The sequence below is a fragment of the Tamandua tetradactyla genome, chromosome 4 (genome assembly GCF_023851605.1).
Source record: "Tamandua tetradactyla isolate mTamTet1 chromosome 4, mTamTet1.pri, whole genome shotgun sequence".
In the NCBI taxonomy this organism is placed as follows: domain Eukaryota; kingdom Metazoa; phylum Chordata; class Mammalia; order Pilosa; family Myrmecophagidae; genus Tamandua; species Tamandua tetradactyla.
The window spans coordinates 148,909,060-148,981,148 of record NC_135330.1 but is presented as its reverse complement, the minus strand read 5'-3'; the positions used below and the strand labels follow the sequence as shown (position 1 = coordinate 148,981,148).

At 34.2% G+C, this 72,089-nt stretch overlaps 1 long non-coding RNA gene across 1 annotated transcript; it reads right to left on the bottom strand.

The window, feature by feature from the left end:
- Positions 1-13,715: 13,715 nt before the first annotated feature.
- Positions 13,716-44,515, bottom strand: LOC143679436 (uncharacterized). Its single transcript, XR_013173762.1, has 3 exons — positions 44,191-44,515; positions 14,651-14,802; positions 13,716-13,855 (listed from the first exon to the last, which is right to left on the bottom strand). It is a non-coding gene; the product is annotated as an uncharacterized LOC143679436 (long non-coding RNA).
- Positions 44,516-72,089: the final 27,574 nt, after the last annotated feature.

The window sequence follows — 72,089 nt, the reverse complement described above, 5'->3', positions numbered from 1 at the left end:
GCGGCATGCTTCCTGCATGAATCTTCCAGGTAACTACAGAGCTTTTGTGAAAAGTTATTTTAGAAAATTTGTCTGAAGTCCTATAGAGTTCCAACTGAAAACTATACCAGAGTAATATCTTTCAGGGCTACATCCATAACGATGATGTCTTACCTTTTTTGTCCCATCTATGGTTAGAAAATGAGATCTCTAATTTTTCTTTGGACTAAAAGTAAAATCTGGGTTGAAATAATGATCACATCTTTTTCTGTCAACTTCTGTCCTGTTTCAGGTGTCCTGAAGCGTTTTAAAATAGCACTAAATACACCTTAGCTGTGAATCCTCTTCTTTATCCATCTCAAATATGTGAATATATACAATTCTCTCCTAGAGAACTGCCCTGAAAATCCTGAAATTCCCCCAGACCATTTGAGAATTAAGCTGAAACTCTAAAATGAGTAACAGCCTCAAAAACAGTATTTTTCATTAACAAATATAATTACGCTATTACCAGGAAACCAGGGCTATGTTTTTTTTAAACTTGGTTGGCTTTGTTCTGCTGTATTTTGCTCACCAAGGAGCTTACTCAAAGCTTTAGTAATTGACACAGTTGTTTTTTAAATGTAAAGAGAAAATGTCAGCAGTTCACATATTTCAAAACAAATTTAAAAATCCTTCCCTAATTAGAGAATAGCATTTTTATTATTCTCTTAAGAATCACAGAGGAAGGAGAAAAAAACTAATGAGATAGGTGAGAAAATGAGGCAAATTTGTTCTACATGGAGCTCTGATTTCATTTCTTTCCTTGTATATTAGTTATGAAGCATAGTTAAAATATATTGGGTTGAGGTTTTCCACAAGGTGAATTTAGATAAATCCTGTTCCTTGAAAAAAAAGCATGCTGTTTGCTATGCAATTAATTATTTACCTATCAAAAACCAAGCTGAAAATTTTACTTTATATTCTTATATACAGTCATTATCTTTTCTTAATGTCATATTCTGAAAGGTCATGGGGTGATCTTACATAATTCAAACTCTCTGAGCTTGTCAAATTGCTCAATTTTACTTTGAACAATTACAATAATAATGGGAAATATAATATTTTGGAAATTGCACTTTTATTCAAAGTGAAAGTTCAGCCATCGGAAATACATTTTCTGTATTATATCAATGCCAATCCAAAATGCTGGATTTGAATTATCATCTGTAGATAGTGCCTTAACTTTTCCATGAATCCTGGTATACTACTTAAGACTCAATTATCAATGCTCACTTAACATGATGGCTATGGGAAATATAATATTTGGGAAATTATACTTTAATTCCAAAATTATCATTTGAATATTTTATTATTTTTATAACAAATTTATTATTTTTATAACATTTTTATTATCAAGTAGGAGATCAGTAGGCTATAATTTATGCTGAATAAAGATTTATTGACCCAAGCTTGACTGATCAAATAAAATGGAAGAGATGAGAATGTAAAGTTGAGTCCCATTTGGGGGTCCAGGAATTATTATCATAAATATGTATAGATAGGGTTTATGAGTCTCAGGTCCTGACTTGTGTACAACTTCACCAACCCCAGAGTCTAGCACCATCCATTCTTGCAAAGCTTTAGATGCCACAAAACATTTACCTCCATTGATGATGAAAATTAGTCAATTAGTGATAGCATTATTCTTGCTCAGTTCTTTAAAAATAATCAAATCCATAGACATTCTCTAATGCTCAAAAATTGGGGGATGTAGGGCTGGATAAAACTGGGAATAGAAATTATAGGATTTTTATAAATAATGTCATCTTTATATTATTTTCTTTAAAATTGTAGTTATAAACTACCGTGAGATAGCGATTATAATATCTGAATGCCTATAAGTATTTCCCCTATAGATTCAATGAAATTTAATCACCAAATTACATTGAGGACTTGCTATTGGTTAATTTGCTAGTCTGCAAAGGGGCTATATTATTGAAAAGTAAGTTTTATTAATTCTCAATGATTTTAAATCAAATGTCAGCCTCTACACTTTTTCCTTAAAATATTTAATTGCCTTTCATTTGTAGCTGTCATCTGAGGAACAGCAAAAAGAAATTTCAACAGCAAGAGATAATTAGAATACAGTATGTGCCCTGGGATTGTATCCAGAGGGACCCTGTCTTATACATTGCTAGCTTTCTTGCCTGTCAATTCAAGTGCACTAGAATACTTGAAATTAAACAAACTTGGAGTTATAAAGTGAATTACAATGAAACTGGCAAATTACTGATTTTTTTGTTTCACTCCCTCCAAACTCCAAATCTTAATTATTGTCTATTGTCCTAAAATCTATTGAGCTAAATGTAATTGTTTGTACTACATGGGCATTATCAAAACACTGACTGTAGGCAGAAATATAACTTTCCTATTCAATTTTCATAAAATAATTTAATTATTTCTTGAAAAGAGCCCACATGCTTGATGATACCCCTTAGGAAAAATTAGTTCTCCATTTATACTTTTTTTTCATAGCAGTGTTTAATATTAAAACATTAAGGAAAATAATGAGTTTTTAGAGCCATTTCCCAAAGAAATTCGGACTCAGAGCTCTTCCCACATGTTTCTCACTATACTTATTAGAATTTATATATGCACATCTCCTTGGCGTTACCTTTCATTTGTTATGTTCTAATATGTCTTAGATTCTAGTATATGAGTTCAAGCCTATGAAATTTCTGTGACAAAAAGAAAAATATTTTTATAGGTGGAATGGAGAGAATGAGAGTTTATTAAAGATAATGATAAACAGTGAATAAATTATCAAGAGGAACTTGAGCCTAACAATATATGCACTACAGAGAGCAGATTTGGCTTGATATAATATAAATTTGCGTATTTACATCTACAGGTAATGTTTCTGATTTCCTCTAGACAAAAAAAAAATCAATAATATCCTAGAACCAGCTATCTAGGCTTTATCAGAAGAGCCAGCTGTACACATCTTTTCCAAATTCCACCTTCAACAATGTCCTATTTTTGCTTGAAATTGTCCATGGTTGGAATTATTTACACCATAGAAATCAGCAATCTCTACCAATCTGCTTTTTGCTTTAAAGAGACAATTGTTGAACATTTGTGAAGTCAGCACTGAAAATAATACAGACCAAACTAACAGCCCTATGAATGCAATGTTTGAAATTAATTTTACAGCTACCCAAGCATGATTTCTGAAGGGAAACAGAAGTTGTTGAAGAAGATACTTGGCTATTACATTCCATCCTTATTTTAAAGTAAACTTCTAGATACCATTTTCTTATGGCTGAAAGATAGAATATAATTAAACCAAACTGGAATATTTTATGGAAATTTATGAAACTCAATTTAGCTTTTATACATGTAATTGGTTTTGCATTCTCTCTTCTGCTATTTATGCAAATAAAGAAACAATTATTAAGCAGCTCCTATGCACAGAAGCTATGCAAACAATATATATATTGTTTTATTATTTTAATCCATAATATATATATTGTTTTATTTTAATCCATAATAATCTTATGAGGCAGGCAAACAAATACAGTAAAGAAAGTTTATCATTTATAACATTCTGTTAGGTCATCAATACTATAAATGTAGGCATATTAATGTGGAAATATTTCTGTTGTTCCCTAGAAAAAAGCAAGACCAATTACACAAAATAAATATTTTTAATGTTGAGTATTCATTGAGTGTTTCCAATATGCTGTTATCTTTATTTTAACATATATGTACATTATGTATTATGAGATCCATTCTTCAGATTTAAAATCATTTTCTTCCCACTGCAACTTTGTCAAGATTTAGTCACTAACAAGTGCTAACTAGAGTATGAGGTCTTTCATCTCATCCAAAATTTTCTTATTCAGGACTAACCAAAAAGTATAGAATTTATAATTCCATGGTCATACCATAAAAACTATATAGTTATATAATCATCTTCAAGAATCAAGGTTACTGGATTACAGTTCAACAGTTTCAGGTATTTCTTCTAGCTATTCTAATACACTAAAAACTCTAAAAGGATTTCTATATAACGCATAAAAATAACCTCCAGAATGATGTCTCAACTCTATTTGAAACTCTTGTGACTGACACTCCTTTTATCCAGTGTTTGGGCAGATGAGTAAGAAAATAAAAATAAATAATTAGTGGGAAGGACAAGGGGTGTACGTGTTCTGAATGTTCTTTATAATTTTACTTTGGAGTAATGAAAATGTTCAAAAATTGTGGTGATGAACGCACAACTATATAATGATACTATAAACCACTGATTGTACACTTTGGACAAGTATATGGTATGTGAACATATCTCAATAAAATCACATTTAAAAATATAGAGTTTATAATTCTCTTCCACTCATTAGTGAGAACGCCTATAATGAAAGACTTATGATACTCACTAAATACTTTTATGGAAAAATGGCATTTTGCAAAAGGAAGGCAAGATAGATTACCATGGGTGGATTGAATGTGAATGATATGTCGAATGAGGTCTAGATTTAGGAAAAGGAGGAAAATTATAATAAAGTATTGGAAAATCCACTATTAGTATTTTTGGTAGTATTGACGACTGTTTTCTTTTCTTTATCACAGTAATATGCCAATATTTTGTGACCACGATCTTGGCAAACCACCTCCAAAATGGTATGCCGTGTACTTGATGAGTAAAAGTCACAATGGTTCCCTTTTCTCTACCCATCTCTCAGGTAGGTAGTGTCTCTTGCTGCTCAGTAATAGCAATTATAATGATACCCTATGCATAACGAGATATTTACAATTCATCAAAATGATTTATGCATACAATATGGTTTTATCTTTAAAGCATTCACCAGTCTATATGTCATCTTTTTTTTCATTTTCCTATTTCTTCCATTTTCAGTGTTGTTGATACATATTACAATAATATTTTTCTGCATTTACTTTATTCTCTAGTACATGGTTTTCTTCACTTACTTACTTGTCACTCAACTAATAACATATCAACTGGCTATTTCATTCAGTCAGCATACATTTCCCATGGATTGCTTATTTACATTTTCAAAAGGGTGGTATCCCTGTAATGGACTTTTATTTTTCAAACTTTGGTTAATAACAGTTGAAACCTGAAGAATATCTATCATTGCTTTTGTTTTCTTTATTATTAAGTAAAACTAAAAAAAAAAAATGGGGGTGCACAGGTAGTTCAGAGGTTAGAATGCCGCCTTTCATGCAGGAGACCCAAGTTCAACTGCCGCACCAGGCACCTGCTCCCCCCCCCCCCAAAAAAAAACAAACAACACTAATGTGTTATCCTGGGGAGCAAAACAAGAAACAAGGATCAATTCGGATTCTAGTTCCACAGACATGTTTGTGTTTGAATACGAACTCTATATATGTGTGAATTTGGAAAAGTGTCTCAGATTCTTAATTCAATCAAATAACAAGATAGTAAAAAGATGTGGAATATGGAAATAGTAAGACATAGGATTCAGTGTGTATGTGTATTATACATGCTTCATGGTATGAATCTAAAGAAGGTATATGTACATGTGGCATTAGTGTAGAAACTGGTAAACACTTTTGGGAGACATTGTCCTCCACGGGTCTCTTATGTTCCTACTTGTCTTATTGGGTATGTTGAGAAAGCAAGATCCTGACCATTCTTTCTATCAGAGTTGTGTTTGCTTTAAGCATCTGTGAAGGAAGAGGCAACATCCACCTCCTGGACAAAGAGCAGGCTCACTAACTGGTTGCTATAAAATGGCAGATTCCTGAAGCTCAGGCTCTACTCCTGTAACACAGGTACATGTGCAGGCATCTGCTTGGGCATAAAGCATGTTCCCTGTGGGACTTGGGGGACAAAGGGAACTGACAAATATACTGATGTTCCTGCTGCTTGTTTTGCCCCAAGTAATAAAGCGATTTGTTTCTGTCCCAGGGGTCTCATGTCTTCTGATGGCATTCATGAAATAGTAATAGGTTAACTAATTAATTTGTAAATAAGGTAAAGTCAAATTTGAGACTCAACAGACACTAGAAAAAAAAAAGATGAAAGTTGAAACACCAATGTTAAATTGAAAATAAAGCATCATTGATCAAGTCTACTGACTCTGGTAATAGATAAATCAACCATCATAGAAGCCATTCCAAGGTTTCTCAAAACCAAGATTGACAAATATATCTATTGATGTTTACTTCTTTATGCTTTCTTTAATTTAATGTTCTAATTACTTTATGCAATTTATTCAAAGCTTAAGTACATGCTAAGAATTTATGTTTTTCTTTTAGTCATTGTAACCTTTAATATTCCTGAATTTCTCCCTCTGCTTCAATTTTATGCCTTAAACTTGGTTCTTTATTGAAATCATTTATTTTTTCCATAGAATTAATGTATCTTGGGGCAATGTTTTAGAATATTCTAGGCGTTTAAAAAATATTTTAGAGTTCTGGGATCCATACCAGATTTACTGAATTTTCATTCAAGAGAGAAGTTGTAAATCTGTATTTTAGTAGACATCTTAATGGCTTTTGAAAAATTATTATTATCAGATAGTTTGAGAAGATTGTCTCAATGTAAGAAATATTTGAGATTTTATCTTTAATTCTTAATTTTTTATCCTCAAACAAAATGTTTCAAGCATAATAACTTTAGTTTCTGATTCATGGCAAATGATAACCCCAAGAATGAAATTCTTAGAAAGGAGATGTACTTACTGATTAAACACATATTTAGAAAGTATTTCATAAGTATTTACTATGTGCATATAGCATGCTAGAGGTTTTGGGGAACATGCAGGAAAATTTTCTCATTTTCTTTTATTGGTGAAATATATTTCTGATTCAGGAGGAATTAGGGTGATTGACTATTTTATGTGAGATTTAGTTTGCTGAAGATCTAGGAATGTTTTCAGTTTCATAAGAAGCCCTCAGAAATGAATTCTTTATATTACACATTAATTGTGTTTGTTATGTTTTATTGTCCTTGGTGTGTAAAGGAAGCTATTGCATGGTTCTTAAGAGAATGCACTTTGAAATTTGGCTGACTTGGGTTTGGAGCCTGCTCACTTTCACTTCTGTAGGTACAGAAAAATCTCCGTCTTTAAGTCTCATTTTCCCCATCTTTAAAATGGGGATACCGATACCCATTATGATTATGAGAAATAAATAAGGTACTAATTGTTAAGTACGTAGCAGATTATTTGTCAGATGATGAAAAGCGAAACATATTTTTCATTCATTTATTTAAAAAGTATGCATTGAATACTTTTCATGTGCCCGGCGTGATAGAGGATCTCTTGGAAATTTAATTGTGAATTGTGTTGGGTACAATTTTGTTATATTGGACTAATAATTAAGATGGATTTCTGTAAAGAAGACTGTTCACAAACTAAGGTTCTTTTTAAAAAATTCAAGAAATACACCACTCAATCTCCTCATATAACTCTAAGAGCTTTTATAAATATAAAGATATGCAAGGTTTCTTTTATTTAGGGTCAAGTTATATTTCTCTAATAGCTGTCTGACATGGACAGTAGTGAAAACAGAATAAGAACAGAAGACAGAGAGCCAAATATATAAATTCCTAATCCAATAAAATACAACTGAGGATGAAGGAAACATAATTTAAGAATAAAAGTTTTTGTCACCTATCCAGTCTAAGAGGGGAGAAAATTCTGAGGTCGAATAAGATTTCAAAACCACATTAAGTCAAGTAAACCGTGCCTTGGCCTTTGCATCATTCAACTCATTCATTCAATTTTATTCAGAAACAAAATGAAACAAGAACTCTAAGATTAACAAATCCATATCATTATTTGGATGATGAGTTATAGACTAATAACATTTTTTAGAGCTGAAAAGTGCTGAAAAAAATCTAAATTATATCTAATTCCTATTTCTAATGACTAGCATATATTTCAGAATAATTTCACATTTTCAGAAGTAAGGTATTCTTTATCCAAGCCCTCGTTAACACACTGACCTTTAGTCATGAAATTATGTACTGAGCAGCGACTGGATTCTGTGCACTATCCTAGGGACTGGATAGATGATGATAAATAAGACAAACACACTCTTAGGCCTCAAAAATTTGTCCAGCTGTTCCAGGTCACAATAGTACTGGCCTCCTCTGACTCCCAGAGCACTAAATCTCTCTATTTTACATTTTGGCACCACAGTACAGATTTTGGAATAGTTTATCTTCTATCTGTGTATGTCTTACCACAATGCTAAATGGAGACTATACGCAATAAAAATTGACCAGTTGAATTGAATTAAATATAAGGTGCATTTTCAATAAAAGACTTCCAGTAAAGAGGAGCATTTACTCTTCTCTGTCAGAAACAATCTATGCTTCTGGTTGCCAGAAGAGACAAAGTGGCAGATTTTCAGCTAAGATCGTTTAAAGATTAGCAGCTATTTCCAATACGTAGTATGTTCCATATTTATACCTCAGAACTATAAATATAACATGTACTCATCCTGGATATTTTTCTCAGTTTGAGTATAGTTTTCTGAAGAATTCTTTGGAGAAGCACATGCTTTCTTGATCTACTTCTGTTTTTTGTTTGTTTGTTTGTTTACTGAACTCAAATATTGAAATGATATATGCCTTTCTCCTCCCTTTGACTATTCCTTACTGTTTAGTATTTGCATGTAGAATTTTAACAGTTTAAGGTTAATACAGTGGGTGTATGCATATTCATATATATATGGATATGCATGCAAGTGACAAGTCCTATAAAATAAAACTAGTGAATGAATTAAGCTGTGAAACTCTTGAAAGAATAGCATTTCAATTTTTTTATTTACTGACAGATTTTTCTGTTCTAAAACTATACTTTCATGAATTTAAGATATTTATATGTATATGTATTTATAAAATATACTAAATTTTATGTACTTTAAATTTTAAAATACAACTTCTTAAATGAAAATATTTTATAGCAGTGCACTTAAAATATTCAAAGCATATAAAAGAGAAAATTAAAATCATCCATAATCCTTCTACTCAGATATAAACCTTACTAAGGTTTTCTTGTATTTGCACTCTATTCATCTCTGGGTTGTGTGTGTGTGCGTGTGAGTTTACAGTGACAGTATTTTACAAATACTTTTGTATTTGTACATTAGTATTTTATTTAACATTTTATCACAAATGCTTTCTATGCCACCAAGTTGTATGGGTAAACATGATATTTAATGATTGCATAATATTTTATCATATAAAGTCATTTATTTAACCAAATCTCAAATGATAATAATTTAAGAAGTTATTTTGCCATCATATAAAATGCTATGCAAGTTCACCTATGTAATGAATATTTGTATTACATTTTAATTCTTTCCACATCGCTTATGTTTCTTTCTCATCTATTCTTTCTTCTCCTATATGTAAATATAATAATAAATTTTATTATCTTAACCCTTTGTTTTTAGGGCTTGTCATGCTATTTGTAAGTTGACAATAAGCCCTATTGTATTTTATTCTTTTCTTCCAATTCCTGTAGCTCCTTCCATTGTTGTTTGCACCTTTAAGCATCATTATGAGCATGGAAGAGATTTTGGTACATGGTTGAGAAGCAACCAGACCACAGGGATTGTTTTCTGACAATTTAGATTCCTTTCATGGAAAAATAGCATTATCACTGTTTAGGGGCAAATGAAAGGAAAAAGTGTTCGCATAGTTTGAGCAGCTGGTTCCATAATCTCGATTTTCATAAGAGAGAGAAAGTGAAAATCAATTTCAGCATGCCATGAGAGAGGAGAGTGAAGTAATAAACATATGTGTGTTTGAAAGTTTTACCTGCTTATATGGTTAAAGGCACAAAATATTTTCAAAGTTAAGAATAAACCCTCATTTTATTTTGATGCTTGAAAAGCAGTTAACAAAGAGTAAAATTAGGTATAATATTCCATCTGTGTGTAGATAATTAACTTTATTAATACAATGAGAATATTGAAGCTATCCTGTTGTACTAAGAAAGTTATTAATTTAAATGGCAAATCTATAATTTTGTACACACCTAAGAATTAATCAGAATTCAATCTTTCAATGAAAGATAGATGATAGATATGGATGTAGACTTAAAAGTTATTTTATTGAGTATTTGTGTAGCTTAATTATGGAGTAAGAAAAAATCCTGTAATGAATTACATAGAATTTTAAAGCTGGAGGAGTCCATATCAATCAAATTAGTTAGCTCCTGCAAGGGTAGTTCAGTGGAAGAATTCTCATCTGCTCTGCAGGAGACCCAGATTCGATTCCCGGCCTATGCACTTCACCAAAACAACAACAACAAAAACAATAAAAAATTTCAACAAATGATGCTGCAGTAACCAGATAGTCATGGAAAAAATAATGAAATGTGACCCCCACCATGGGCATACAAAAAAAAAAAGAATCTTAAATTACACGAATATTAACTTAAAAAGAGCAGACTTTCCCATTGCTTTAAATTGAATCAATTTCAAATAAATTTTGGAATAATGCAGTGATTAAAAGTTTAATAAGAATCATTGGTAAAGTAGACTTTATAACACATCCATGTCAAGAGGAATCTTGATTCTCTTTTAAGTTTGCTTGGAAAATGTATGTTTGTATATTTGTGTAATGTACAAATTTACCTGAATTTCTAATAAAATAGCTAAAGTGATATACACAAATATTACATAGGCAGTCAGAAATGCCATCATAAGTAGGGTTAGAATACAGTTCAGGAAAATTTTAACTAGTTAGAAAAACTAAGGTAAAGGTCATGTTACTCATGGATCATGAGGATTTCAATTTTCCTGGCACTTCCTCTAGAAAGATAAAATTCACCATCTCCAAAAGTACACCCAGTTTCTATCTCAAAGAACTGGATTGCATTCTTTCTTCAGTCATTAAGATAACTAGAGAAGAAGGAGCCCTAGAAAAGTGAGCTAACTTAATAACATTACTCAGGGCTGCTTGAATTGGAAGGTCTACGATTTCATTGGATCTAAAAGTTCAGAAAATGCAACCTGAGTAAAAATATTGATGGTTGAAGGAAACACATTGAGTGTTAGAACACTGGATTAAGCGGTCATAACTGTGGGATGAAGTTATAGAGGTAAATTCCATCGTCTTGATCAAGTTATTTAATTTCTCTGAGTCTCAGTTTTAACATTTGGCCAAATAAAAAAGCTATATCTTCATTTCAGCATTCTTATGGACACTAAAGTGATGATATGTGAAAGTTATTGGTGTATATTTAATACACATTTATTATTTTTGAGAAGCATAGCCCAAAGTGCAGATTGCAAAATATTAGGTGATTTGGATTAAGTGGAAATTAAATTATAATTGGGAATACAAGTAAAATAAATATATTACTCCCATGCTTACATTTGAAAAGTGAAGGTAAGAGTAGCGGATATTTTCTTAATAAAGGCAGAATCAAACAGTTAATCCTAAATATCTGAATATTTCAAAGAAAGGCATTCTTTTTATATATTGAAATAATATCTTCAATATACTATTTTACTTTTATAATTTGACTTAGTATGTGAACCTATTATATGGCATATTTTGCAAAATATGTCATCCTTTTCCACCTGTAAAGCCTATTTAGTCTTTCACAAGCAATAAGATTACTGGACTGAAGATAGGAATGAAGTATATTCACAATTCTACTTTCATGTTTCTAAAAGGAAAGAAGAATAGTTGGAATACATATCAAGCTATACTTTCAGTGGAGTATCTTCAAAATAATTGGAGAATTTCTTCCCTGATATGGGGGCATCTGGGAGTGTAAAGTCCAAGCCAAAAAATATTCCACTTAGGGCAATAATCCCTGGAATATCTCCTTTATGCCAATTAATCTCATTTAAGGATTGGGTACATTCTTGCTTATTTCCCTCCCCACCCTAATTATTATCCTGGTGTTATTTCTATTTCCCAGGTATTAAGCACCTGTAATTATATATTTGATTAATGAAGAGAAAAGAAAAAAAGTTTTCCTTTTTATTAAGTTTTGTTGTAGTTGTTATGTCATTCTCAAACATTTAGCATACTACAGAGACTCTGCTCTTATTTCTTGTTATTATATTTTATATTACTGTCTTATTCAATAATCCCTAATCGATTTTGTCAATCACATTTATGCCTTTATATTTTTTGCTATATATATAGGAAAGCAGGAAAGTTAAAAATGCTGCATGCATAAATCAAATTCACATACTGTACCCTTAGCACAGTGAAAAAAAGTAAGGTTGTTCGGAAAGCTGCAAATGCTATACAAATATCCAGAAGGCAATCAGACTAGAAATGAGGAAAGAACAAAAGTCTCTCTCAGCTTCTAAGCTGCTAAATGCAGAATCACATCAGCCCTGCATATTTGCAGAGGAGAAAGAGAAGCTGCTTCGTTTCAGTGCGAGAGGATAACTAGAGAAAAGTGCTGTTGGATATCTGGAAGAGTTCACCAACTGTGCTCAAAGAAGCTACATCTTGGATTCGCTGACAACTGCTCCTAGACATCATTTATCCTGCAAGGGTAATGGAAAATTCTCTTGGAGAATGTTGCACTGAATTACCGTGAGACATTTATTTGAGTCTTGGGATGCCGATTTCCACAATGAAGACTGTAAAACTGAATGTCAGACAATATACTCTAGGAGGTAAGATATGCGATATTAAAGGCACTTGGGCCATTTCTAGGTCTTTCAATAAATGTAAACATGTCAGAAACAGGACTACCGGCCAAGTCAGCTATGCTATAGCTCTATTAATGTATTCCTTTTTAATTGTACTTACTCTTCCCTTTATTGCTTTCCCCAATTTCATGAATGTACTCTCTTTTGTTTTAACTGAAGGAAGGGGGGAAATATGTTTTCAGGAAAGCTTACAAATAACAGCATAAGTGCTTTAAAATGTTTATCTCCAAGGGTATCCTACTCTGCCATCTAGAGGAAAACTGAGAGTCTGACATCTCTTTCAGGGAAAAGGTAAACTAGAATAAATTCTTTATGCTTAACATAAAAAATTCTGATAAACAAATAATGTAAAAGAGCCACAGGAAACAGAATATCCCACACAGCTTTTTCATGTAGATAATGGAAACCAGAAAGATAGAAAAAACATATCTCCATAAATTAAAACACATGCACATGCATGCTCACACTAAGAAGGATAAATGCAAAATAAATAAATACTGATTTTGCATCATTTTGTTATAGAGACGATCACAGATCTTCAAATCAATTGCACCTGAAAATTATTTTCTTTCTCTCACATCTATACGTTTTTTCAATATAATGTCTAACTATTGATGTCTTTTTTTCTGCAAGTGTCTGACCTTCATGCTTGGTGCCATAAATGTGCTGGAACCCAACTTACATTTTACACATCTTCGAGCGTGTTTGGCAAAAATAAAGGGAATGGGCATTCTCAGGTCACATTAATGGAGAGCTTGATTTCTTTCAAACATGTCTATTCTTTTTTATCTACTCTTGTTTTTTTTGTTACCTGTTCTTAATGAAAGTGAAAATACATAGTACTTAAAGCATTTTTCATGGACTAGAAGTACTCTGGTTATTTTAAAAATATATCTACAATGAATATATACTGATAACATATTTTAATGTATCATAGCTTTTTTGTTGTTTGTGTTGTTTGTCTCTGTCCAGCATAGCACAGTCCAGTTGGATATAATGTATAATTGCAGGCAAGAAAATAACAGAAGGTTCATGAAAAAGTCACTTACCATTATCGTTGAATGAATTTATGTCAGAGACCACGAAAATACTTGGCATCTTCCATTGAATTACTGTTGTCTTTTAAAAGGTCTCTATCCAAATGGTGTTTTTATATTGCTCCTCTTGTGAATAGAAGATAATCCTGTGAATGTCAGTTTATCTGACATTCATGAGGCATGAGGCATGTATTTTGATGAATTGATTTATTCTTCCATATTAAAGTAAAATAAACCACAGTTCAATTAGGTGAAATCTAAACCTTTAAAATGACAACCATCATGAATAAAATTTAAAAAGTACCTTCCATTTTTTTATTTTAAAATAATTAGGTAAGAGGATCTACTCAGACATCAAATAAATGCCTCTTTGAAAATTATCAGCCAACGAGAGTATATTAATGGCCTGTGATTCTTCTCACGTGAAGGAAAGTGTGCTCATATATTTCTATCTCAGTACAGTTTGATAATGCCCTTCTGAATTATCATGCCTGGATATCTAATATGATCTAATCCTTCCCTTTCTAAATTTTGAAATGTAAAATAGAAATCATATGCAGGAAGCAATAGAATAGTTATATAAATCTGATGAATTATTATAGGACAAAAAATACCAAAGTTCAGAAATACAATTTAGCCAGAAACTTCAGAAGTGCGTTATGGGCTAGATTCATTTTCAAAAACCACTCTCCTTAATCTTAATGTAATCATTTGATTGCATTTCTTTGCAATTTTATCAACCATGTATGCATCTCAGCCTACATTCAGTCCCACCCATTTCATTTTTAATTTAATATGCCTTTTTAATCTTTTTATCTACAAGTTTTTCCCTTTCATCTATTTATTTCTTTGTAAATTTTCTGTTGAAATAGTTGTGAGATTTGGCCTTTAGAGTTTCCCATAGTCTGGAATTTGCAAGTTCTGTACTCATGGTACAGTTCACTATGTTTCCCTCTCACCCATGTTTCTTGAAAATTGGCAGCTGGGTCCAGAGTTTTCATCAAACTCGTGTTCAATCCTGTTGTCAAAGGTATAGATAGTGCTGTGTTCTTTCATCAGGGGGCATGGAACTTTCTCTTTTTCTGTTATTTGAACCATTCTTCATCAAGGCCTAGAACCATTGTTGCAGAGTGGATAGCAAAATGGTGAGTCATTTGGAACATAAATAAATGCTTTAACTACTATTCAGTTTCCTAGTGCTACATTTCGTTTGGAAAGGCATGATAAATGTTTTACATAAATCCCATCCTAGTAATAGCTATTTGCTCCCCTATTATCTTCTGAAATTCACCAATTTGGTGTTATTAATATCATTGCAAATGTTAACATATTTGATGGATTTAAATTAGTTTTACCTATTATACATTATGAATCTCAAATTATATCATCTTTAGCTAGTTGGAGCCTCTCCAATAAAGGTACCTGAATCCATTTGACCATTAACAACCAAAAAGAAGAGATATTTCCTTTAGTAGACAAAAAGATTATTTACCTCAGTTTCTATTGCGATACAATTAAATATCCAGTGTCCATTTAAAAATTTAATGCACACATGCACAAATACACACATACACAGCCCAAGAATAAATCATCCATTTTTTATAAATAAGGCCATCTATGGAACAAGACAGCTGGCCAGGATGTTGGAATTATTAGATACATGCTTGAAAATCACTTTAATATTTTAAAGTATGTAGTAAAAAAATTGGAAAACACATGTCATGGTTAGGGACATGTGTCAACTTGGCCAAGTTGTGGTACCTGTTTATCTGATTGAGCAAGTGCTGGCCTGTCTGTTGCAATAAGGACATTTCATAGGATTAGGTCATGATCACGTCAGCTGCATCCCCAGCTGATTCCATTTGTAATCAGCCAAAGGGGAGTGTCTTCTGCAATTAGTGATGCTAAATCTAATCATGGGAATCCTTTTAAGGAGGACTCAGAGGGGACAGGTTCCATTCCTGCTTTGGCTGGTGAGCCTCTCCTGTGGAGTTCATCCAGGCCATCCATCGGACTCGTCGGCTTCGCAGCCTGCCCTGTGGATTTTGTACTCTGCGTTCCTGCAGTCACGTGAGACACTTTTATAAATTTTATATTTGCAAGTGTGCCCTGTTGATTCTGTTTCTCTAGAGAACCCTAACTAATACAACACATCTGAACGGTAATGGGATATCAACACAATGAAAATGAGATAAATGAAACAGGAAAGGAAAATTAAGCCACATCAAAGCTGTTCAGTAATAGGATTATCTGCACACTGAACACAGCAAAAAATTACTGAACTAGAAGATTTAGAATTAATTTCCAACTGTAATATAAAAAAGAAAAGCAAAAACAAATCAAAAACATAACTTATCACAAAGAAATGAAAACTTATTTCTACTCAAAAACTTGTACTTTGCAAAAGTAGTTTAGTGGTAGAATTCTCGCCTGTCATGACAGAGACCCAGGTTTGATTCCTGTTCCATATACTTCCAAAAAATGAGCAAATAAAGCAAACAAACAAAAATTCAACAATTGGTGTTGCAGTAAAGGGATACTTACATGAAAAAAATTATGAAATATGACCCCACCATACAGCATAAAAAAAAAACGTGTACACAAATGTTTATACCAGCTTTATTTGTAATATCCAAAAAAGTGTAAATAAGACAAATGTCTTGCAATGGATACTGAAACAAACTGTGGTATATCCATCAAATAGAATAATACCCAGAAATATAAAGGAATAAGCCACTGATACATACCCAAACTTGGTATTATGTGGCATATTTCTCAGGGACTGGAGCCTAGCCATGCTTAAAACTTTTTAATCCTTCTCTCCCTCTCTACATTCACTCTCTACCCTCCGTACCTGTAACCCCCCTCTCTGTTCCCCCCTTCCCCCTCTTGTTGTAGACCGCCCATTTCCGTAGCTCACCACTAAACCGCACGCCTTCCTGTTATTCTCTTCACTCCTCTATACCTAACCTAAGCCCTCAGCCTAGCAACTGCCTCCTGCCTTGTGTGATTGGCTGTCCCTTCCTGACGTGTGCGCCCAAGACTCCACCCCTCCCTGAGAGTACTTAAGCCCCACGCTTACCCCGCTCTGGGTCGTCCGAGCCCCGGGGTCTTCGGACCTCAGACGTCTCACTCCTCGGGTTCCCGGGTGGCCCATCCCGGTGTGTATCAATAAAAGTGTTAACCCGAATCTGGCCTCAGTGAAGACTTCTCGCGACCGCCGGCTGGGGAAAGCGCCGGCTCCAGCTTACCCAGGTTAATTCCTGCGAGCTCGCCCCAAACCCACCCAGTGTACCGGTTGCGCGGCCCGGCTGAAGCTATCAGCGGCAGTATTATACAAGGTTAAGAAGTCTAATCTCAAAAGATTATATTTCCATTTACATGACATTCTCAAATTATAAAATGTTGATATGGAGGACATACTAGTAGTTCTCAGAGGTGAGGGAGGGGTGATGTTAAGGGAATAAAACAAGAAATTTTCCTCTCTATTTCCAGGTTTTTTCTTAATCACCTTAGGGGGCAGTATGTATTTTGCTTACTTTTATAAAATATCAGCATTTCCATTAGTTGTTTGTGTTTGTTTTATCATTTTATGTGCTTTTTAACTCCTGATATCTTTTGGTTTATTCTGTGGGATTTTATAGCTTTTTGCATTGAGATTTTAATTCACTTATTTTTCTTTCATTGCTACTGGTATTCAATTCTATTAATTTTCCTTTGCAGATTTCTTTGGCTGAATCTCACAAATTCAGTTATGTCTGGGTTTTCATTATGATTTGCAGCTTTATGTTTGTAGTTCCCCTTGACTGAAAAATTGTATAATAGCATGTTTTCTAGTTACCTTGTGTCTTATTTTCTTTTGGCTCCTCAAGGAACTATGCATTGAGAATTTATGACTTACAGTTTTGATGCTAGGAATAAAATCCAAATATCAAAGCACCATCAAGGCAAGGATTTCTTCCCAAAGACAAGCAATGCACATGGAGGCTTCTCTTGGCTTCTCCTTTCTCTTCCAGTTTCCATTGACCTTCAGCTTCTTGCTTCCCTTGGCTTTTTTCTCTCTGTCTCGATTTTATTCTGCTTATAAAGTTCTCCAGTAATATGATTATGACCCATTTTGATTGAAGTGGAACACACCTTAACTGAAATAATCTCATCAAAAAGTCCCACTTCTGCCTGCCCATGAAAAAAAAAAAGTCCTTCTTACAATGGGTTAAAACCCACAGGAATGGATTAGGTTTAAGAACATGTTTTCCTGGGGTACATAATTCCAAACCACTATACCATATGAATGGGACGTCTAAATTTTTTTCAGCTGTGTTTAACTTCTAATTTTATTTCTCTATGCTCAGAATTTGGCTTTATATGATTTTTATTTTATTTTTTTAGAAATTGAGAGCTTTTATTATATTCTAAGATGGACAACTGTCAATTTTTAAATTTTCTTGAGCATACCTTTCTATTAACAGAGATAGAATGATAGACAGGCAAACAATGTACCCAGAGATGACAGATGGAGATGGAGAGAGGGTGAGAGAACGCTATTTTGTTGATTTTGGTTTTTTTCAGTTCTTCTATATACTTACTAATTTAAATCCACTTCACTTGTCTTTGTCTGAAGGAAATGAGTTAATGAGAGATGAGTTAAAACTCTCCCATGATAAATATACTTATAATCAGACATGATTGTAATATCACTTTTATATCTGTGATTGCCTTTTCTATTTTTGCTTATTGAATGTTTTATGAAGGTGTAACATACATTAAAGGTGCATATATCACAAAGGAATAGTTCAGGGTATTTTCACAAACTGAACACAGTAGTTTAGCTATCACCGAAATCAAGAAACCAAACATTACCAGGATCAAAGAAGCCCTTATGTCCCCTTCTAGTGATAATCCTGCCCCCAAAGGCAACTAACATTGACTTCCAATAACATATGTTAGTACAGGTTTTTTGTTTTTTTTTGCTTTATAAAAATTGTATTATGCATACTCCACATGATTAATTTATTTTTGTCAAAATTATGAAATGATGAATCCTCATTGTTATTACCATGTTATCATTATAGAGCATTTATCCCATCCTGATATAGCATTTTCTCAATATTTTTTTCATTCTCATCTCCAATGAGTCTTCTTAGACATTTTTTCTTAATCATACCCCATGAAATTTTCATACCACAAATATACTGTATATCTGTTTATGTATAAGCCTTGTTGTAAGTTTGTCCTAGTATATCATTGTGATTTTAGTTTGCATTTCTCTGATTGCTCATGAAGTTGAGAAGCATTTTCTATGATTGATAATTTATTGTCTCCTGTGAAATATCTTTTTAATTCTTGTACCTATTTTTATTAATTCTCCATCTTTTCACTAATTTGTTTGTGGGATTTTTTAAAAATAATATTTTGTGGGATATTTTTACTGTGAATATATTTTTCCCATATTTTGGTGTATGGAAGTTATTGTATTTCATGAGTCCAATTAACCATGTTTCTTTTGTTTTTATGAAAGCTTTCAGTATCCCTTGTAAAGATTCTTGATTTTTCTCTAGTACTTAAAAATATCTTCCCGTGTGTTATGCTAAATGCTTTATTGGTTACTTGTCACATTTAGAGTTACAATCTAACTGGACTGATTATGTTTATCCTACCAGTTAAGGCTCAAGATATTTTCCATATGGGCATTGCTTATTTACAAGATCAGCCTTTCCCCATTGTAAATGTGAGCATCTGCTCCTGGATGCAATGGAATTTTATATTAGTTAGCTCTAGGATCCTTGTGGTGATACTACATTGAATTAGTTACAGTAGCTTTATAATAGATGTTAATATCTAATAGCTTCCAATTCAACCAGCATTATTTATTTACAAGATCAACCATTCTGTACTGTAAATGTGAGCATCTGGTCCTGGATAATTGCAATGGAATTTTATATTGGCTTTAAGATCCTAAAGTAATACTACATTGATAGACACAGTAGCTTTATAATAGGTATTGACATCTGATAGCTTAAGTCCTCCAAATAACTTAAGTTCTTAAAAAAATAAGAACCAATAAGTTCTTATTCCTTGGAATTGCATTAGTTAACATGGGCATTTTCAATTAAATTTTAGAATCATATTGATCATTTCCAAGGAAGACAATCCTAAGAATATGTTTGTATTGAATTTATAGATTACAATTTCTCATTAGCTCAATACTTCATTAAAGGATTGATTGTTCAAAATTGTTAACATAGTGAATTCTTCCAGTTCTTTAGTTCTTTGAAACATTATTTGAATAGGAGTTTGTAGATTTCAGAGTGTAAATCTTGAACCAGATTATTACATGTATTCTTAAATATTTAATGTTTTTATAACATTGTAAAAATATGTTTTATACTTTATTTTCTGTTTGACATGTAAAAACATAATAGATTTTGTATATGGATCTTGTATCCAGATTTCATCACAGAGTTATTTATGAATTCTAATTGCCTATATATTTTTTGCGTTTTTAGATATTTAATGGGGTCGTTTATGGATAATGAGATTCTCAGTCCTTATGTTTTTTTTCTCCTAACTACACTGACAAAAACATCCCATACATGGTTAAATAGTTGTGATAGTAGGCATCTTTATACTGTCCCCAATCTCTGGGAGATAATTTTCAGTATTTAATAAGTTAATGTCTATCGAAGGTCTTTTGCAAATACTTTTTGTTAGGTTAAGAAATATTTGGTTTATTATTTTCTATCATAAATAAGTGTCAAAATTTTCAAATGCCTTTCTCTAACTATCAGGTGATCATTTCATGTTCTCTTTTTTCTTTTTTAGTTTCTGAGCTACATCTACATTATTTATGAGAAAGTTTGATTCATCAATTAGATTTTATAGAGTACTTAACAATTAGAATAAAGGTAATGCCAGCTTCATAAAAAGAGATAAAAAGAAAGCATTTTATCCTTTTCTTTTCCCTTGATGCATTTGTATAAGAGCAGTATTTTTAACATTCAGAAAAAAATCAGTGAAGACATTTTTTAAATTGTTTAAGGTTTTTAAATAAAGGATTGAATGTCTTTGATAGATATCAGACATTTAAAATTTTCTACTTCATCAATGAGGTATGTCATATTTCCAAGAAGGAATCAACTCTAATTAATGTAAATAAGACATTAGCAAATAGGATCAGGTGAACAACACTTGTTAGAAGAGATGAAACAGGTACAGTTCTTATTATATATAATTTATATCATGAGATACATTTTTAAAACATGGTAGTCACACTGTATACAAAATATGTGGCAATAGAAAAAACTATGCAGTGTGCCATGAACCCTTGCATATCTATTAGTGTTATAAAAATTGTATTTACTTGGAAGAAAAGGTGTCAAGGTAACATTTGGATACTTTGGAAAAGCAGACTTATGGTAATTTTTGAGAATGCATGTTTGAGCATGTGGAAGAAATTGTAACAGTTATCACATTGATTGTCTTAGGAATTACAGTACTTATTAAAATAAATGTTATAAAAATGCTTATAAGAAGACCAGGTGCAAAAATATTGGGATCCAAAATGAAAGAGTGGATTGTTGTGTACTGCAGTGTTATTAATGATCATGAATCCAAAAAACACTGTAAAATTTTTACCATGATTATATATAAACAAACATAAAAATATGATGGCATAAAAACCCAATGCAGATGCCACTCCAGTATCTGTCATCTTGAGGTGAACAGATACTGGGTTGTTCTCCAGACTCCAATGCCAGGTGCTGCACTGCGAGACCTGCTGCTGCCTCTGTTGCAGTACAACCACTCTGTGTCACTGATGATTCTGGACTCTTGCTGCAGCAACATTGGAAAAACTCCCTTAACCTTTCATTAAATGCAGTCACCTCTGGATGAACCTTAGAGACTCTGGTATCCTCCACTTTTAAGGTTGTTGTGTGCCCTTGAGCTGGTTATTGCATATTAGTTATGTTTTCACCTTGCTATTAAGCTAGCAAGCAAAATGCATAGAGCTGCCAAACTGTTGTTCTGAATCTACTTTTGACTTGCAATAATTTCTCAGGTCATTTTAGGACAATTACATGACAACCATACACAAACACAGACACACACATGCATATATCTCATATGTGATTATACACATTTTTCTTCTTTTGGATGAATTTTACTTTTAGATTATTAGAAAGTATGGGAAGATTTGTGTATTTTAAATTGTTACAGCTATAACAAAACTTTTTATAAAATTCTCTAAGTTCTCACTATTGTATACTGTTTATTATTTACTTCAGGACACTACTGAAATTAGCTAGAAACGTCTTCTTAATCTTTTTCTTCTCCAAGGGCATCTTATTTAAATTAATAATCTTTTACTCATAGGTAATTAAGGCATCCTGTAAATTCTACTTCCTATACATTCTCCCTTTTCTGTATCTATTTTTATTTGTTTCATTACATTACACTGTAAAAGTATCTAAATTACTTCCTATTTGACTCTCTTAACCAGTCCTTACTTTGACTTTTCTATTCCTCAGATACTTAAAATTCCATCTTTAGTAGATTCTCAGTAAAACTCAGAGTTCCATTATACTCTAAGTTTATGTATATCCCTGTTTCCTCATGGAATTTATAATTGGAGTAAGTTTGGGAGGATTTAAAACCCATGGCTTGTTTTTCTTTTCATTTATATCTTAGATGTGTTATTCTATTGTTTTCTGTCACAGAGTGTTATTTGATGCTAATTTGATTTCCTTTCCCTTGTAAGTGATCTCTTTTTTGGCTTGGATCCCAATGGATTGCTTTGTTCTTTAAACCTCAGTATTTTTACAAAATTATTTCTAACTGCTTGCCACTCTGAGTTAATTTTCCCAAATACATGATAGGTTTTTAATTTGGGGAGAAAGCATTGCCTTGTTAATGCACTGATTTGCAATTTCTTGTAGCCTGAAAACTGGGGGCATTTAAGTTTCCATTTTTAAAGCCAAACCATTGCATGAGCAGCCTAGGAAACTAAAACTGGCTCCTTGTAAGTAGAATTTGCCTTTTATTTCAGGAATGTGGGGAAGGAGTGTTTAACATTCACTATTGTTTTTCTTCATAGGGACTCATTTTATATAAATGGGCTCACTATGCTTATATATTTTTAAGTTTCCTTTTTAAAGAGTTCTACATTTCTGTTTGTTTTTTTAGAATGGTTCTCCATTCTAATTGCTACCTCCTTTATTGTCTTTTGTTTTGTCTACTTGCTCTTGATTTCCTTCTATTTTAGTTTTTATTTTCAAAATGTTAATTGCTTCTAAAATCACTCTTTTTCGAGCCAGTTTAGTTTCCTAGGCTGCTCATGCAATGGTTTGGCTTTAAAAATGGAAACTTACATGCCCCCAGTTTTCAGGGTATGAGAAAGTGCAAATCAGGGCATTTTCAAGGCAATGCTTTTTCCCCAAATTCTGAGGTGTTTTGGGACTAACTGCTGGCATTCCTTGTCAAATGATATATGGCATTCCTTGTCATATGACAAAGTATATAACAGCCTCTCATGTCATGTACGTAGTAGCATCGCCTGGTCTCTCCCTTTTCTTCCAAGTTCCTTTCATATAGCTTCTTGCTTCCTTTTGCATTCTTTCTCTCTCTCTAAATTTTATTCTCCTTTAAAGAACTCCAGTAACAGTATCCAGACCCATCCTGATTGAGGTGGAATCCACCTTAACTGAAGTAACCTCATCAAAAAGTCCTGTTTACAATGGATTCACACCCATAGGAATGGATTAGGTTTGAGAATATAATTTTCTGGGTTCTAAACCATCACAGATCCCTATGGACTTTATTTTTTATTTCTCCTTCTGCTTAGCTATAGCTACATTAAGCTTATACCATTTAGATTAAACTGTTCTTATATAGTGTCTATTGCTTTATTAATTTCAACTTGCTCATTTTGCAGTATTAGGTGATAGCAGTCAGTTCCATGTGATCTTATACATATGTTTCTATTTCCTGTTGGTTTGCAATTCTCTCTTCATGTACGATTTGACCAAAATACTTCAAGTTTGTTCATGCTTAAAGAAGATGCATTTTTCTGCCTTCAAAATGATAATTGCTTCTAAAATCTCTCTCTTTTTTGAGCCAGTTTTAGGATTGATATGGACGAATGGCTGTTTTATTTTTGATTTTTTTAGTATTAGGTACAAATGTTACCTTTTCTATTACTCTCAGGAATTACATTTTAAAAACTAATCTCTCAGCATAGTCAAATCTCCAAATCTTTCTAAGATTTTTATTCTTATGGTCCTATCCTGACACTATTGTGTGGGTCCTCACCTTCTTTACTTTAAGTGTTTCTGCTCTAATCTAATGTATGTTCTAATGCAGGTTTCTTCTCAGTGCAGAGCTTTCCTTTCACTGAATATTTTGGAGGGTTTTTAACTCACCCCTCAGGCCGTCTGCAGTCTCACATTTTCCTGGTTTACCTTCTAGCATTTGAGGGTATACTTTTTGCTCAATTTTGTTGCAAATGCTATGTGTAGGTTTTAAAATTTATATCGTAGGTGCTCCAACCATTTTGTGGAGAGATTTGCGAGATTCAAAACCATCTCACTACCACCACACCTCAGCCACTTTGTCTGCAATTGTAATAATACGTTTAAAAAATCATGACATAATCTGAGATTCAGAAAGTAAGATACACAAGACGATGTAAAGGAAGGTGCCCAAAAACAAAGAAAGAAAAAGCAAAAGGATGAAACAGAAGAGCATAACAGCTGAAAGAAAAATTAAGTCAAATCAAGAAACCCCAAGTAAATTCTATAAAGAGTGGCTAAATTGAAACATATAACTTCATTAGTGGGGGAGGAAAGGTGGCGTTTCAATATACGTGATATACTCTGGCAGTTGAAAAAATATTACAACATTTATTTTACTACTCAAATTTTTATCCATATTTTTCAGGTTATATTAGGACTTCACATCGACTCAAAGATAAGGTTGGGAAAAATCAAACCATATTTCTTTTTCTGAAATAACAACTAGTAACCTGTTTTGATGATGAAAATAATAAATTGGAAACAACTCCTTTCACTACCCTCCCAGAGAAACAGAGACATCTATCCTTACACTCAAATATCAGGAGCTATGGCAGTTTTAATGGAGGCTATGAAACAGCCAAGAAAATCCCCCATGCACAATTTTTCTGAGCATCTAATTAACTGTCTATGATATTGGTTATTTCTTCAAAACAGATCCCATAACCATTTGAATAAACATGTAAAATACCCTAAAGGCATTATTATTCTAATAAATAATTATACAAGGCCACCACTGATTCTATAATACCATTCACTGACAACATAAAATAAGTTGGAAAGTGCAATGGCCTATACTATTGCTCTAAGTAATATGAAAGGGCCATTTAGAATCAATAGACTTTCACTCACATATAATTAACTATTTATGACTCATTAAAGAGATTGCACATGACATAAGGGTTAAAAATGTATGTTTCTATGCCTGAAAATGTAATAAATACATTACATATTATTATGCATGCATATTTCGCAGGTGGATTTCATGTTTGTAAGATACTAGTTACTCAGCACTTTAAAATTTTAAAAACTACTGTCTTATAACACTAAATAATAAAATACAGAACTAACTAGTTTATTTTTTCTGGCAGAATTCAAAGGAAACAATGCCTCATTCTTTCTATAGTGACAGAAGACATTCATGAAATAATGTTTTTATTGTGCTAACTTCAATATGTACAATTTCACGATAGTACAGTCAGGGAGAAAGAGTCCATTTTATTTTCCTTAAGGATGAGGTCTTGTATTTTGGCAAATAAGTAGACTGAAACTACTCTGTACAGATATTTTTCATCATTACCTTTTTCTCGAAGTTCTTGGAATTTAAATTAATCACTTATTGTGCTTTTATATTGCCACACTTTAAGAAAGTCAAGATTAATAGGTATGATTTGGAGGGCAATACATCTGAAGACCCAAATATCTCTCCAGGCACTTTAAATTAATTGACACCTCACTATAAGGATTCATTCCTTTAGGACTTGGAATTTTAATATCCAAAATATCCAGAGTTTTGAAATCTGAATATTCAAAAGCTCGGAAGAGGCATCAGGCATCAGTCTTTATCAATGACTACCTGATTAGGTAGGAATTGAGGAAAACTAATTGAAAACATGCTCTCAGAAGGTACAAGAATAAAAATCAAAAAGAAAAGCACCCACTTTTACACAGGATCAGGACAGCCTGCTAGAGCTCCATTGTGCTCCCATTTCTTTTCTAAGAGCCAGTCCTGTGTACGTATTTTGAAGTCTAAATTCAACAAAATTCTTCCTACTTAACTCTTTCATAAAACATAATTGATAAATATGCCCTTTTTAAAGTATTATACAACCTGTACAAATTTAAATTCTTGGTTTTACTTTGAAGCATCCTTATGTGAAAGTAGATATCAATTCTATGGCAATAAATATGTAGGGAGGCTTGGTCTGATCAAAGGCAAGGGGTTTTGGAAGACAGCACATCTTGATGTCCTTTCTAGCCCCAGGATGTACAATGTGTGATACCACATTAACTTCCAGAGTCTTGTTTTCCAAATACACAGAATGAGGATTAAAATAACTTGCAGAATTGATTTATAACTCTTGTATACAGCATTTTCATTGTCAGAATGAAAATGTTCAATAACATAAATTGCCTAAAGAAACCCACCTATTTTATCTACTAGAAAATATTTATAATAGCTTTTATCTTTATCTCAAATATATTTCAAAAATTCAATTAATATAAATGTTGTTTGGTAAACTGTAAAATGGTATATAAATGGATTAAAGGGTCTTTGTGCTTATGTGCGCACACATATATGTTATATCAAAATGTCAAGGTTATAATTATTTCAACTTCATCAACAGAGTCATGATGGTAAAGTGATTCTCAGGCTGTGTATTTAAAAAAAAAGTGACACATTTTCTCCTTAATGAAATCTCTAGGGAGTTCACTTCTTTGTTCTATATTATGGAAAAAGTGTCCATAAATACTAAAAAAAAAAAAATCCTAATTTGCCATATCTTATTTCACTACTCCAAGAAAAAGTCTGGAGTACCAAGGATTTTTAGGGCTGACATTAATGGGGAAAACGTAGCATAGGTTTACTTTAATTTAGTAGCTATTTGCTATACCTTCTTTAGGTATTACCTCAATATTGTTACTAATTAAACTACTTCTATTGTTCTAGTAACTATTGTTACTAAATAAATTATCCTTTATTATAAGGGATAGGAAACTTTATCTAAACCGGATAAACAAGATGGAAATTTATTACCTCATAACTGAAATATCCAGTGTTAGTTTCAAGCACAGATGGTCTGAAATATTGCTATTAGTACAGCTTTTCTTTTTTATTCATTTTAAAAGTATACATTACTATTTCAGTTGTTTGTAGTGTATTCACAGTTATGCAACCATCACCACTTTCTAATTTTAGAATATTTTCATCACTCCGAGAAGAAAAACTATACTTATTAGCAATTTCCATTGCCCCCTTCGACATCCCCAGGTAGCCTCTAATTTACTTTCTGTCTCTATGGATCTGTCTATTCTGGACTTTTCATATAAATAAAAGCATACAATATGTGGTCATTTGTGACTAGCTTCTTTAACTTAGAATAACATTTTCAAAGTCCATCCATGTTGTAGTATGTATCAGCAATTCATTCCTTTTTATGACCAAACAATATTCTATTGTGTGGATATATTTCATGTTTTTTCTCTCAACAGTTGATGTATATTGGGGTTGTTTCTAATTTTAAGTTAATATATACGTTGTCGTTTCACATTCTTAATGGTGTTCCTGAAGCACAAAATTTTAAGTTAAATGAAATTCAATTTATCTAAGGTTGTTCTTTTGTTGCTTGTGCTTTCTGAGTCATATATAAAATATTACTAACTCAAGTTCATGAAGATTTTACTCCTACATTTTCTTCTAAGATTTTTACAGATTTAGCTTTCACATTTAGGTTTATAATTTATTTCAAAATCATTTTTGTGCATAGTCTGATGTAGAAGTCCAATGTCATTCTTTCCCTGAGGACATCGGGTTGTCCCATCACCATTTGTTGAAAAATTATTCTTTCTCCCATTGAATTATCTTGACACACCAGTCAAAGATCAGTTGACCATAAATATAAGGGTTTATTTTTGGAATCTCAACTGTATTCCATTGTTATATGGCTATCCTATGCCAATACCACAACAGTTGAGTACTGTAACCTTTTATAAAATTTGAAACTGAGATATGTGAGTTCTCAAACATTTTTTCTAATTTTAAAGATTCATTTGGATATTGTAGACCCCTTGCTTGGCCAAATAAATTTTAGACTCAGCTCCTCAAATTCTACAAAATATATACATGTATGTTTATATACATGTGTATCACCTGGGAATTTGATTGAGCTTCTGTTGAATCTGTGGATCAAGTTGGGAAATAATGCAATATAAGCAATATTAAATTTTGCAATCCCTGAACATAGGATTATTTTCCCATTTATTTAGGTTAACTTTAATTACTTTCAATATGTTTTGCAGTACACAAGTCTTGAACTTCCTTTGTTAAATTATTTCTAACTACAACAATTACAATTAATACAACTATTTTTGATGCTATTGTTCATGTAATTATATCTTTAATGTCTTTTTCAGATTGCCCCTCTCTAATTTATAGAAATTCAATTGATTTTTGAGTGTTAATCTTTCATCCTGTAACCTTATCAAACTAATTCATTAGATCTCATTGTTGTGTGTTTATATTCCTTAGTATTTCTATATACAATATCATATAATTTGAAAGGAAGATGATTTTATTCTCTCCTTTCCAAAATGGACGTTTATAATTTATTTTTTCTTGGCAAATTGCTCTAGTTAGACCCTGCAGTGCAAAGTAAAACAGACGTGCCAAGAGTAGAGGTCTTTTTCCTGATATCAGGGCATGAGTACCATCCATTCTTCTATCATCAAATGTGATGCTAGCTGTGAGTCTTTTTGTGGACATTCTTTATCAAATTGATGAAATGCCTTTCTCTTACTAGTCTGTTGAGTGTTATCATGTAAGGGTGTTAGACTTGGTCAAATGCGTTTTCTGTAACTGTCGATGGAATAATATTCTTTTAGAACAATTCTGCAATGTGATATAAAACATTGATTGCTTTTTAAATGATAAACCAACCTTATAATCCTGAGATGATTGTCATTTGGCCATGGCATATAATCCTTTTTATGTGTTGCTGGATATTGTTTGATAGTATTTGTTCAGGACTTTTGCATCTATGTTAAGAGGTATTCGTCTGTGGTTTGCTTTCTTATGACGTCTGTGTCAGGTTTTAGTGTCAATGTAATAGTCACCTCATGATATGAGTTAGTATGTGTTGTCTCCACTTCTATTTTTTTTTTTTTGAAAAATTTCTGAAGACTTGGTATTAATTCTTCTTAATTGTTTGGTAGACTTCTTCAGCAAAGCCATCTACACCTGTCCCGTTCTTTGTGCGAAGTTTGAAATTATGATTAAATCTTTTACTTTTTATAGTTCTATTCAGATTTTCTACTCCTTAAATTGATTTAAATTGTGACCTCTGAGGAATTTTACCAATTCATCAAGGTTTTCTAATTTGTTGGCATATAATTACTCATAGTATTTGTTATAATCCATTTTAGTTCTGTAAGATCAGTAGTGATCTCTTCTTTTACAGTCCTTATTTAAGCAAATTGATTCTTCCACCTTTTATTCTTCCATTCACGCTAATGGCTTTTCAGTTCCATTTATCTTTTCAAAGTGCAAACTTTTGGTTTTGTTGTTTTTTTCTTTTGTTTTTCTATTTTATGTTTTTCTCACTTTAATGGCTGATTGTTTTTGCTTGTTTGTTTTTTGTGTGTTTTTTTGCCTTTCTTCTATTAGATTTGGGTTTAGTTCCTCTTCTATTTTTAACTTCTTAGTGTGGAAGTTTGTTGATTTGAGATCTTTTTAATAAAGGTATTTACTGCTATAAATCTCCCTCAATATAGTTTTGATGCAACCCATGCATTTTTGGATATTATGGTTTATTTTCATTCACTTCAAAGTATTGTCTAATGTATGTCATAATTTCTTCTTTGACCATTCCTTATTTAGAAATGTTTGTTTAATTTCTACATAATCATTTATTTCCCAAATTCCCTTTTGTTATTGATCCATAATTTGATTCCATTGTGGTCAGACATTATAATCATATGATTTTAATCCTTTTAAATTTAATGGTGTTTGTATGATATCGATATATCCATTTCAGACTTCTTTTGTTCTTTTGTTAGTATTTTCATGGCATATATTTTTCCATCTTTTTACTCTTAATGTTATTTGTCTTTTAATATCAATGTGTTTTTTGCAGACAGCATGTAGTTGAACCATGTGTTTTTCCCTAAGTTTGCAATGATGCCAATCTTTGTTATTTTTAATTGGAGTGTTTAAGTCACAAGCATTTCATATAATTATGGATAATTATATATTTCATATAATTATGGATAGGAATCACATCTGTCATATTACCTTGTTTCTATATTTTATGTATTTTTACTCCTCTACTACTTCATTGCTCCCTCCTATTGTTGTTAAACAGATATTTTAGTGAAATATTTCTGTTCTTTTGTTTTGTTTTGTTTTGTTTTTTATTAATTAACGGAAAAAAAGAAATTAACCCAACATTTAGAAATCACACCATTCTACATATGCAATCAGTAATTCTTAACATCATCACATAGATGCATGATCATCGTTTCTTAATACATTTGCATCGGTTTAGAAGAACTAGCAACACAACCGAAAAAGATATAGAATGTTAATATAGAGAAAAAAAATAAAAGTAATAGTAGTAAAAAGAAAACAAAACGAAACTAAACCAAACAAAACAAAAACCTATAGCTCGGATGCAGCTTCATTCAGTGTTTTAACATGATTATTTTACTGTATACTTGAGTTATTTTCTAAGTGGTTGCCCAAAGAGATACTATTGGCATCTTAATTTAGATAATCAAGATCAGATTAACACTAACTTGATTTCAATAGCATATAAAATTTTGTCCAATTTGGCACCACCTTTACATTTTTGTCTTGCACATTAGACCTCTGTACATTATAATTCAATCAATGCAGTTTACATTTATTGCTGTATACAGTTGCTTTTTTAAACGAAATTGGAAAATAGAAAGATTGCAAAGAAAATTCATTTTTACTGTCCTTATTGTTTATCAGCATATTTCCTTTATCAGTGTTCTTTTTTCTTTAGGTAGATTTGAATAACTGTCTAGTGTCTGCATTTCATCCAGAGGTGAGCCTTCAGCACTTTTTTCTGTAAGGTATATCTGCTAGTGACAAAGTCTCTTATTTTGTTTTTCTGGGAATGTCTTAATTTTGCCTTCATTTTTGAGAGATAGTTTCACTGGAAATAAGAACCTTTGCTGATACTGTGTTTTTCTTTAAACACTTTGAACACCCCGTTCCACTACTTTCTGGCCTCCACGGTAACTGACAAGATGTCACTATTACTCTAATTTGTGATCCTTGTACATGATGATATTTTCTCTTGTTTGAAAGAGTGTCTCTTTATCTTTGTCTATATACAGTGTGAATATTATGGGTTTAACTCAAAAAAGGATAGAGTTTATTTTATTTTGAATTTGTTGAACTTCTTGGATTTGTTTATTAATATTTTCCATCAAATTTGGGAAATTTTTGGCCATTATTATGTCAAATATTCATTCTACCTCTTTCTATCTCTCTCCTCTCCTTCTGGAACTCCCATAATGCTTATGTTGTCATGCTTTCTGGTGCCCAACAGGGTTCTAAGACACAATTCATTTTTTTCCTCATTATTTTCTGCTGTTCATCGGAGCGGATAATTTCAATTAATCTATCTTCAAATTCAGTGCCCTCTTTATTTTGCTCATTTCTGCTTTTAAGCCCTTCTTGTGAACTTTTCATTACAAATGTTGTACTTTCCAAATTTTCTGTTTAAAGAAAATTTCTAGAATTTAACAGGTCTATCTCATCATTAATATCTCTCTTCATGAGACATTATTCAAATATTGTTCTTTAATGTTTTTTTGGCATGATGATTTTTTGGCAGCTATATAATGGCTGATATAAAGCCTTTTTTCTAGTATGTATACATCTGGGCTTCATCAAGTTCAGTTCCTATTCACTGATTATTCCCCCTGTGTCCTGTGCATACTTTTCTGTGCCTTTATGCATCTCACATTTTCTTATTGAAAACTGGGCATTTAAAAGGATATGAAAGGCAACTCTGGAAATCTGACACCTCCCCTGAATTTTTGTTGTTTGTTTGTGTAGTAGCTTTCCTGAAAATATCTGTATAATTTGTATTCTTTATGATGCATTGCTACCAAAGTTTTTACTTGGATGACTAAGTGGCTAACTAATTCTTGGAAGGATATTTCTTTAAATGCATAAATAAGTTCCCTATCTGAAGGATTGTGTGTGTGTGCATGTGTGTGTGTATTTGTCCGTTGGGGCACACTGTCAGTACTCTGGTGGTTAAAACTCAGTCTTAGCCATATTGGTCCAGAGCCTGCATGTCAGCTAGAGGTGAAAGATGAGGGCCTTTCTAGGTCTTTCCTGCAATACATAGAGCATGGCAAGGGCTGCACAGCCTTCTAATAATGGGTCAGAAGTTTTAAAGGTCTCTATGGATTTCTCACTCCCCATACTTCACTTTTAAGTTTTTGGCCAACACCTTGTTGGACTCAAGGGATATTGCTGCTACAATCAACTGCATTGTTTAAAAAAAAATGTCCACTGATTATTTTAACAAGCGACTTTTGAAAGAACTCTTCATATTGATCAAGCTGTTATTCAAATCAAACAAATCCCATGAATAGCATTTTTCCAGGGACCAGATAGGTCAAATAGTGACCATTTTCTGGGAATGGGGCTTTGTGGAGAGATCCATACCCATTCTTTGCCCTCTAGTGACTAAGCTGTTTGGTTTTTGTTTTTGCATGGGCAGGCATAGGGAATCCAACCCAGGTCTCCAGCATGGCAGGCAAGAATTCTGCCACTGAACCACCATCACACTGCCCAAGGCTGTTTGGTTTTTACAGATACCATAACTTGCTTGGTATTCAGTGGAACCATGGAGTCAGAAAGAGGGGGTAAGAATAGGATAAGTTAAAACACTGCAGAATTCATGTTCTAATAAATAAATACTCCTTAAACTTTTGCAGCCTTTGATTAATTTCCAAAATTCCAAAAATGGTTTATTTGGACAGTTTTTGTCAGTCTTTGGGTTGCTTTTATTAAGGTCAGGTTTTCAGATGTCCTAATTCCATTATTCCAGAAGGGCTTTGTCATTAGTTATTACTTCTTGGGTTTACTTTATTCTGTGTTCAATAAAATCATATCCTTATATTTCTAAATTTCAATTTCATTCTGGATTTATATAGGATATTAAATATATTAACAATAATTTTAGAAATGGAAAATTACCTAAAATTCATGAGTTGTAAATTGTTGCCTAAATTATTTCCCAATCAAATTGTGAAAGATGAGAATGCAGTTCTTAGGATGATTTATTTATATTTTGTTGACACTGTAAAATGCTCAAAATTACATACTGTTAAGAGTGTGACTTTTTCTTAATATTAATTTGTGTTTTTCACTTTTTATTCTGAGCATTTTTAATAATCATAATTTTAAAGTGATGGAGAGAAGCTAATATTTCTTATTTTTGAAAGTTATAAATCATTTGCTTCTGTGCTCACTATAAAATTAAATATGAGCAAAAAATTCCATTAAGTACTAATGGATGAATATTTGTGTTAGAGTTTGTACTCTGCATTTGAGTAATTTCTGTAGCATTCAGCCTGTAAGATTAAAAAATCTCCTCAGTGGTCTGAAACATACTTGTTTAATTTGAGATATAATCTGAATTCATTAATTAGCTTTTTAATCTTTTTAAATCTTTTTTTTAACCTTTTAAAACTTTCCCTCACTTCGCCAGATGTTCTACCTCATATATTCTTATCATCATGATACTTTTTTAACACATACAAGGAAGGCAGATATGACAAAAAACAAGAACATAGCAGTGCAATGAAATGTAGAACACCCCACATTATGAGGGGATCTAATGATACTAGATTAGAAAGCCCATTTAAGATCTACCAATATTGGGAAGATTTTTTTTCTGAGATGACAGCTTAGCTTGAGACATTAATTATAATGAAATGGGAGAGATTTGCTTTTTTTAAATATGGTTTGAAAGAAGCCCACAGGTCTTGGCTGATTGTAATAAATATCATATTGGCAAACTTTTAGTTCAATTTACTTCCAATAAGAAAGGAAGTTTTCTTGTATAATGAGGATTAGAGCAATAATAAGCTCAAAAAAATTTTTCCTGAGGGATCCAGTATTAACATTTGGGAATAGTCAGCTAAGTGCTAGAAACCCTTAAAACCTATTTGTTCTCTCAATTGCCTGACTTCTACTTTTATAAATACTTAACATTTGCTATTGGTAATGTAAAAGAATAAATTTTATCTGGGTGCTGCTCTAGGTTGCCCTGACAGTATCCCTGCCAGGTCTTCTCTGCAACTGATGAATGAAATTGGAAGCTTACCTTGGTTGTCAGGCAGAGGAGCTGACTTGCCTGCACTTAGAATCTAGAATCAAGAGGAAAGATCATTGGCACTGTTTTGTATGGAAGGGAGCACTGGGTTTAAATATTAGTGATGTTTCCTAGTTTACTTCTGAATATGGCTGCAGCAATGACAGAAATTAAAAAATAAACAAACAAACAAAAAGGCCCTCTTCAAATCAATAAAAAAGAAACTGTTTGGCCTTAGAAAAATGTCTAACAATATAAATATTATGAAAATAGTAGTTGTATTATTTTGTTCACTGCTCTATACTCAGTAATTAGAACCACACATAGTACATAGTACATGCTCAATAAATATTTTTAAATTGCATAACAGGTTAATTTTTCACTTGTGCCTCGAGCATAACCAAAATCATTTCTTTGCACTTCATTCTTAAAAATTAGAAGTGATTTTCCTTGATAATAATGAATCTATTTTATATCCCATGTATTACCAAATGATATGTAACTTTTGCACATAGTCGAAAAGCTTTAGCACTCTAAACATTAGCACTTCAGAAACTGTCATTTTTCCATGAAATTCTAATGATTTTCAGAAAACATTTCCTAGAAAATTTAAGGTAAAATTGATACAAACATTTCCATTGAAATGGACAGGAGTCACCATCACTAAAGTCATGTTTCTGAGTTATGTCACTCTAATCAAAAGATTATTCAGATGTCCATGATTCTCAATAGCGAAAAGATAAAGACGTCTGCAATTTCTGTCTGGTCCTACCTCTAGGGTAGTCAAGAACATAATTTAGAGAAATGCTTCTCACTGTTTTTATTACAGGGCCCCACATTTTTTTAAGAACCTGTACATTTCCTTAGAATGGTGGACAAGCTGTGGAACAAAAGAACCTCTCTAATTTTCCCTTTTAGTGTAGATGAGTTTATTGAAGAAATAGCTCATTGTTTTCTTGAACCAGGGTATACACAGCATAATTTCCATGGAGGAAAAGAACCCAATGATAAGGTCTCAGGGTAAGAAGCAAAGAAGCAAACCACTTCAACCTCTTCCTAATTTTTCCTGAAATCATTTGGTTGGTTATATAGTCCTCTAGTTTTAAAATTTGGCCTAAAATTAGCAATTCATTCAAAAGACCTAGACAAGGAAAAATCTGTCACTTAATAGAATGGATATTTTCCATTATTTTGGAAAGTACTAAGACATAACCACAGACTTTGAATATTGAATGCACAAAGATTGACTATAATGATTTAATGATTAAATAAGCACCATAATCAAAAGGCATTTATTAACATTCATATGGCAGTCCTGAGGACTTGGGTTCAATTATTTTCATAATCACCACACATCATCAAAGTATGGGCTTTCAGGAATCTATCACGAACTTAAAACCACTCTCTGCTGAACAACCTAAATTTCAGTACATCTATCTTTGGCAATAAAACCCTAATTGTTGAAAACAAGATGACTTTATATTTTTAACAAATGTGATTATGAATGGTCAAAAGAAGTCAAAACTTCTTGCTGGCCACTGGAGTGGTGTTTTAACAAAACAAAATCACAAAATGATAACCTTCAATCTCATATACTTAGAATAATTTTCTCGCTGAGCATTGCATGTGCATGTGTGTATATACATTTAATAGTATAGACGCTTATACAAAATATATTTTTGCTCTCTTAATTTGGGTCAGAAGGAGGATGGCTTAGGCAATATATGTCTTGGGTTTCTGGGAAAACCATTTATAATTAGAGAGAAAAGTACAAGCCTGAGAACTTTGAACGCACCTTTCCTGATCCCTCTAGGTAGATTTGAGTGCTAGATCTATAAGCAAATTATTATGGGAAAGGAACAACCTTCTTTCATTGATGGCTCAGAAAAATATATACAGGCAAATTTATTCAATTAAAAATATAACCCTATAAACTTTTCCTTATCTCCAGTTCAAGAAATAGGTCTAGGTTACAGTGGAGCATAGGTAGAGAAATGCAGATTATTTTCTAAGAAGAAATAAATAAAATACACCACTAAAAATAAAATTTCAATAACTTGTTCATATGTACTAGAAGGAACATAATGTACTAGAAGTGTGCATGAGAGTTGATTTTGAGAGACTCACGATAAGGATGGTGGAATAAAAGCAGACAGAAGACAATAATGTCATGGGGTTACTCTTACATGACATTGGTTTAATTTCTTGACAAAAAAACCTGGCTATGATTTTATTAAGCAGTGCTGATTTGAAAGCATTATGTACCCTAGAAAAGCCCTGTTTTAATCCTGATTTAATCTTGTGGGAGCAGCCATTTTTAAAATCCTGATTAAATACTGTAATTTGGAATATTTTGATTATATTATTTCCACAGAGATATAACTTGAGTGTGACCATTTGATTAGATGGAGATGTAACTCCACCCATTTCAGGTGGGTATTGATTAGGTTACTGAAATCCTTTAAAAGAGGAAACATTTTGGAGAAAAACTTCAGAGCTGAAAGCAATAACAGAACCTACAGAAACTTCAGAGCAGGGCTGACACAGATGCTAAGACTTGGACAAGAAGGACATGGATGTTTGAAGATGTTCAGGGCCCAGCAGACATCACCATGAGATGGTAACCAAGCCAGAACCTGGAGAGACCCAAGGGAAGCCAAGAGATGAAAGCCAGCCCTGGAGAAACAAATTAAAGAACCCCACAGGAACAGAGACTGAAAGCAACAGAGCACAGAACAAGGTACCAGCAGATGCAGCCACATGACTATCCAACTGACAGAGAGGTTCCAGATGCATTTGGCCTTTCTTGAATTAAGGTATCTTAACCTGGATGCCTTATTTTGGAAAGTTTCATAGGCTTAGAACTGTAAACATGTAGCTTATTAAATTCCTATTTTTAAAAGCTGTTCCAGTTCTGGCATATTACATTCTGGTAGTATTTAAGAAAGTAATACATACACTAATGGATTATCTTCTCAAAGCTTGTACTGAAAGTGATATAAAGTCAATGAAGTAAAGTTGTTGGATATACCCTCTTCAGAGTACCATGGCAAACTCTCAAAGACTCGGGAGGTGATACTAGAATGAATTATTAATGTGAGACCAAAGAATATACTCATTGACTATATCCTAAACATATACTACAGGATTCCTTTAACTACAGTTATAAATAGTGAGATAAGGAGAAGCATCTGCAACATTGAGAAAGTCAAAGATAATTTCTCTTGGTAAGATTGACTGATGGAGATGTCTTCTTCCTATTATCAGTGGGACCAATAGTATGCAGAAAAGGCAGAGGCCATGAAGAAGAGATAGGTATAGATCACCAAACCAGGCATAAAATCAAAATGGTAACCAATATACTTCAATTTGCAAGGATTCATAACAATGGTAGATGAACAATGGTGTTCTTGGAGGCCAAAGAGTCCAATAACTAATCAGGCCATCACTTGACCAGTAGAATCAGAAAATACATGGCTCTGGTGAGCATATATATCACCATATATGTCAGTTGCCTTATTGAAAAAAATCATCAAGCCTCAGTCAATTTGCAGACCTGAATTAATTCTCAAATCCAGAACTCTAGAACTCATTAACAGTTGGTGATTGTTGGGGAAATTGAGTACCCTTGATGCAAGGGCAATATGGCAATATGTGTAAACACTGTCCCAATGTTTTTTTTCCAAAAAAACCTGCAGTTCTTAAACAGAGAAAATCCACATTAGGGAAAAGAAACAACAATTTTTTTTAGTGCTATATGACATAGACTCTGAGATGACACAGATGTTATGGAATTAGAAACACCATAAGAACAACCTGGTTAAAGTGGGACCTTTGTAAGATAGATGGAGTCCCAGAGCAGAGTGTCTCACAGTAAGTATGAGAGTCTACAGTCACAATTAGGGATTCAACTTTTTGACAGAGAGGAGAGAACTGGAGAGGGTGGTATGAACTCAGTCATCAACTAGCTTCACTCCTCAAGAGCAAGTCTATTTGCTCAAGCAAATTCCATGAAATGATTCAGCTTACACATGGAAATTAATTTGCTCACAGCTTTGAGGCTGGGAAAATGATCAAACCGAGGCATCATCAAGGTGATGCTTTCTCCTTGAAAACTGACATTCTGAGGCTGGCTGCTGGTGATCCTTGGTTCCTCTGTCACATGGAAAGGCACTTGGCAGCAGTCCTGGGTTCCCTTTCAGCTTCTTGTTTCCTGTGGTTTTCTCTTACTCTGTCTGAAATTCATTCTCTTTATGAAGGACTCTGGTAATAGGATTAAGATCCATCCTGATTGAGATGGGTCATACCTTAGCTGAAGCAGCCTTATCAAAAGGTCCTACTTATGAAAGGTTGAAATCCATAGAAATGGAGTAAATTTTAAAAGTTGTTTTTCTGGAGTATATACCACTTCAAACCACCATAGTTATTCTACCAATTAAAATCTGCATCAGTTTTAAATCACCAAATTTCAATTAGCATCATTAAAAGCAAAAAATAATTTTGTCACTTCTTGCAAAAGTTTTAAAAGCATACATTTTTATTCTAACTAATATGATTTTTAATTTAACAATTTTATTAGAAATTATAATTTATGTATATTAGGGAATGACAGTATTAAAAAACACAGTCAAATGATTCTGATGCAGATGGCCTTAGAAGAACAGCTGCAATATCTTGACATAAACATTCCATTGTGACAATAGCAGATGTTAATCTAGAATTCTACACTCAGGAAGCCTTCAAAGAAATTCCAATAAAAAAAGAATATGGTTGTTCTAGTTTGCTAGCTGCCAGAATGCAATATACCAGAAATGGAATGGCTTTTCAAAAGGGGAATTTAATAAGTTGCTCATTTACAGTTCTAAAGCCGAGAATTAAAATAAGTCTATAGAAATGTCCAATCAAAGGCATCCAGGGAAAGATACCTTGGTTCAAGAAGGCTGATGAAGTTCAGGGTTTCTCTCTCAAGTGAGAAGGCACATGGCGAACACAGTCAGGGCTTCTCTCTCAGCTGGAAGGGCACATGGTGAACACGGCATCATCTGCTAGCTTTCTCTCCTGGCTTCCTATTTCATGAAGCTCCCCGGGAGGTATCTTCCTTCTTCATCTCCAAAGGTCGCTGGCTGGTGGACTCTCTGCTTCGTGGTGCTGCAGCATTCTCTGCTCTCTCTGAGTCTCTCTGAATCTCTCATTCTCCTTTTACAGGACTTCAGAAACTAATCAAGACCCACTCAAATGGGTGGAGACATGTCATCCCCTAATCCAGTTTAACAACCATTCTTAACTAAATCACATCAACCAGGGAGATGATCTCATTACAGTTTCAAATATACAGTATTGAATAGGATTATTCTACCTTTATGAAATGGGATCTAAATTAAAACATGGCTTTTCTTAGGGGGCATACTTCCTTTCAAACCAGCACATTCCACCCTCTGGCCCCTAAAAAAGACATGTTTTTCCCATATGCAAAATACATTAACTTCATAACAATATCAGAAACCTTAAACCTTTCAGTAGCAATACAATGAAGTACAAAATTAGAGACAGTATAAAATCTCATCAAGTCAGTTACAGGTATTGTCTGTCCTAAGGCAAAATTCTCTCCATTTGCTCTGGACCTTTGAAAACTCACAACAAGTTATTTGCTGCCAACATACAAAGGAGGAACATTCATAGGATACATATACACATTTCCTTAGGGAGAAAAGAATACAGGAGTCACTTGACCCATACAGTTTCGAAAACCTGCAGGGCAAAGTCCATTAGATTTCAAAGTCTGAGAGTCATTTATCCTCAGGGCTTTAGAAAGTGCAAGTCCCACCCTATCCAAATGCCTACGCCTGCCTCTCTCTGAATGCAACCTTGGGGGATATTGGGGAGACAACCTTTCTCTCGGCTCCACCCTCTCCAAGCATGGGGGCCGCACCTGGGTTCTCTGCCATCTCCAGGGCACACGCTCAACCCCTCCATGTGGTGGCAGCCAGGCTCTCCCACAACCCCAAGAAACGTGCTTCACCTTCTCCAAGGCCTGAGGCGGCATGACTCTTCCACTGCAACGAGGTGGAAGGCCCATTCTCTGCCTTCGGGGCAAACTCACCCTCTCCACGGGCTTGGGTGGGTCCACTCTCCTGGCCCGAGGCTTCTTGACTTCAGACCTCAGCTTCCATGGTTTTGCCTCTGAAGTTATTTTTCCTCCAATGTGTCCCTTCTCTGAACCCCTCAGTCCAGAATGGCAGCCGCTCTGTTTATACAGGTCCCACAGCACTCTCGTTGGCTTTCTATGCAGTAGTGTTGGATCATGCCCATCAGACATAAGGAGTTTCCACAAATCCTTCCTGGATAACTCCAGGTCTGATCCTGACTTTCTCTGAAATGACTGGCTGGTTCCACATTTGGTTAAATCCACACACAGGGCACTATACTCTGGAGTCTCCCTTTTTGTAGGCCCAGAATTTTCCAGGACCTCAATTTCTGGTTTCTTTTTACTCAAGAGTTCAATTTTCAGCTTATCTCTCTCCTGTCGCATTACACTATAAGCTGCAAGGAGAAACCAGACTGCACTTTTGACATTTAATTTGGAGATCTCTTCTGCTAAATATCCAAGTTCATGGCTTTTAATATCTGCCTTCCAACCAATACCATTAGTCAACTTTGCCAGATTATCTGCCATTTTAAAACAAGGATCACCTTCCTTCCAGTTTTCAATAACACGAGCCTCACTTCTTTCTAAGTCCTCATCAGAGGTATCTTTAGAGTCCACATTTCTATCAACAGTCTCTCCAAAGCATTCTAGGCCTTCTCTATCAACCTTCTCACAACTCTTCCAGAATCTTCCCCTTATCCATTTAAAAAGCCGTTCCAACATGTTTGGTATTTGCAAACTGCAGCAGCAGCACCCCACTCCTGGTACCAAAATCTGTTCTAGTTTGCTAGCTGCCAGAATGCAATATACCAGAAATGGAATGGCTTTTCAAAAGGGGAATTTAATAAGTTGCTCATTTACAGTTCTAAAGCCGAGAATTAAAATAAGTCTATAGAAATGTCCAATCAAAGGCATCCAGGGAAAGATACCTTGGTTCAAGAAGGCTGATGAAGTTCAGGGTTTCTCTCTCAAGTGAGAAGGCACATGGCGAACACAGTCAGGGCTTCTCTCTCAGCTGGAAGGGCACATGGTGAACACGGCATCATCTGCTAGCTTTCTCTCCTGGCTTCCTATTTCATGAAGCTCCCCGGGAGGTATCTTCCTTCTTCATCTCCAAAGGTCGCTGGCTGGTGGACTCTCTGCTTCGTGGTGCTGCAGCATTCTCTGCTCTCTCTGAGTCTCTCTGAATCTCTCATTCTCCTTTTACAGGACTTCAGAAACTAATCAAGACCCACTCAAATGGGTGGAGACATGTCATCCCCTAATCCAGTTTAACAACCATTCTTAACTAAATCACATCAACCAGGGAGATGATCTCATTACAGTTTCAAATATACAGTATTGAATAGGATTATTCTACCTTTATGAAATGGGATCTAAATTAAAACATGGCTTTTCTTAGGGGGCATACTTCCTTTCAAACCAGCACAATGGTGAAAATTAAACTACTGCCACGCTAATTTTGAAAAGATTCTGGGCTTTACATTCAGGAAAGTATTCCTAAACTGAGTAGTTATTTTAATATTAACTAAGCAACATTATCTGTTATGTAAAAAATATAACAGATGTATTATTTAAATACATATTTAAATAATATTAGTATGAAAAAGTATAGCCTTGTGGATCCAACCAAATTTTTTTTAAGTTCTAAATAATATTAAGATGGAAAAGCAGAGCTTTAGTGCAGAAACAAAATTCAATATTCCATTTATTTGTTGAAATTGTCAAGGATAATATATTGGAAATTAAGAATGTGATAAGAAGAAATTTTTGCAACCAAAATACAAATATACAGATTATAGATCTCCAACTCTCTGATTTCATTTCCTACTCTTCTTCCTCTCCCATGAGGCACCAGCCTCAGGAATGTTATTTTCCTTTTAAGAAACTGTGTTCTTCCTTATTCAGAGCTTGTTAACTATGCTGTTCAGCTGGTATGTCATATAGCCCCAAAGTTACCTTTACTTTTCCTTTATTGAATTATCACCAGTTTGAAATCCTATAGTTTTTTCCAATTAGACAACTTTTACTAAATGAGAAAACCACATTTAAAATATGCTTTAAACAAAATGGAATTAGAAAAAAAGATGTATGCATTTTAAAGAACTTTGCACTGTGCTGAAAATCAACTATCTCCTGCAGTAATACAATGCACCAATTCATAAAATGTTTACAGAATTCTCAATTTAACATTTTCAAAGACAATATTAAAGTCAAGAATTTCACATCTATGGCAGTATATATATATAGAAGGGCATTATAAATCTGATGTCCATCCTTATGAAGCTTACAAATTTGACAATGCTCAATAAAAGCTTTTAGAATCACATCCAACAGTGTCACATCCACAGAATCACAAGTCTTTGTCCTGTAAGTTCTCCTTCTAAAATCTTTATGTTGACTTTTCTCTTCCTTGCCATTTGTTAATACTAACCCTTAAAAAGAGAAGATAGGAAAAGGAGGCTGCAATAAGCTCTTGATCATGTACAGAAATTATTGCTACTACAGTTCACTACAAAGCATGTCTATACAATATCATGTGAACTTTGATCACGAAAAATCAGAAGAATAAAAGTCTTCAGTGACATAAGCCTTACAATCAATTGTATAAAACATCCACATGGCAATATTAGACAGTTTAAGCACCCAATATCCATAGCTGATGAAATGTCCCACTGACCGGCATTCATTTAAATACAATCTTATAGAGGGGGAGAAAAGAAGATAGTGTTAGCTTTCAAATCTGGTCAAAAAAGAGTCTCATATTCTCTTGATCTAAAAACAAACAACGACAAAGAAACCCCTCCCCCCCAAAAAAAGCCAATATAGGTGAGGGTATTACCAGAAAGTTAAGCATGCTAAAAGATGTTTCATGCGAATTAAATCTAAAGCCAAGGTACCACACAATCACATTACCAACTAGTTGGGTAATACTATATGAGCCTTATATGAAAGTTAAATGAAATGTTACTGCCACAATAGCATGTCAGTAAGTGAAAAATTAGTGCCCACATCCAAATCAGTGGCAATTTCTGTATAAAGCAAAATATTAACTATCAGCTGTAAAAGTTGTCCAAACTGTTTGATTACATCACTGGATTGGACAGCGTGAAATTTTTTAAACTATCAATCTCTAAAATTTATTTTTACTGTAATTAAGCCCAAGTTTATTAGTAGATCAAACAGGTACATAGGTTGATAAGCAAGGGGAAAAAAAGGTCAGTGAATGTCTGTAAAGCTCTTCCCAAATTTAACTTTAAAAAATGTTTAGGGAAAAAAAAATCTAAAAAAAAATTTTGCCATTATTCTAGCAAAAACAAAGCAAAACAAGCCCCAAATAATCAACCAAGCAACACTAAAACCACATTAGAACATACACATCATCATGCTTTCATCTGATTCAACTATCACATCTAATTTAACTGGGATTCTTTTCAACTTTAAAAATTGTGATACGTGAAGATGTAACTTTAATGGATAATTCTGAATTTGGATTTAACTTTGTTGAACATCATAACAGAGTATATGTATTACAATACAGTGTAGCACATCTTTCTACTAGAAAAAAATTTAAGATCCTGTATCTGTCTCCTTAAGTCACAGATGCGACATCATAAAGGCTGTCAAAGGGCTGGATGGTTTTACAGTGCACACTTATATATTATGACGAACGTTGTTAACACATCTGATGGTTTCTTTACCGAGTTCCTTTTTTCACCTTTTCTTCGGTGGGTTAGCTGTCTGAGATGGAGAGACGGGACGTCCAGAATTCAGTCCACCATACTGGTCCTTAGCTTTCTTTTCAGATGGCTTCAATATCTGTATCAGGAACATCAGTAGGTCTCGTAATTCCCCGACTCTGTTCCACCGACTGCAGGGCTGGTGACGGTCCTCCATGACAGCAGAAGATCTCATCCACAATGGCAGCTCCAGCAACCGGGTGATGAGGCTGTGCACGTTCAGCTCCCTGTCAGGATCTCCGTCCCGGCGGCGGGAACGAGGGCTGCTCCGCGGCCGAGGCTGAGGCGGCAGCGACCGCTCGGCCTTCTCTCACCAGCGCCGCCGGCCGCCCAGCCCACAGCACCGCCCCGCGCGGCACTGTAATCCCATATTTTTACAATTATTTGATTAATGGCATTTTGCTGCATTTTTTAACCTCTAAGATGGCAAAGAATCATGTCTGTTTTACTCAATTGTGTAAGCTTTGTTCCAGTTCAGCATTTCAAACTTAGAAGACTCTTCTTGGTCAGTGTTGGTTGAATAAATCAATGAAAGAATTATTTTATATTTCCTGGGATTTCTCAGACTCATCCCAGTATCTATCTACCACATACTCAGTGTATTGATTCTCTATTGCTGTGCAACTGATTAGAACAAATTTAATGGCTTCTAACATCTAAGTTTATTATTTTACGGTACAATAAATTATAGTTCCAATATGATCTCACTGGGTTGAAATCATGGACTTACTAGGGCTATGCTCCTTTCTAGAGGCACTAGGGTAGAATCTGTTTCCTTGACTCTTCTAGTTTTTTGAAGCCACCCATACTCCTTGGCTCATGGCCCCTTCCTCCATCTTCAAAGCCAGCAATGTAGCGCTTTTCTGACTCTTCTGTGATCACATCTCTTTCTGACTACAGCTGAGAATGCTCTCCACTTTCATGAAGTCACAAGATTAGATTGGATGCACTGGGATAATCCCAGATAATCTCCCCATCTCATGGGTCCTTAGATTTAATTACCCTTTTGCCATGCAAAGTAAGGTGTAAACATCTTTGAGGTGTTATTATTCTGCCTGTGACACTCAATAATATTTACTGTGAATCCTCTTTTCATTAATTTCAAATATTAGCCCTCTGTTTAGATACCTCCATCTATAGCTCCATCTATACCAGTAATCAAGGAAACCAAGGACCAATGCATGTGAGAATGTGGGTGTGAGTGTGTACGTGAGGTGATGATAAGTGTTAACAAAATAAAAAAAGCAAAGAAGGGCAATGGACATAGAAAGTAAGTATGGGTGATATTTTATGAAGGATGGTCAGGGGAAAACATCATTGTTTTGTGAGAAAATAATACTGAGTAAAGACTTGCAGAAAACTCTGAAAGGGGCAATCATGAGGCCTCCTGGGAGAAAAATGTTCCCTAAAATAGAAACCAGAAGTAAAAAGACCCTGAGATGGGACTCAGCATACATGAATAGGCCGGTGTAACTGAAGTAGATTCATCCTGGCAAAATTGTAAGAGATGTGACCAGAGATGAAATAAAGACCTCAGATCTTATAGGAGCCTGTCAGAATCCTAAGCATGGATCATAGGGAACAGGAATGAAGGTCATAAGAAATGGTCAGAATCTGAATATATTTTGAATGTTGAGCTGAGCATATTTGTTGAGGATATAGGTATAATGAGCCACATCTTTGTTCTCAACTCAGCACTATTTAACATACATGACAATTTCTTATTTTATAAGCTTCTCTTTGTTTTCTGACATGATGCTCTCTGGGTTTCTTTCTGATCTCCTGTCTTCTTCCCAGGCTCCTTTTATGTTTCCTGCAATTTTTTCTGACATCTAAATGTTTGGGACACCCAGATACTCAATCTTAATCCCCAATCTCTTCTCTATTTGTATTCCTTTCCTATATGATAAAAACATAGTTTTACATAACATTTGCACATTGATAGCTCACACATTTCTACAGCCCCATCTAACACATAATTTAAAGTGCAGGTATATCTAGGATTTTCTTGGCATCGGCACTTCAATGACTGACAATTCTATACTAAAAATTTCACATATACATGCAAAAAAACCTTTTGTTTTTCTGTGTTGCAAAATTTTATTTTCTGAATCTTGCCATCCCAACAATTGCTTAATACTCAACTAGAAATTCAGGCTGAAAACTTAGTCATTATCCCTAATATATATATATATTTTTTTGTCTCTTCACCTTCGTCCTTGCCTACCAGTTGAATTCATCAGCAAGTTCTATCAGCTTAATTTTTTTTTAAAAAAATGTCGATTCATATACTTTGGTTCATTATACATTACCACCCCTGATCAAGTCACTATTTCCTGTCCCCTGGACTATTTCAGTGCTTCCTTACAGATCCCTGTTCCCACTTCTACTGTCCTAAACTATCTATAGCTAGAAGGATGTCCAAAATGTTTATATTATTACTTCACAATTACCATCAACTATATTTGCATTTAAAAAACACTAAATACAAAGTAGTTTGCCTGTAACAGGCAAAAAGAATCAATACTGTCAAATTGATGGATCTCTATCAAACAATATCACAAGAAAACAACTGGAAAGTCATATTCTATTTTACAAGTATAGAATAGTATGTTATTTTCTTTTGATTGGTGGCAACAATGTTTGAATATTAGAAGTAATGATTCAACTGACATTTCCCATTTCAATACTCATCCATGTATCACAAAATGTGTGTTAGACGATATCTTACTTCCCCAAAGATGAAATTACTTACATAATTGTTATTATTTTGATGGTACATTTTTATTGATTAGAATTCTTATATTACCATAGTCTGTGAAAATGTTGTTTTCATTTCCTCCAAAATGTCAGAGTGTTCCATTAAATTTAACCATTAGCATATGAACTGCTAGAGCTCAACAGAACTAACTTTTGGGCTAATGAAAACCATTCTTTTATCTTTACCAAGTGATAAAATTCTTCATTGTACAGATCGGGTCCTTATCAAAGTTCTTTGCTCCATTTATAATTCTGAGGGTCATTTAGAGGCCATCCTTCCTGAACTTTACTTTAACTCCCAAAAAATTGTCTTAAGTCCTTTGGTAATACTCTCCCAATTAACTGAAACAATGAAACACAGACAAAGGATATATTAAAACATGGAATTTGTCTTTCAAAATACATGACAAGGTACTGTATTCATGTGGAAACAATCCTCACAGTAAAACTATAAAATATCCCTAAGAAAATTTTTTTTAATTTTACAAATTTTGGTCAATTAAAAATCCTGTATGAATTATTCTTTATTTTATAGAAAGCAAAAACTGAAATTAAGTCATTTCAATAGCCCTTTTTGCTTCTCTGTCAGACTGAAAATCAGTACACTGGAATGGGTATATTTACATGTCACATGAGAAAAATAAATATTTAAATTTTATCCACACAATTATTTATCAGTAAGTGAACTTACTTAAGTAATATACATTTATATTCTTAAGAAAATTGTTATATCTTTAAACCTGTGCATTTGAATTATAAACCTGAACCATCTTCACTCAAAGAAGAGCCTACTGGGGCATTTCAAGACAATTAAGCCAGTAGACATTTTTGAGAAGTAGGATTGATAATTCATTAAATAAAATATGCATTCTTCAAGGACCAATTATCTACTAAGAGGAGAGACATAAAGATGAGTAAAGGTGCAAGCTTTGTCCTGAAGAATCTTGGTCTCTTAGAGCCATAAATCTCACCAAGTCAGTAGCCTGAGGATATACTTGGATAAATATAGTATTGTTTCCCTTGGGAACAGTAAGAGACTGAGGACCAGATTGTTTTATGAGAAGCATTTCAATTAATGGGAAGCAGATGAAAAAAAACCAATATATTTTAATGGATAAATCCTGGATAACAGAAGACATGAAACTTATAAGCTGAGTTTAGCTTTTATAAATTACATACTACATGAGTAATTTACATAGAGATTATTGTAAATGTCTGAAACAGGCTGGTCCTTCTGAGAACATTGGCCTTGTATAAGAAAGATGACGAATAATTTTTTAAACTGCCCTTCACTCCACCTCCCATCATCATTTCTAATTCAATGTCCTTCTTGCTAATTTCCAGCAGTCTAACAAAGTAATCTTGCCTTAAAGTTACCAAATATTTTATTCAATCCTTAGACCATACTAGATCCTTTTTTTTAAGAGAAGTCATTCAGAAGATTAAAAACTTGGTAAGAATTTCATCTTGGTGTTTTTCTGGGACCCTCTATACTTGTATAGAGACAAACATTAGTTCAGCTTGGATTGGTCATTGATGAAGAGGTATTCAGATTTCCTTTTCCAATAATATTATGCAGTATGCTGCATAGCAAGATCAATATTCCTTTTCAAACCAATGTACAAATTATTTAAAATCTTTATAAAGGAATTGATGGCATAGTAAGAATGGTTAGAATTCTAAGCTAAGCAAACAATGAAGCCTGGAATCCCCCAATACAGCTGAGTCCTGCAACCATCTTGATCTAAGGCATATTAGCTAAAATAGGTGAACTTCAGGATTACCAAAGTTAAGCATCTATTAAATATGATCCCGTATAAATGGGAACCTCAGTATACCAATTGTAAGGATGGCTTTGAAATTCTCCCTGTACCCCAAGGAATATAAGGAGAACCAACTAACCCTCACCTTTTTCTACATGTAAGATTTCTTTCATTGTAATCCTTTGGAGTCACATGAGTGGAAGCTATAATAAAGCAGAAGACCATTTATGGTCAGCACCAATTTACCATGTTGATTTATCTCTGAGTCTGGCCTGAGTGAAGTCTTTCCTCTACTCTCAATTAACTATAGAAAACTCTCTAGTGTACTTGTAGCCCACAAGTACGAGTTGAGGAGAAGACATTAGTATTAAATAGGTAAGTAATAGGAATGCAGCTACCTGTCCATGTTCTCTTCTCATGTTTTTTCTCATGTTATTTTCACATGCTTGAGCCTGATTTTGAATGTGCCATTTTTATTTTACAATGAATTGCTAGAGAGCTGCTGGATCTGATGACATAATACACCTGATAATACCCAGCTTGTGAGGGGTAAGTTCATACTACATAATTTCTTCCTGCCTTGGGGTCAAGCATAACGGCTAAGAGCTAGAAACATGCCAGGATCTGCTTTGTATACTGAGAATTCTCTCCCAGGAATGTCCTTGCTCAAGAACCCAGGGACTGTTTTCTCAAAATTTCCTATGGGGTTATGCCAGAAACCCCATACATCATTATGGACCATAGACTTATCTGCTAGTGTATGGCCACAGTCACATTGACTTGCTGTATAATCAAGACATGCTTTGATCTGCTTATCATTCTCAGCCCCTCTTGACATCAGAATTTTTCTAAGTAACTTAACATAGGGGTTAATACACTATTCCCAAGTGTAATTCATGCCTCCAACATCCAAAGCAGTGCACTATGTACTATACTTTTTCTTAAAGCTAAAAGTGTGGGGTGCACCAACTAACCTGCTCTTTCCTTTAGAGCATATACTTGAGACACCTGGACTCTTAAAATCCTCACTGATGTGACAAACCCTGACTGTTATGGGATTTTATATCACACTCTTTGGCAAATATGTTTCAAAATAGAATCTACAGCCTTCTTGTAACTTCCAGCTGAATCTAAATTCCAAGTAGTAAAATATCAGCAGTTTGGTGAACAACTACAATGTTCTGTGCAATGAAAGAAAATGAAGTGTCCAGCAGACCATAAGGTGAAGAGAAAGAGAGTAAACATAGTCCCAGGGCAATACAGAGAACATAAACTACTGTTCATTATGCCTATTAATGGGGATCAAAAATAACACATTATAGATGACTAGCAACATGTCAAAGAAAAGACTCTAGTGTAGATCTGTTCCAATAAAGGTGCAATATCCAGTATGGCAGATTATGTTATGGAAGTGCACTCGTATGTGTCAACATCCATCTGGTTTTTGGGAGTGAGGGGGTCATCTACCATGCGTTCTTTAAATCGTTGATGGTTACATTAATCTCTGCAGTTCCTCTCAAGATGAGATTTTGTTTTCTTTTATTTACTCTTTATGTCAGTGATGGGAACTTATTATTATTTGACTCCATTGCAGCCCTACCAGATCATAGGCTAGAATTTTAGGACAGTATTCTCTGTGGCTATGAGAGGTTAGAGTCTGCTGAACAACCTGTAGATAAGACATACTGGTTTTTCACAGTAATCAATAAGCTGTGTGTTGGGATCTTTCAGCCTAATAATATATATATATATATATATATATATATATATATATATATATATTTGGCAATACCATCAATTCCATTTACAAAAGTCAATCCTCTCTAAAATCGTTATAATTAAAATGCCCTCATAAATATGAAGTGCAACAACCATTGCTCATTTCAATACTTCAGTTTCCACCTTCACTCCTCCTCCAGGCTAAGTAGTGTTATGACATCTCATGACTAGAAATATCATTTCCTTAGCTAGAACAACCATGCTATCCCTATTGCCATCAGACCACTGAATTTATTATTAAGTTCTGAAGTTCTAGAATGAGAGACTGTTGCCTAGGGTAAATGTATTAACAATATCATGCCACTTGTCTCTAGAACACAGAGCCTCTTCTCTTCTTTATCATAGTATTCAAAGTTTCAGAGTACTAACTGTGTATCAAGAGTGCTGAACAAACCCAAGGAATTTTATGGAAAAAGAAGCAGAAGACACCATAGATTTTGCACATATAAAAAAATCAATTGAGAATTCTCGCCTGCCATGCCAGAGACCTGGTTCGATTTCTGGTGCCTGCCCATGCAAAAAAAAAAAAAAAAAAAATCAGTTGACCACATACAGAGTTTGAGTAAACATCAATTGTTGAAGTGATCAAAAAAATGGATGTGGGAGGCAGAGGGGACTATAATATTATGAGATGGCCCATTAAAGTTTTCAGATAGACAAACTACAGTCTTTTAAAAAGCCCAATGAATTGCAATTAAAAAAATGAAAACAAAATATACATCTAGACATATTATAGTAAAAATGAAACACACTAATTACAAAAAAGATCTGAAAACAGCCTGAAATAAAATGCAACATATCATCAAAGGAAGTTAAAAGCTACAGAGGATTCCAGATGACAATGGAATCACATCTTCAGTGTTTTCAGAGAAAATAAGTTGTCTATGAGACATGTAAAGACATGTAAAATATATTTCAAGAATGTAAACAAAATGAAAATCTTTTATACTTGTTGAGAGTGTTTGCATCAAGACATCCTCAAAATGGGAATTCTAAAACCTAAAGGATATTATTCAGGCACAGAGAAAGTGTCTTCATACAGAAAATTTAAGTTGTAGTAAGAATGAAAAGTACGAGAATGGCAGATGTGTCTATAAGTCAAAACAAATACTGATGGTAAAATAAAAGTACAAATCCATAGGGAATTGAGAAGAAAAATATATATTTAAAATCATAGAAAAAGGAACATATATCAGAAGTGTTGAATATAGTCATGGTATCCTTAAATCCTTATATTAATTTGAAAATATTGATTAACTTAGCTCTTACTAAGTGTGTATATTGTAGTTACGAAGATAACCATTCAAATTAGAAATATTGTGCATAATTTCAAACTAGGAGGAGAAAGAAAAATGAGTGAGAAAAAATGTAATTAAAGAGATGTAAAATGAGAGAGAAGAAGACAGAAGAGTTGAAATATGAGACAGACCAAAATAATTAAGAGAGAGTAGCATTTACATAAACACCTATATAAAAGACAAAACTTACCCACATTATTATGTTATTATGGTCATTTGATTTTGACAAATGGCCACGGTCATTTAATGAGGAAAAAATAGTCTTTTCAACAAATATTTTTAAATTCAACAAACTGGATGTCCATTAAAAAATAATAAATTCATCTAGATCCTTATTTCTTGCTATAACAAGAAATTGTTTGAAATTTCTTGAAATAGTCTTGTTATAACAAGAAATAGTATGAAATGAATTGGAGCTCTAAACAGAAATGCTACAAATCTAAAACTTCTAAAGGAAAATATAGAAGAAAATATTTGTGTCATGCAGTTAAGAAAATATCTCCTAGATTGTTCAGAAAAAGAACCATGAATTTTAATGAAAAATTGAATTAAAATTAAAATCTTCTGTCCTTTTAAAGGAACCATCAAGAAAATTAAAAAGCAAGCCATAAAACAAAAGAAATACCTGCAAAATATTTATTTAGCAATGGTCATGTTTCCAATATATAGATAAAGGACTATTACAACTAAATAGTAAGAAAACTTTCCACCTAAAATGGCAAAGGTATACTTCTCAAAAATAGATTTATGAATGGCTTGTAAACATATTAACTGATGTCATTTGTCTTCAGGGAAATGCAAATAAAATCATGAGATACCACATACCTACAATTCTAAATATTGGCATGGATATATACAAACTAGAACTGTCACATATTGCTGGTAGAGCTGCAGCAGGGTACACCCACATCGGGAAAAAAATTTGCTATTTTCTTAAAAAGTGAAACATGTGCTTAAACATACAATGCAACAACTCCCCTCCAAGTTATCTACCCAAGTGAAATGAAAACATAAGTCCACACGAAGACTGATATTCTGTTCATAGAAATGTTATTCACAATTGCCAAAAAGTGGAAACATCTTAAAAGTACATCAGCTGGTAAAGTGATAAGCAAAAGTTGATGTAACCATACAATGGAATACTACTTAGCAATTAAAAGGAACAAACTAATAATATACAGATAAATATGGATGAATCTGAAAAAAAAATTATGCTAAATAATCGAAGCCACCTCTGAAAGTTAAATATTGTACATTCTCATTAATAAAAAATTCTAAAGAAGACAAAACTATGGTAACATAAAACAAATCAGTGTTTGCCTGAGACCGAGGGAGGGTGCAGGGATTGACTGGAAGGGACACAAGGGGACTTTTTGGGATGGTAGAAACATTCAAGTCTTCATTGTGGTGGTGATTACATGACTGTATACATTTGCTAAAATTCACTAAACTCTACCCTTAAAATGGTTAATTTTATTGCATAATAATTTAATTCAATAAAGTTATGAAAAGAGGTTTGTTATCATTTATTATTGTTTATCAAGATAGGATTTTACTTTATAAGTTTTATCATTTATTTTACTATAAATATATTTATTTTTGAGTGTGCTAAGCTGATGAATAAAAAAATTAAATGATTTGCCCTCTGGGAACTCAAAGTCTGGTGATAATGATCAATGACAGGTAACAGTACAATTGCATAAGTCTGTACTAAATACTAAAGGAACAGAGGACAAAGCATGGGGTGAGAGGTGAGTTGGGGAGTGTATTTATTACAGACTTTCTAACATACTAAGTGACTGCTAGCCTTGTAACTTGTCCTTTTTATTGAGCATCAAATTCATCCCTGAGATGGAGTGTGAAGCATCAGGAGGAAGAATGATGGCTTGTAAAACCTTGCCAAAAGAGGTATCCTCATACGTAGTTTTGAGATAGTAGCAATGAAAATGGGTAGGGATGGGTTTTGTTGGGGACATCATTCTTAAATACATGAGTACAATGCAGAGTTTGGCTATTTGGACAATTCTAAATACATGAGTACATCACAGAGTTTGGACTATTTTGGAAAGCAGAAGTAGCTTAGCCTATTTCAAATATATATATATATATATATATATGTATATATATATATATATATATAAGCTATAGTATATATATACATATATGTGTGTGTGTGTGTGTGTGTGTATATATGTAAGGTGAAAATGGAAAGAATGACGGTACTGGTGTCATAGAAGTCAGATCAGGAAGGGCATTCGTGCTTCCATTGTATACAGCACTAATTTGGGAATGAAATGATAATCTCTTAACAATGCATAGACAGATATGATCATGAGTAGTTGAATAAAGATTTGGTCTGATGGGAGATATGTGAAATACTGGTTACAGTTATGAATGAGAAGAGATTTTGGCAATAATTATCTGTAGAGAAGTCACTAACCTGGATTTTGGCAGTGCTGCTGTGAAAGCAACTACATCAAAAAACTGTTTTTATGATGATTTCATATACGTGTTAAATAGGCTTTTTCCAGGCATAGATAGCTATGTTTCCAATAATTTAATGCATTTACGTCTTCTACAAAACATATTTATATAATCAATACTTACTAAGAAATAGTGAATAACTAATAAATGACCATATTACAATGTTTAAAGGATTTTAGAACAATGTTATAAATAATAGTAACTATCGGATATAAATGCTTTATCATCATTATTATTAAGTTGCAATTAGTCTTTTAATTTGTAGTTCTAATTTTCTACAAATTTACCCCTATGTCCTTTTGCATATTTTTGGCAGTTTATACTCAATTTAAACTTTGGATTACAATGTTTGCATCTTAATGCAGATTATATATTAAGATAAAAGACTAAATTAAATATACTACATAAAGTCCACTTTGCCCATAATAGAGTACAAAGGAAGCCATTTTATATTTATAATGTTGCCATGTATCTCACAAAAAAGAAGGTTTGTTTTTTCCATTAAAGAGAAAATTGTATTAGCCTCATTATTTTTTCATAGCACGTACAAAATCCCATTTTAGCTAATCAAAAAAATCTGTTTCTGTTCTCTAAATTTGGACGTTTTCCTTTTAAACCATGACCGGAGATGAGATAAGATGAAAGCAAAATGAATTTACCGGTTTCAAATGACATTTTCATATAAGCACCTCTGCTCTAGGAAGCAAGGAGTTACTTGCCTGTGGCAAGGCAAGGAAACTGAAACATCTGCAAGATAATGTCTTTCTCAAATGTAAGCAAGTGGATGAATTTTTTTCTGGTGAGTCATTGAGGACATTTTGAATTAAAAAAATAACTGTATTGAATTTAGGGATTTATTTGGAAAAGTTACTACTAAGGAAAATTTACTTAATATTGTTAAATTTATCAGATAAAAATAATCAGCATTATTCATCACCTAAACACTCATTCCCAGTCTACAAATTAAGGAAGAAGGGGAGGAAGGAGGAACAGAATCAGAGACAGAGACATAAAGAGAAATAAACAGCAATAAATGGGTATTTTATAGCAATGTGTATATGATAAATATCATTGTAGCACATCACAAGTGCTTGGCACATGAAAGACCTTAAATGCCTATTGTGTTAGAGAGTAAACTTCACTTATGGCTATGAACACCAACATACTTCTTCCTCTTTCAGGTATCCCAAGTTAGTTCCCAGTTAAGAAGTATGTTCTCTTTATTGAGCTCTTGCTCTTTGCTAGAGCCTGAGCTAATTGCTTTGTATGCTTTTGCTTATTTAATATTCATAACCTCCGTGTTACGTGTTATGGATCGAAATGTGTCTCCCCAAAAGTCATATTCCAATCCTATCCCCCCTTTTTGTAAGTGTGACCCCATTTGGAAATAGGATCTTTGGTGAGGTTATTAGTTAAGATGAAGCTAAACTTGATAGCAGTGAATTTTTAATCTAGTCTGAGTGATATCTTTAAAAGCAGGGGAAATTTCAACACAGGCAGTACAAGAGAAACAGAGAGAGAAAGAGGTGGCCATGTGATGGAGGCGAAGATTGAATTATGTATCAGCCAATGAATGCTATAGATTGCAGCTAACTAACAGAAGCCAGTGGAGGGACATGGACTGGATTTTCCCCTTTAAGAGAAAGCATGGCCCCGTAGACACCTTGATTTCAGACTTTAGAGCCTCTAGAATAGGAAGAAAATAAATCTCTGTTAGTCTGTGGTACTTTGTTAACAGCAGTCCTGAGGAACTAAGATTTGGAGTAGGTGTTATTTTTCTTCAGTTAAACAAAGGACCTTGAGGCTTAGAGAAGTTATGTATAACTACCTGAGGTCACATAGTAATAGGTAAATTGTGCTTTTGAAACAATTCTCTCTCCTCAAATCTCTTTTACATTGCCGTCTCTGCTGTACTGCCACCACTTTGGTTGGGAGGAAAGCCATCTTACTTTATTGTCTAACAGCAGGTGCTTTAGAAGGCTGGACACGATTATATCCTACCACCTACCATAGAGTTTGTCTTTGTCCAATAAAATCATTCTTAAGTATTTCTTGCTGATTTTGACTTTTGTGACATACACAGCGTTCTTCAATCATTTGACAGTTTATTTTCTTGAGGAGATTTTATAGATACTTCACTGTGAACTGAGGAGCAGGAAAAGAAGGAAAAGTTTCTCTATTTAATTTCAAAGATCATTCGGATCCTCCCCAAAGCAAGCAGTCTCTGTGACTATAAGTACGAGAAACAGAATCAAAGCTTACCTTTTGTACTCTAAAGCAGGGGCCAGCAAACATTTTCTGTAAAGGACCAAACAATAGTTATTATAAATTTTGTGGGTCATACAGTTTCTATATCTACCTACTCAACTCTATGTTGTAGCATAGAAACAGCCATAGGCAATACATTAGTGAATGAGCTTGGCTGCATTTCAATAATACTTTATTTACAAAAGTAGGACTTCCAGATTTGACCCAAGTGTCGTATTTTGCCACCCCACTCCTTTAAAACACACTAGAGGCTCACTTTGCCCCATATTAAAATAAGTTAAAATAACATTTTAAATAGGATTTAGAAACATGGTTTTTACTTTTCCTTAACTTGGCATCACAATAATATAGCTATGTATTTCATAGACTTATGTATTCCATAATATTAAAGTGTAACAGAAAACAAGATAAAATCTGTTGAATGTTATAGGGTGCTTTGAAAGTGTTATCATTGGTTTTACACGAGACCTAGCTGCATTAAAAATATATATATTAGGGCAACTGGCTTGAGTTATTGGGCAGATTAATATATTTACTATTCCAATAAAATTCTTAGGAGACAGAGCCAAAATTTTCTAAAGTCATCATTTTCTAGGAAAAGCCTCCCATGTGGGAGACCCAGGTCTGATTTCTGGACCATGCACCCCCCCCCACCAAATATATATATATATGGTTACCTCAGATGGTTTATATAAAGAATATAAAGAAAAATAAATAAGAAAATGCTCCCAGTTTTACAAGCACTAGACATGTCAAATTAAAATGTTATTTACTCTCTTTAACCAACATTAAAGTTCTAGCTGTGGCCAGAAGATGCCTAATTATGAAGTAACCAGCCATATATAATCATATAGTCATATGCATTATAATGTGAAATAAAGCTATCCTATATCTCATTGCTATGTTTGTTAAAACTAATTTATTGAGGAGGGATAAACACAACAATCTCATGATTAGCAGTTGTTGGGGATTGAACCATTTCCCCAACAGAAGACAAATTCAAATCTGAATCCGAGTTCTAGTGAATGCGAATCCATTTGTAAGTAGGATCTACTAATGATGTGATTATTAGTTAAGGCATGGCCAAATTAAGTCAGGGTCGTTTTTAGTCAATGAAACTGGAAGCCTTGGAAAGAGAAGAAATTCAGATAGTCAGAAAAAGTAGAAGCTCGAAGCCAGAGGAAGAGGGGAGAGAGCAATTGTCGTGTGATGAAAGATTAACATCAACAGAATTCTCCAGGCCCTGGGAGAAAGCATGGCTTGCCAACATCTTTATTTCTGATTTCCCGCCTTCAAAATCTGTGAGCCAACAAATGCTTGTTGTTTAAGCCATACCGTTGTGTGATATTTGTCATAATATTCCTGGCAAACTAAGACATCAGGTTTTTTTGTGCTTTTTAAATTGATTTCCAATTTTTCTGACACTTTTAACACAATCTCTAAATACACATACAAATAGAAAAATCTATACTAGTGACGACAACTAGTGCAATTTACTTTAGTAGTGTTTGCCTCCAATGACCTAGCATGGATTTGTCATATGTATAAAATGTTCTGTGCATTTATGAGGTTCAGGTATAAATTTAGTGACAATTATAATCTGTCTGTCAGCAATATATCGGATAGGTCTTCTTATGGAATCTCACCGGTTAAAATACTCCATGCACAGGTTTAATGTTAGCAGTCGACACATAAAAAATAAAGGTAAGATTCTTGCCAGTTGAACTTTTAAATTGATTATAACATCAGGAAAGAGAGAAATTTCCCTGTCAAAAATAGCACTTCACCATTGTTGGACACTTTTTCAAAGGTTCCTTATTTCTGGAACATTATATACTAATCTCACTCCATAGGAGAATGAGATAGCTTGAGAAGTCAAAGTTTACATTCAAAAGTATTTCAGTTATCTTTGAGGTTCCATGGTTCATCAACTATAGAGGAAAATTAAAATAGTGATTTGTTTATTAATATTGTATTGTGTAAATCACTCTAGGCTCATATTTATTTATTTGGTTTAGTATTAATTGTGCTATATGTAGCCTGCTTTATAAGCATTATCTCATTCAATTTGACAAAAACCTTATAGGTAGATATATTTTTGTCTTATTCTGTAAATGCAGAAGCAGGAGTTTATATGAATTAGGTCACTTGCTCTTTCTCACAAAGAAGATAAGTTCTAGGGAATAATAATACTTGGCTTGAAATAGACCCTAAATTATTGTACCTATCCCATTGCATCTATTGCTATAAAAATGCTATATTTATTAAGTAATTACTTTGTATCAGGCATTTCTTTAGGTGTTTTGTATGTGTTGATTTGTGTAATGGTCCCAGTTATCCTACAAGACAGACAGACAGGCAGACAGACAGACACACACACACACACACACACACACACACACACACACACACACATACTCAAACTAAGGTGATTGTTTTGAGCTAAGAATGTCACCTGGCCAAATACTACTTGTTCTCTTTCTCTTTAAGACTTTTTAAATGGCAATGCTTTATTCACCTTTGTTTCCCATGTGAGGAACAGAATAGATAAGCAATATTTTGGTGTGTCAAAAGGATGACAAAAGAATAGAAGAACGAATGAATTAATGACTATTATGTACTTCATGTACTTCTAATTTTACTTTCTATAGGACCTAACAGAGTGTGCTACAAAGTATTAACATGCAAAAGTAAAGACAGATCTCAATTTATTTGAGACATCCCTGTGCTTTTACAATCAAAATTGGGTGAAGAATTATCCAACTATTGTCAATTTAATCACAAAGTATTTTTTAAATGTTAAATGCATGGTATGAGAACATTTTCTTGTCTGATTACTATCTGCAATGTATAGATTGAGATGAACTGTGAGAACAGTGTGTAGTTTACAGCTTACTATAGCTAGAGGCATGGTATTCCCCGTGCTCTTTATTCTCTACTGCTAGATTGATCCACTACTTTGTTGGGAAAGAGGTAGCAATGTGGGTGGTCTAGGGAAAATGAGGGGAAGAGAGAATATAGTGAGGGTGTTCTATAGTGGAGGAAGAGCATCAACAAGAGCTCAGCTAAAATTGCTAATATTTATTTAGCCTTCATTGGGAGCAAGGTTATGCTATTTATCATTGTTTGATATTTCTGGTGCTCAGAACTGGTTTGGGAGTAATTTTTCTGACAATATACATTTCAAATTTCTCTATTTGTGGAGAAAAGAGAACACAAGGGACCATGTATTGCCAAAGAATTACCTGGCCAGGTAATCTGTCTTGTACTACTGTCTTTTAATGTGAAAAACCAAACTAAGCCCCATTCTGTAGAGGGTTTGAAGGAGTTGGCTTCACAGCATCTCTCCTCAGAAATTTTCTCCCAGTAAATTCTGGAGAAATATTTATATTTTAGGCATGGGGTGGATTAAAAATACAGCATATTAAAATACATGCTAATAGAACAGAACATAGAAATTCTGACCTTCTTTAGTGAAAAATTTCTATGTGCCTGGAAAAGTAATTTAATTAAATTTTTATCTAATTCAGCTAAAATTATCACTCCAGGATGTGGAATTTGAGATTAATGCAGTTTACAATCAATATTTGTTATATTTCTGTGATAAAAATGTCCATATCTATGTAATTTTTGGATAATAACAACCGAAGTATTTTTTATAAATATGTCACAGGTCTAAGCCTGAGACAGACCTTAGAGATAGAGAAGTCGTGTTTTTTTAGGTAACAGAAGAGATCAGATAGCTTAGTCTATCTTTCCATCCAATCCTCTTATATGCTTAGCATTCAGAAAAATTAATCAGACACCACATATGTTCCTAATACCTGAAGGTAATAGACATCCCTTACTTTATTTTATTATCTAATCTCCTCTGTATGTAAAATAAGTTTCAATTGAGATCCTAATAAATATACATTGGAGTGAGATAGGCATTCACATTTTATCTAACTGTTCATCTTTAATTAAAACACTAGAGGGCACTCTTTCCTTCTATTAAAATGTATATTCTGTTGCTAAATTCTGCAGAAGTATCATGAAAGATTGCCGTGTAAAACTAATTTTATTTTATTTCTAATATTTTGTGCACTTGATTCCAAATTTAACCCATTCCAATTTTGTTGATTCTAAAAGTAAGAGATTATTATAATACTCAGTTGATGTAACTTAAATGAATTTCTAATATGCCACAAATGTCAGTGTCACAGAGGAAATCTGTGCTACTACAGATGGTCCCCTACCACCATGATGGTAATAAACAAAAATAAGATCGTTTTTGATCTGAGTCTGCTCAGAATAATCCAGCCTAAATTCTGGATTTTAGGATATGTTTAGGATGAGGAATGATTTGTCTTGAATGTCTTTGCCTATTCTCTGCATTCCCAGATGAATAGCATAGTATTGTTAGAATGCCCTTCGGTTTCCAAAAGGGTGAAATAAACCTGGCTTTGAGGAAAGAAGAGGAATTGTGGATTCAGTGAGGACCCAGTTAATAGCCAATATCTATTTAGCATATGTGAGGTCGATCACTAACTTTAGCATTTTACTTATATTTTTCATTGATACCTCATTCAATCCTTTGTGATAGTTATTAATATTACTACTTTATTCTTATTTTACACCTTGTATTAGTTTGATAAAGATGTTGGAATGCAACCCACTATTCCAACAGAGGAACAGGTATTTAATAAGAGGATTTATTCAGTTAAAAATTCACACTTCCTCAGAGGAAAAGCAGATAACTTTCACTGAGTTCTTTCATCACATGGGAAGACACACGGAAACATCTGCTGGCTGTCTCTCCTGTCTCCTAGGTTCAAATGACTTTCCCCAAGGCAGTTCCCTTCTGCATCTCCAAATATCTGGGTCTGAGCCAGTTCTGAGCACTGAACGGCATTGTGCTGTGCTGTGCTGAGCTCTGCTGGACTCTGTTCAGCTGTTTCTCCCTCCCTTTTAAGACTCACTCATTGCAGAAGACATTCCCCTTAGCCAATCATGATGTAAACAGCCACAGATGATGTTCACATGCTGATGATTTAAGTCCACAGCAACAGAACAACTGGGCACCATCACTGGCCAAGTTGTCACCTGAACCTAACTATCACACATGACTAATGACACAGTAGCATGAGAGTAGTAGATATTCCAGCATGAAGGATTTTAAAAATTTTGAGAAACTACGAAAATCTGATTTCATTCTATTCATATGAGAAAGAATAGTTTCGTGAGGTTTTAGCTATAATGATTGGGTTGGGGTTGTGATTGAGCAAATGATCAGGACAATAGGATACATTTTTAATGTTTAATAAACTTAGGATATCCTAAAGAACATTGATGTTCCCTTGATTACAATTTAGTTTCAAATAAAAATCTAATGAAGTTGAATTTAATGATGTTTGAGAAAAGAAATAATGAATTGAATGAAGAACTTAAACAAAATAGGCACCACATCTTCATAATTTGAAAATTCTAATCGCTCCTGACAGCAAAGGACAGAATATTAGGACATTCATTGTCTGGCTAGTATTCTCTAGAAAAAATGTCAAGTATGTGATTGGCATACCCCTCACTAAAACCTTAGAAAAATCATGAGGTCAGAGTATTCAGTCACAGAGGGTCCTTTCAAGAGATTAATGGTGTGCCTCACTGGTCCTTTCAATCAAACGATATGATCTCTAAGGAGGCTTAGTAAATAGCCCCCTCAGCTATCCCAGTAGGAGGTAGAGAACTTAGAGAAAGAATTATCTCACAAACTATGTGGGTATTGATTTTTGTCTAATGGAGTGAATCCCGTTGAAATCCATGAGAAGCCCACAAGGTTCTTGAGAAAATTACTTCAGCAAAAACACTACTAGCTTGAATTGAAAGAGACAGAGAGAGAGAGAGAGAGAAAAAAAACAACTGACAGAGGCTTTGAAACCCTCAAAATTCCACTGGCAGAAAGATGGTTTCTGACACAAATCAGCTGCAAACACATGTTACCTTTCAGGAAAATGGAAAAATTACCAAGAGTAGCGATCCAGGAGCCCAGAAGCAGATTAAAAAGCTTGGAAGATTTAGCCATATTATGTTATGCACAAAGCAGAAACCATGAGAAAGAGAGTAAGGGGGTTTCCTTTGCTGAAATTATTCCAAGACCTTAATAAAAACTAATTAAGGAAAAAAAAAAAACTCCCAATATATACCTAGCTGGATTTCATAATCGCTATGGACAATGATGAGTTTTTTCTCTACTTGTTTTTCCTTTTTTGAAGAAGGGTGTATAAAGTTGTTATTCTATGCCTCTCTCCCATTATATATTGGGTGTGTAGGGGAATATAATATCTCTCTTAATTTCATAGATCCACAGATAAAGATAAACTGTGCCCCATGAGTTGTACTGAAAAGTTTACACCTTAAAGTCTCATTAGCATCTGGGCTCATTTAGATGATGGGATTTAGGACTTTGTTGATGTATGTATTTTTAAGCTGATGGTCTAATGGGATGTACCACTTTGGGGATTTTTGGATGGCATAAATGTATTTTGCAGCAAGAGTAACATGAATCAATGGGGGCAAAATGTCAGACCAAAACAAGTAGATCTTAAGGGAAATGCCATAATCCCACCTTCTTGTGTTCACACCCTCTGTAATTCCTTTCATTGACTGTTGGAGGGACCTGTGACTTCCTTCCAAACAAACAGAAGTCTTGCTAGCTGACTTGCTCTCCTGAAGAGAAATAATCACTGGCATCAAAGTGGTAGGCTCCCTGAAGACCCAGATAAACCATATCAGAACTCTTACTTCACAGAAACTGTGACATAATAAATGTGAGTTGTTTTACGGTAAGTTTGTGGTAATTTGTTACACAGCAAAGAAAGCCAATGCATATATATTTATACTTTTAATATTTAGCTATAAAAAAATAAGTCTTTTTAAATATTTTTTTTCCTGAAACTAAAACCCTTGCAAATAGGTATACTTACAAAGCATTCAGATAGTATAACTTCATATAATTGACAGAAACCTTAAAGTTGTTTTTGTTTTGTTCATTTTCAGGTTTATTTGGGAAGTTGTTTTGTTTGGTTGATGATTTTCATATTTCCTTGGGCACTTGTTTGGACAGAGGTGGTTAGTTGATTGCTTAAATATATACCAATGAATGCTTTTGGAAAAGCTATTGAATATGAAATTCTGGCAATGAGAAAAGCATGAGTAGAAAAATATCAGAATTGATTTTGCCCTTGATGATAAAGATAATGCACTGATTCAGGAATTAATCTCTCAGCTATGGAACACTTGAAATGCACTATGCTAAACATTTACTCATGTCTTTACGTATCAACAATACAGCTACAATAATTTTTCTCTTTTTTCTTATTGGTACTCTTCACTTTTGTTACAATTTTCATTCTATTCAATTCTCTTAAACAAACTAAAGCCAACAGTAGAGTAAATTCTTATTCCTTGGTTTTAAGATTCTACAAATTAGTATATCTAATTACACAACATTGAAAGGAGATTATATAACCTAATCCTATTTTGGAACTGGGTATCACCGTATGTTGTTTTATATTGAAAAAGTAAAATTTTATTTTTAAAAGACAATGAAGGGGGTGCACAGGTAGAATTCTTCCCTGCCATGTGGGAGATCCAGGTTCAATTTCCAGCCCATGCACTTCCGCAAAACAAGCAAACAAGAAAGTCAACAAACAAAAAAGCCAAACAAACAAAAATTCAACAAATGGTGCTGCAATAATGGGATACTCACATGGAAAAAGAATGAAATGTTACCCCCGCCATACAGCATACAAAAAAAAGACAATGAAAGTTAATTATAAAATATAAACAGCTAAGTAATTAAAAAGCACAGATATGTGTAAAGCAAGTAATAATTGCCATATCCTCTCTCCTTCTCTTAGCTCTGATCAGGCTTTATTATCAGTGCTGTATTCCAAACGTCTCATACTGTATATTTAAATTTCAAATGTCTATATTCAGATAAGAATTTATGTAACTTTATCAAATTTTTTCTTTTTAATTATATTAAGAACATTTTTATTATTCATTTTTCATTTTGGTCATTGCATGTGCATGAATTTATGTAAATACATCTCTTACCCAGAGATTCACAAATCAGTGAATCAAGAGATAGCTCTAAATAGAAATAAATTCTTAAAAAAATGTTTTAGACAGTGGACAATAATAGAAATTAAGAATGATTTAACCAGAAACTAAAGGCTTAATTCTAAATGCAAATATAACCCATTACAAAAAAATATGTGGATGCGAAAAGGAAAATCCACTTTATGGTGATAGTGATTATAACTAAATGGCAAGATGTAACATAATCGTTTCATCTTCCACAAATATTCTCTATTTTTTTTTGCTCTTCAAAATGAATATTTTCAAATATAAATATTTGAAATATTTATATTTGAAATATAAATATTTAAAGTCATGTAGACTGACTTTAAAACAATATAAATAAAATTCAGTTGTTGTAGGCGCACAGACTGAGCCCATTATCTTAGTTTTTAAGAGCCAGTTCTTCAATAAAAGGAATTAATGATCACTGGAGTAGTGACTGATTCTTATACTTGCACAGAGAAAACAAAATGTGGGCTTTAGTATCTTGTAGTGCTGGAAAGTGAGGAAGTGCTGAGAGAGAGAGAGAGAGAGAGAGAGAGAGAGAGGTGGTGGCTGGTCCATGTCAAAAGTACATAGAACTAGCCTGATAAAATCTCTCAATCTGCAAAGCTGGAACAATTGGATTATAACTTAAAGAATAAAAGGGAAATCCATAAATCCATAATAAAATGAATAAATGATCAAACAAATAAATAAAAGAGGGAGAATGGACAAATCTTCCTTACAGGAGAAGTCCAAATGATGAATGTAGAAATAAAGAAAACAGAAAATCAGCACTAGAAGTCTACCATAATAACTGCTGCAGACAAGATCCACTGCAGAAAACTAAAATTAGCCAACGAATCTTTAAGGAGAAAAAGGATATTTTCAAAATATCAAAGTATCTCCCACAAATTATTTACTAATTATTCTGGTAGTTTTAACCTATAACCATAAAATCTTTGAAACTCCTCACTCCAAGTGTAAGAGATTAATTCCTCTTCTCTTGAGACTTACTGAGTTGCTTCTAACAAAAAAAAAGAAGAGTATGGAAAAAGAATAAATGTAGTTTTGTAGTAGAAAAATCTGCAGATACCACCTTAACCAAGTGAAGTTAGCATCAACAGTAATATGTCATGTTGATATCATGTACACCCTGATATGATGTGATGAAAGGGGTACCTGAGCTTTTTGTTATCCTGCCTCAGAATCCACCACCCATTCTATTTATGAGAAAATATTTGACAAATGCATATTGAAGGACATTCTATGAAATATTTAACCAGCACTCTTTAAGTATGTTAAGACCATTAAACACAAGGAAAGAATGAGAATTGTCAATCCCTGGAGAAGAGTAGGGAGACCTAATATAAATGTAAAGTGTGGTGTTCTGAACTGGAGCTTAGAAAAGAAGGACATTAGTGGAAAAATTTATGTAATTGTTTCCTATTGCTAATATAAAAGAATCACAAACTTAGTTGCCTACAACATAAATTTATTATGTCATATGAGTGGAAGTCAGAAGTATGAAATGGGTCTTACAGACTAAACTCAAAGGGTTGACAGAGCTGCATTTCTTCTGGAAGCTCCAGGAGAGAATCCATTTTCTTATCTTTTCTAGCTTCTAGAGGCCACTTGCATTCCTTGGCTCATGGGCTTTCTTCCATCATCAAAACCAGCAGCATAGCATCTTCCAATGTCTCTCTCTGTTTCTTTTTCTCACTGTGGATATGGGTGTGGGTATGAGTGTGGGTGTATGTGTGAGTGTGTCTGACTCCATTTCTATCATCACATTTCCATCTATAATTCTGATCCTCTTATAAGAATCATTGTTATTATGTTGGGCCCCCTGGGATAATACAGGATAATTTTCCCATCATAAGATCCTTAACTTAATCTATCTGCAAAGGCCCTTTTCCTTTGTACAGATTTTGGGGACTAGAACATAGGAATTTTTTTTTCTAATATTAGAAGAGTTTTTAATTTACAGGAAAAGTATGAGTTCCATATCCCCACACCCAGTTTCGCCCATTAACTCTTTTTTTTTTCCTGTACAAAGTTCCATGTACTTAAGGTGTTCAATCAACTATCTACATAGTTATATTAGGAGATGCACTAGTCAAAGTATAGATTTGTACCAAGTAAACATTTTTTGCTTTAGTCTCACACATTAGTTGAAATTTTAAAATATTAAGTACCATCTATTTTCAGCACACTGTAGTAATGACATTCTTTTGTTCTTCCTCATGCAAAAACATTTTTTTAATTTGTACATTTAGTCACTATCATTATACACTCTAGGCATTCCTAGATTACACCATCTCAATCTTTATCGTCTATCTTTCTTTGTGATTTCATTTATGCCCCAGCCCTCCTTCCTCTATCATTCTCATATGCAGCTTCATTCAGTGTTTTAACATAATTGTATTACAGTTGTGCTGTCCATTTCTGAGTTTTTATATTCAGTCTTGTTGCACAATCTGTATCCCTTCAGCTCCAATTACCTAATATCTTACCTTATTTCTATCTCCTGATGGTCTCTGTTACCAAGGAAACATTCCAAGTTTATTCACTAATGTCAGTTCATATCAGTGAGACCATACAGTATTTGTCCTTTTGTTTCTGGCTAATGACACTCAGCATAATGTCCTTAAGGTACATTCATGTTGTTGTTACATACTTCACAACTTTATTCTGTCTTACAGCTGCATAATATTCCATCTTATGTAAATATCACAGATTGTTTAGCCAACTGTCTGTTGATGGACATTTTGGTTGTCTCCATCTCTTGGCAATTGTTAATAATGCCACTATAAACATTGGTGTGTAAATGTTCATTTGTGTCCTTGGCCTCGTGTCCTTTGAGTAGAGACAGCATACAGATGGGTCCTGTTTTTTAATCCATTCTGCCAGACTATGTCTTTTGACACAGGTTTGTGGAGTGTCACAAACATGTAAATGGAGAGTTTAAACATGGAGAGTTTGAACATGGAGAGTTTAATCCATTAACATTCAGTGTTATTACTGCATGGGTAGTACTTTCTTCAACTATTTTGCCTTCTGCATTTTATATGTCATATCTAATTTTCCTTCTTTTTACCTTTACTCATAGTCTTCCTTTCTACACTCTTCTCTACACCTCTCTCTTCTGTCTTCATATCTGTCTCTAGTGTTCCCTTTAGTATTTCTTGCAGAGCTGGTCTCTTGGTCACAAATTCTCTCAGTGATTTTTTTGTCTGAAAATGTTTTAATTTCTCCCTCATTTTTGAAGGACAATTTTGCTGGAAATAAAATTCTTGGTTGGCAATTTTTCTCTTTTAATAATTTAAGTATATTATCCCACTGTCTTCTTGCCTCCATGGTTTCTGCTGAGAGATCTGTGCATAGTCTTATTGGGCTTCCTTTGTATGTGATGGATTGCTTTTCTTTTGCTGCTTTCAAGATCCCCTCTTTCTCTTTGACCTCTGACATTCTGATTATTAAATGTCTTGGAGTATGTCTATTTGGATCTATTCTCTTTGGGGTATGCTGCACTTCTTGGATCTGTAATTTTAAGTCTTTCATAAGAGTTGGGAAATTTTTAGTGATAATTTCCTCCATTAGTTTTTCTCCTTCTTTTCCCTCCTCTTCTCCTTCTGGGACACCCACAACATGTATATTCGTGTACTTCATATTGTCTTTCAATTCCCTGAGTCCTGCTCATATTTTTCCATTTTTTCCCCTATAGTTTCTGTTTCTTGTCAGATTTCAGATGTTCCATCCTCCAGTTCCGAAATCCTATGTTCTGTCTCTCGAAATCTACCATTGTAGGTTTCCATTGTTTTTTTCATCTCTTCTACTGTGTTTTTCATTTCCATAAGTTCTGTGATTTGTTTTTTCAGACTTTCAGTTTCTTCGTTTTGTTCTTTCCTTGCCTTCTTTATATCCTCCCTCAATTCATTGATTGGGTTTTTGATGAGGTTTTCCATGTCTGTTCGTATATTCTGAATTAATTGTTTCAGCTCCTGTATGTCATTTGAATTGTTGGTTTGTTCCTTTGACTGGGCCATATCTTCAATTATCTTAGTGTGATTTGTTATTTTTTGCTGGCATCTAGGCATTTAATTACCTTAATTAGTTTATTCTGGAGATTGCTTTCACTTCCTTTATCTAGGGTTTTCTTGCTGGATGAATTTGTTGTCTATCTGTTCTTTGACATTCTGTTCAGCTTTATCTGGACCTATAGCTTAAATTTTGTTTAACAGAGGAGAATTTTTCAGTTCTTGTTTTCTTGTTTCTTATCCTGCTTGTGTGGTGCCTTCCCCCCCAACACACTTTAGAGGGTCTACTTAGATATTATAGACCCCAGCCAGATTTTCCTAGACCAAACTGTCCACCTATCAGGAGGAAAGAGTCACCTGCATCAGTTTTCCCTGAGCGTGAGACCCAGCAGGTTGAAAGACTTTTCTGTGAAGTCTCTGGACTCTGTTTTTCTTATCCTGCCCAGTATGTGGCACTTGTCTGACTGCAGGTCCCACCAGCATAAGATGATGTGGTATCTTTAACTTTGACTGGGGACGTGTTGGAGACAGAGGAGAGGATGTAGGCTGGTTTTAATGGCTTCAAATTACCAAGTCTTGGTGTCTGAATTCCTTGATGGAGGGATTCCACCTGGGTGGGGCTTCACCTCTCCCCTGGGGAAGGCACAGACTCCAGATAAGCCCCCAAAAGAGCTCACTTCTGCACATACCTGGGGCAGCTGCAGCCTGAAAATTCCTGCTGCTGTATCCAGAGGCAGTCAAGCCTTTGTAGAAACACAGCCACAAAAACTTCTGTTTCTTTCTTTTTTTCCCCCCTTTTTCTGTCAGTTATGCCCCCATGGTGCCGGGGCAAAAATGAGTAACCTCCGCTTTGATCAGGTTCACTTAAGCTGGGGGCCTATTTTTAGTAGTCAGAATTTGTTAATTAATTCCATAATTGGCATTTGATTGTGCCCAGTCCCTGCTGCTGATAAAATCTTTTCCTTTCCCCTCTGGGAAGCGGTCTGTGGGGGAGGGGCGCTGGCTTCCGCAGCTTTGGGAACTCACAGTTCTGGGGGGTGCTCGCAGCTGGTCCAGCTGGTCCAGACTGGGGTATGCTGTGTGTCCAGTCACTGATGTGGCTCCAGGAGCTGTTCTGTACTGTTTCTGGTTATTTAGTAGTTGTTCTGGAGGATGAACTAAAATGCGCACGTTGTTAAGCTGCCATCTTGACCCGGAAGCTCGAACATAGGAATTTTGAAAGGCCATAATTCTATCTACCTTAGATACCTTCTATCAGAAGTAAGTCTTCAGTTTAGTTATAAAACAAAAATAAAAACAAGACATATGACTTCCGGAGAAGATGGCGGCTTAGTAAGGCACGCGGGTCTTAGTTCCTCCTCCAGAACAGCTACTAAAGAACTAGAAACAGTACAGAACAGCTCCCAGAGCCACGACAGAGACCAGACACAAAGCATACCCCATTTTGGACTGGCTGGACCGGCTAAGAGACTCCACTGCGGTGAGATCCCCAAGAAGTGCGTGCTTCCCCAGGCTACAGTGGCTGGTGGCTGGAGCCCCTCCCTCCCTCCTTCCCGGGCCGGCTGGGAGCTTTGGATCGGGTTCCCCAAGCCGCGGTGACCGGAGCCCCTTCCACACATGTGGCTTCCCGGGCCGACTGGGAACCTTGGATCGGCAGTTCCCCAAGCCACGGCGGCCCTCCCACATGCGGCTTCCCGGGCTGGCTTGGAGTTTTGGATTGGTGGTTCCCCAAACCGCAGTGGCCAGCGACCCTCCCCTGTGCACAGCTTCCTGGGCCGGCTGGTAGCCTCGGAACAGCAGTCCCCCAAGCCGTGGTGGCCGGCAACCACAACCCCTTCCACACACGTGGCTTCCCGGGCTGGCTGGGAGCATCGGAACAGAGGTTCCCCAAGCCGCAGTGGCTGGCAACCCTCCCCCACAGGCGACTTCCCGGAGGGAAAGGAAAGAGTTTCCAACAGTAGTAGAGACCGAGTCCAACCTAACGCCAATAGTGGCATTAAGGATCAACTTCTGACTACTAAAAATAGGCCCTCAGCTCAGGCAAAACTGATCAAGGCGGAAGTCACCAATTGGGCTAACTGATAGAGAGGAAAGAGGGTGAAACAGAGCCTTCTGTGGCTGTTTCTACAGAGGCTTCGTTGCCTCTGGGCTCAGCGCTGGGACTACATAAGTTACAACTGCCCCAAACGCAGAAACAGGCTGCTTTTAGGGCTCTCTACCACCTGAACCTTCCCCGTGGGAGGGGTGAAACGCAACTCAGGTGGAATCCCTCTCTCAACGAATTCAGATCCCAGGACTTCATAATTTGAAGCCATTAAAACAAACCTACTACCTTTCCTCTGTCTGCACCACACACTCAGCAGTGAGAGTCTTCCAAAGTTAAAGGAGCCACAACATCTTTTGCTGGTGGGACCTGCAGACAGACAAACACCACATACTGGGCAGGATAAGAAAAACAGAGCCCAGAGATTTCACACGAAAGTCTTTCAACCTCCTGGGTCCCACGCTCAGGGAAATCTGATTAAATGCCCAGACACCAGCAAAAAATGACAAATCACACCAGGAAAATTGAAGATATGGCCCAGTCAAATGAACAAACCAATAGCTCAAACCAGATACAGGAACTGAGACAACTAATTCTGAATATACGAACAGAATTGGAAAACCTCTTCAAAAACCAAATCAATAAATTGAGGGAGGACATGAAGAAGGCATGGGATCAACAAAAGGAAGAAATGGAAAGTCTGAAAAAGCAAATCACAGAACTTATGAGATTGAAAAACACAGTAGAAGAGATTAAAAAAAAACAATGGAAACCTACAATGGTAGATTTAAAGAGACAGAGGATAGAATTAGTGAACTGGAGGATGGAACATCTGAAATCCAAAAAGAAACAGAAACTATCGGGAAAAGAATGGAAAAATTTGAGCGGGGCTCAGGGAATTGAATGATAATATGAAGCACACAAATATACGTGTTGTGGGTGTCCCAGAAGGAGAAGAGAAGGGAAAAGGAGGAGAAAAACTAATGGAAGAAATTATCACTGAAAATTTCCCAACTCTTATGAAAGACCTAAAATTACAGATCCAAGAAGTACAGTGCACCCCAAAGAGAATAGACCCAAATAGGCATTCTCCAAGACACTTACTAGTTAGAATGTCAGAGGTCAAAGAGAAAGAGAGGATCTTGAAAGCAGCAAGAGAAAAACAATCCATCACATACAAGGGAAACCCAATATGACTATGTGTAGATTTCTCAACAGAAACCATGGAAGCTAGAAGACAGTGGGATGATATATTTAAATTACTAAAGGAGAAAAACTGCCAACCAAGACTTCTATACCCAGCAAAATTGTCCTTCAA